Below are 72,089 nucleotides of genomic sequence, written 5' to 3'. Positions count from 1 at the left end.
GAGAGGGCTTCACGTCCAGCTGCCCCTAAAGACCCTTCATGGCCAGCAGGAATTCTAGAGGACTGTGTGAAGGGGCTGCTGGGCTTCTTCACACACTGGCTCTCACAGCCCTGCTAACCTGGTCTCCTGGAATTGACCAGGCCCAGGACAGAGACTCAGGGCAGCAGGACCCAGGGTCACTGCTCTTCTTACAACCCACTGCTCCATCCGGCCAGCCGTGCCCCTGCTCCCCACACTCCAGTCCTGCCTACCCTCTGACCTTTCCTCAAGCCTGCCTTGTTCTTATCCTTCCCAGTTCTTCCAAGGCTGGGGTAAACCCTGTCAGGTGCTGTGTGTTTATAAGGCTTCCTCTGCTGTAGAATTTTGTTTCAGTATTCCAGACTAAGAGAATTGGAACAAGTTACTTTTAACTCTAATATTGCTTTCACCCTCTCTAAGGGCCTAAGAGGCTTACGGACTTGTTTTGAAGTACCTAAGGTTAGCTCAGGCACAGGACACTTACTTGTTTTGTGAAGTTGGTTGCATATCTAGGCCATTTTGGAGAATGCTGCAATGAACCTAAGTTCATCTCATTGTGATATTGATTTAATTTCCTTTGGATATATACCTAGAACTGTGATTGCTGAATCATATGATATTTCTGTTTATAATTTTATAAGGAACACCCATTCTCTTTTTCATAATAGCGGCACCATTTTACATTCCCACAGGCAGTGTACAATGTTTCCAATTCCCGACATCTTGGCCTTGACCTGCGGGATCTAGAGCACAGGCTTAGTAGTTGTTGTGCATGGGCTTAGTTGCTCCATGGGTGGATTATTAGTGAACAAAACTGGGTTTCAGTATGCCTACTACTGGGCCAATTACAACTTCATTTAATAAGAAATCTCATCTCTTAGTAAGTCTCATAGCATTCTGAATGGTTATGATACATCTCTCTGCCACTTCCCTCATTCTAACTGTTTCCTATTAGAGCCTCGGGATGAGTCCTCCCCTCTTACGTGAAGCAACTAGTGCTAGGCAGGCCTCCTTCCTTTTGCAGGGAGCCCATGCTTGTACCCACATGCCACACCCAGTTCTGGAGGAGTCCGAGAAAGAAGGTGCCTCCAGGAGTAGATGGAGGAAATTCACTCCACCTTTCTCCTTTGAGGCTAATATTCACTATCGGATTCTGTGCTAAGGAAACGAAATGTCCTTCTCCTGTGGAAAGTTTGTTCTCCATCAGTTGTGCTGGCCCTGTTTCTGTGTGCTGTGCAAGAAACACTGCAGACAGTGAAGACAGATCCAAGAGATCTACCCCAGGGATTGAGCTCAGGGTGGGCACTGGCTCCCTTCCCAGCAGAGCGGACAGGAGGTTGTGCTTTACAAGGTGGGACAGAGAAACCAAGCAGTGTGACAAGAGCATCTCCTCTCATGTTGCTGTGCAAACTGCCAGGTGAAGTAGGTTCTTGGTATTTTCTGAAGGCTTTTGCAAGCAAACAAGTCTGCGAGTAAAGTCAATTAAAATATGGAAAGTTTTATATAAAATTTTTTTTCAATAGGAGTCCTTTGAGAAATACATACTTTAATAGAATATGATTGCCGTATATGTGTCAATATCTTCCCCACCAAAGAAAAACCTGAAAATGCTTCTTTGTAAAATGTCACTTGTTTACCCAAGAGACTGTGTATGAGTAAAGTTGTTCTAGAAATCCTCAATCCCTAGGTCATAGTTTCCTGACGGTGCTGAGTGAAACCCTGGTGTGTGATTCAGTGCCTGCTACTCACAGGGAGGCTCTTAAGAACTCAGAGACCCGCCCAGTGGACAACACGTGTGAGGACAGGATTGGCGCCTCGGGCTGCACTTGGAGAGGGAAATGCTTTAGTGAAGTGGAAGGAGATACAGGAAGGGCACCTGAGCCATGGGGAGTCAGGGGTGTTTGGTTTAGAGATCAAGGAAAAGTGTACACCTGAGCACAGACTGGGCCACACTTAGGATGCTATTGGCGCTTCTGGTTGAATGGGGAAGAGAAAGGACATCCCCCTCTTGCTGGAGTGATCGCTGGAGAGATGTCTTCTTTAAAGCCTGGGGAGAGGAGCTTCTCTCCCATTATCTCCTGATACCTGTGTACATTTGAGACCCTTCCTGCTTTCTTCTTTCCCTGTGTTGACTCCCTTTCCTTATTTTTCTTCTTTTTTCCCCTTTTTCCACTTTGTATTTATTTTACATATGTGTATTTTATTGTTGTAAAAGTCCATATACGATGAAATCCAACGTCTTAACAAGTTTTGAAATGTCCAGGCAGTCCTGTTGACTACATGCACCTTGTTGTACAGCATGTGTCTAGAACTTTTCCATTTTGCAAATCACATAGGCTAACCATTGAACACAGACTTCCCATGTCAACCTCTTGCCAGCTCTTGGAACCACCCTTCTACTCTCTGCTTCTCGGAGTTTTCTTTCAGTTTTTGACCTTCTGTGACTGGCTTATGTCACTCTTACAAATGTCCTCCAAGTTCTTTCGTGTTGCTGCAAATGGCAGGATTTCCTTCTCTTTCAAAGACTGAATGACATTCCACTGTATGTATACACCACATTTTCTTTATTAATTCATCTTCCCATGGACACTAGGCAGTTTTCCTATGTTGTGTATTGTGTATAATGCTGCCATAGGCATGAAATTGTAGATATCTCTTGGACATTCTTGTTTTATCTCCTTTGTATATAAACCTAAATGAGTGATTGCTGGATTTTATAATAGTTCTCTTAATAATTTTTGGGGGACCAACATTCTGTTTTCCATAATGGCTATACCATTTTACATTACTAAAGTGTACAGAACAGAGTACAGAAGTTTCACTTCTTCACATCTTTGCGAACATCCATGAATTTTATTTTATTTTATTTTATTTTTGCAGTACACAGGCCTCTCATGGTTGTGGGCTCTACCGTTGTGGATCACAGGATCCAAATGCACAAGCTCAGCGGCCATGGCTCATAGGCCCAGCCGCTCAGCAGCCTGTGGGATCCTCCCGGACTGGGGCACGAACACGTGTCCCCTGCCTCGGTAGGTGGACTCTCAACCACTGTGCCACCACGGAAGCCCTAATTGTCTTTTTATACAGCACATCCTAACAGGTGTGAGTGATATCTCCTTGTGGCTTGATTTCCATTTCCCTGATGCTTAGCAATGTTGAGCAAATTTTCATATGTAGATTGACCACTTTTATGTCTTTATGGAGAAATGTCTAGTGAAGCTTTTTACCCATTTTTAAACTCAGTTATTTGCCCGCTGTTTTTCTGAAATTGACTTGTTGTAGTTTCTTATATATTCTGGATATTGGTCCCTTATTCAGATTCAAGTTTTACACATATTTCCTCACATCCTATAGGTTGCCTTTTCATTCTGTTGATTGTTGAAGAGACCATCCTTTCTTCACTTGGTAATCTTAGAACCTTGGCAAACATCAGTTGGCCATATATATGTGCGTTTATTTGAGGTCTCTCTATTATATTTCATTGGTCTATCTCACTGTCTTGATGCCAGTAGCAGACTGTGTTGACTACTGTGGCATTGTTATGTGTTTTGAGTTCAGGAAGTGTTAATCTCCATCATTGCTCTTTGCTCTCAAGATTGCTTTATCTACTTGTGGGGGTTCCATATGTATTTTAGGATTCTGTCCACTTCTATAATAATGTCATGGAATTATATGGGTTGTTGCGATATATGTTTACATCCCTTTATGTAGTATAGAAATGCCAACAGTTTTTAATAATCCAGTCTATGAATATGGTATGTCATTCCAATTACTTGTCTCTTCTTTAAATTCTTTCCACAATGTCCTGTAGTTTTCAGTATACAAATTTTTCACCTCCTACGGGGCCTTTTCCACTGCCTTCCTCAGGTCCTCTAGAGTCAGGGGTGAGAAGGATGGACTCGTGCAGAGAGTGAAATCCCTCCCTCCCCTCTGCACCTACTCTCTGATTATGTCTAATACAGGTGTACTGGGCCATGCCCTTCACCTCTGTCTACAAGTGGGCCCCTTGCTGGGAATTCCTCTTGGATCTGAGTGTTGACTGTACTATTTCAGTGTCCACAAGGACTCTCGCAATGCCTGGCGTGGGTCCAAGAGCCCAAGATATACCTACATACAAATGATCAGATCAGGCCATCAAATTTTCTGCAGTAAAGAACAACCAGGGGAGGGGTGGCTGATTGCCTCTTTCTCATCTTTGGATTTCTTAGAGCTGAGCTTTCCAGTGTGGTAGCCACGAACCAAATGTGTCTATTTATAATTAATTTAGTTCAAGCAATAATTAACTCATTCTATTAAAAAATGCAAAAAACACACAATTGCTTGTTCACACTAGCCATGTTTCAAGTGTATCTGTAACATCTGGAATTTCAGGTTGGTAAGGTTGATGGTGAAAGCTATAAATGGGTCTATAGAAGTGAGGGGTCGAAAGGTGATTTCTCAGCATCTCTCCCTCATTTGAAATTTTCAACTGTGATCAATATCTTATTGAACGACTCTGTCTGCACAGAGGTCTGAGAACCTGGAGGGAAGACCAGGGTGATGCTGTGTGAGCCAGCAAGTCGAGTAGGAGAAATGGGTGGGTCAACTTGTATAATAACTTTATGCTCATGGTTGTGTTTGTACAGAATGCATGGTGGAGAGCATACATAGCAGTGATGCTGATGACGATTCACGTAGCGAACAACTCTCAGGTAGGATCTAAAGGGAGACAATTCCTAGAACACTTGGGTTCCACCCGGTTCTTTAGAAACTAAGGAAGGTGAATATGAAATCAGGAAGAAGAAGGAAATATGTGTAGAATTCTGATTTGTTCTTTCCAAATTTTAATGATATAATAGAGTTATTGTGTCCATGTCCTTTGACTGTACTGTACGTATAGTCATCTTTTCTTGCTTTGCCATTTCGAAATTTTCTCTCTCACAAGACTACTGTTTCATTGCTTTTTCACTGCCAAAGATGAATAGTTCATTTCTATTTGGTACCTGGAGGGTATTTTGCACCAGGGATTTTGGTTTCCTTTTTACATTCACGTATGATGGCCATATCCTAGTGGGAACAAAGCTCTCATAGTCACTTGACATTGGAGAACAAGTTCTTATAGTGAGTGTCAGTTGGTGGATGAGACTTGAAGTATCTCCCTCTACACTTTCAGGACTTGTAGCTTCACCTTACTTTTGTCCTCATTGTTTATTCCTCAAGGAAACTGCACTCCCAGAGGTCGATGAGTCACAGAACACATGCTTTGGGATCACAGCATGTGCTCAGTCTCCTCATTTCAGCCTCAGCACCTCCCAAGCCTGATGTGCTGACATGCTTCCATTTGAGAGGGGTCCATGTCCAGCTGCCCCTACAGACGCTTCATGGCCAGCAGGAATTCTAGAGGACTGTGTGAAGGGGCTGCTGGGCTCGCTTCACACACTGGCTCTCATAGCCCTGCTAACCTGGTCTCCTGGAATTCACCAGGCACAGGACAGAGACTCAGGGCAGCAGGAGCCAGGATCACTGCACTTATTACAACGCACGGCTCTATCCGGACAGCCCTGTTCCTGCTCCCCACACTCCAGTCCTGCCTACCCTCTGACCTTTCCTCAGGCCTGCCTTGGTCTTATCCTTCCCAGTTCTTCCAAGGCTGGGGTAAACCCTGGCAGGTGCTGTGAGTTTATGAGGCTTACCCTGCTGTAGAACTTTTGTTTCAGTATTCCAGACTAAGGGAATTGGTACAAGTTAGTTTTAACTCTAATATTGCTCTCATCCTCTCTAAGGGGCTAAGAGACTTACGGAGTTGTTTTGAAGTACCTAAGGTTAGCTCAGGCACAGGACACTTACTTCTTTTGTGAAGTTGGTTGCATATCTAGGCTATTTTGGAGAATGCTGCAATGAACCTAAGTTCATCTCATTGTGATACTGATTTAATTTCCTTTGGCTATATACCCAGAACTGTGATTGCTGAATCATATGATATTTCTCTTTATAATTTTATAAGGAACCTCCATACTCTTTATCATAATAGCGGCACCATTTTGCATTCCCACCAGCAGTGTACAAATTTTCCAATTCCCCACATCTTGGCCTTAAACTGTTAATTTTTTTCTTTATAATACACAGCCTAACAGGTATGAGGTGTTGATTTGCAGTGCCCTGATGATTAGTGAGGTTGAGAACCTTTTCCTATATTTGTTAGCCATTTGTATGTCTTTTTTAGGAAATGTCTTATTTAAGTCTTTGCGCATTTCTGAACCCAGTTATTTGCCCTTTTTAATTTTTTAACTTAGTTTGCATTTGAGTTGTAGTGTTTTTCTTACATGTTTTGGACATTAACTCCTTTTCTGATATATGTTTGTAATCTTTCTGTAAGTTATATTTTCATCCTATTGACTGTTGAAAACGCTATAGTTTCCCTATTTGTTGTCTTAGAAGCTTGGTGAATTTCATTTGGCCATGTATCTATGAGTTTTCCTGGGGGGTTATTTATTCTGCTCTTTAGGCCTATGTATCTGTTTCTATGTCAGTACCATACAGTTTTGATTCCTGTGGCTTTGTAATGTGTTTTGAAGTCAGGAAGTGAGAAGCCTCCATCTATGTTCTTTGTTCTCAGGATTGTTTTGTCTGTTTGGAGTCCTTTGTAGTTCCATATGTATTTTATGATTTTTTTTTCTTTTACTTTGAAAATGACATTGGGATTTTGATATGTATTACAATGAATTACTACTTACCTTCGGGGAGTGTAGAAATGTCAACAATAATAAGTCTCCTGTCTATGAATATGATATGTCATTTCAATGATTTGTTCCTTGTTTAATTCTTTCAGCAGTGGTTTGTAGTTTTCAGTGTACAGGCCATTTACCTTCTAAGGGCATTTTGTCCCTTCCTTCCCTGGAGTTTTCAGAGGCAGTGGTGAGAAGGATGGCCTCATGAAGTGAGTGAATGTCCCTCCCTCCCTTCTGCACCTGCTCGCCGATTATGTCTAGCACAGGTGCACTGGGCCATGCTCATTACCTCTCCCCTCAAGTGGAACACCTGTCGGGAATTCCTCTAGGATCTGGGTGTTGACATTACTGTTTCAGTGTCCCCAACGTCTCATGAGTGCCTGGCAAGTGTGCATGAGCCTAGGAAACACCTACAAATGAATCATCAAATCTGGCCAGCAAACTGCCCTGCAGAAGGTGTTGGGCCGCACCTCTCACGCCTGCAAGCCCTGTACTTGCTCAGCCTCAGGGCTAAGGATATGGCCCGAAGTCAGGGACAGAGACATTCATGGTTTAATAGATGGGAGATCTTTCACATCGGAAGCAAAGTGGTCCTGGAGAGACATCCCACTGTAGATAGCCGATGGCAGGCAGAACGCAGCAGCAGCAGTAGCAGCATGCTTCTCTCTGGGCGGAATAGGCAGGCTACCAGTTAAAGGGGGAGTTGACAGCAGATGGGCTCATCGGTTACCAGGGAAACCAGCAGAGGGACGCATCCCTCTTACCCCTTGGGCTAAGTACTTCACGGGGCAGAGGTTTTTCCTTTGGTAAACCATCAGCAAACAGCCATCTTGAATGGGTAGACCGTACAGAGGGGAATAACCAGGCGAGCGGTGGTAACATCCTCCATATACTTTATATATATATATACACATATATATGGAGAGAGAGAGAGAGAGAGGGTTGTTTATTACACTGTGGTAGCCACTAGCTAGATGTGCCTGTTATAATTTATTTAATTCAATCAATGATTAACTAAGTGTATTAAAATAAAAGAAAATAAAATATCCCATTACTCAGTCACATTAGTCACATTTTAAATGTATCCATAAGACTTGTAAATTCATGTTCGTGTTTCTACAGAATTGACTTTGAATAGCATTTGTGGCCGTGATAAAGAAAAGGATACAGGTAGGAACAACACTTAGGTAGGATCTAATGGCAGAAGGTTCCTGGAACTTTAGGGTTATATCTCCTGCTTTGCAGACTGAGGAAGGTGGATATGAAATCAGAAAGAAGAATGAAATATGTGTAGAGTTCTGACTTGTTTTTTTCACATTTTAATGATACAATAGAGAGAAATTGTGTCCTTAGACGTGACTGTGCTCTATAATCACCTTTTCTTGATTTGCTCATCTAAACTGATCTTTTGCACATGAGCTGCTCTTTCTTGTGCTTGTCACTGCCTAATATGGAAGTTTGTGCTCTGGTTAGCACATCTAGGGTATGGTGCACAGTAGAGTTTTTTCTTTTGCATATTGACCTATGATGGACAGAACCTGTGGGTCAAAACTCTCCTGGGCCATTGAAACTTGAGACCAAGTTCTTCTAGAAAGGGTGAGGTGGTGGATGAGAAGTGAACTGTCTCCCTCTGCACTTTCAGGACTTGTGGCTTCACCTCATATTTTGTGCTCACTGTTAGTTCCTCTTGTAAAGGACAGTCCCAGAGATGGATGAGTCACAGAACACGTGCTCTGGGATCACTGCATGAGCTCCTTGAGCTCATCTCCGCCTCTCCATTTCTCCAAGGCTGATGTGCTCACATGCTTCCATTTGAGAGGGGTCCACGTCCAGCTGCCCCTAAAGACCCTTCATGGCCAGCAGGAATTCTAGGGGGCTGTGTGAAGGGGCTGCTGGGCTTTTTGACACACTTGCTTTCACAGCCCTGCGGACCTGGTCTCCTGGGATTTACCAGGCCCAGGAAACAGACTCAGGGCAGCAGGACCCAGGGTCACTGCTCTTCTTACAACCCACTGCTCCTTCCAGACAGCCCTGCCCTTGCTCCCCACACCCCAGTCCTGCCTACGCACTGACCTTTCCTCAGGCCTGCCTTGGTCTTATCCTTCCCAGGTCTTCCAAGGCTGTGGTAAACCCTGGCAGGTGCTGTGTGTTTATGAGGCTTCCTCTGCTGTAGAATTTTTTTTCAGTATTCCAGATTCAGGGAATTCGGACAAGTTACTTTTAACTCTAATATTGCTTGCATCCGCTCTAAGGGGCTAAGAGACTTATGGAGTTGTTTTGAAGTAGCTAAGGTTAGCTCAGGCACAAGACCCTTACTTGTTCTCTGAAGCTGGTTGCATGTTCTTCCCTCAACACAGCTGTTGCCCAGATTTGGTTAATATTCCTTTTCCTCAGAAGGAGATGGTGCAGAGATAAATGTTCTAAGCTCTTGACCTCCTATGTGGAAAAGCCAACCTGAGAACCCAGGGGTGGGTCCCAATACGGATGCTCTGGATCCCTGACCTGCACTTACCACTCTGCCAAGGGATCCTCAGTCATGGAGCAAGGGAGTCCCTGCATCCGTATCCTTGGCTGGAAGTCCTAGCATCTCCAAAGGTCCAGACCTTGCCCACCAGGTGGCCTTAATGATCACAGAATCCTGGGCAGCTATGGGTGGACTTATCAGTTGACTTTGGCACAGTCATTAATGTGAAATTCACCTCAAGACCTGCATTCTCCTGGTCAGCTACAGATTCTGAGAGGTATGAGACCCCATGTATACAGTAGAGGTCATATCTGTCAGTGCTGGTGTCATTGCTTAAACAAGGCCAAAAGCAGATAAGAATCAGGGAGCTATTTTATTGTATTGGATAACATTACCATAAGCCTTAGAATTGGTCAATTCCTGTAGCCCACACCCAAGGACTCAAAGTGGAACCTGACTGTTAGCCTGTACACTTCTCCTGCACAGCTGGGTTAGAGACAGGCTGTGCTCAGTCCGGGCTCCCTCTTCATAACGAAGTGTCCCACTTATGGAACAGCTCCCTAGAATATTGACAGCCCCTGACTCAGGGGGCATACATACATTGTATAGAAAACAAAGACTGGGAAAAAAATATGATACGATTGATAGTGGCTGTATCTAAATGGTAGGATTTCAGTTTTGTCAAAGCTTGTGTATTTGATTTTCTTTAAGACAAGTGATTAGTGAATAAATATAGCATATTTTGTCTAGGATTGAATTCAGTCCTTTAATGGAGGTTGCTGTTAATCAAGTATAAAATATCATACAACAGAAGACATGATAAATGCAGTAGCTGGAATTGTGGATGCTGGGGAAAGACTGATCTGGGAAAAATCAAGAGACATTGGCAATTTAGCAGAAGCTCAAAGCATGGGTCATGGGTCTGTGTCATTGAAACAGAGCATGCCTTTTAGTGTTTTCCATTTTTTAGATCGACTCTTCCCTTCTGATTAGGCTCCCCTTTGCTAGAAAGCCAAAGCTCTATTTTAAGTTCCTTCCTCTTGTCCTTTGCCTTCCTTCATCCCCCAGAGAGGATGGCCCAACACCAGCTCAGCCCACACTTACTAACCTCCCACATCCATACACACCACCCCATGTCCTCATCGAGAAGAAAGCCCCTGAGTAATTGCTGAGCAGCATCACCAGTGTCCTGACAGTTACTCTGTGTCCCTCCAGCTCTCCCTGAGGATGTGGCGGTTGACCTGCCCCGTGATAGGAGAGAAGAAAAGCCTCGGTGGATCATCAAGGTAAGCTGGTTTTTTTCTGGTCTGAGATAGAAATATTGCTTTATTTCTCTTTCAATAGATTTAAGTTATGAATATTTGAGGGTATTCCTTCCAGATACATTCAATTCCCTTGGTTGGGAGAATGTGGAGTGAGAGTCTATGACCAACTCATGGTGCCTGATTCCAAAGGACATTAAAATTGACAGCATCCATTACATCCTGTAGAGTACGGAGCTCTCTCTCCTGCAGCGATTTTTCCTCTAGGAAAAGAATTCTGTAATTTGCAACCTAAATGGACTTGGAAGTTCCATCCTCCCAGCAAAATTCTTGCCTTTCAGTCTGAGTAGGTTTGCTCTGATAACCCTTGCTGGGTTCCCTGGGCCACTGTTTCTTATGAGGTTTTCTACTGTCAGCAAATGAACAAAAGACCTGAGCATCACTGTGATCTTATCCTCATAGTGTTTTCTCTTCTGTAATTGCAGGTGGCCTTCACAGAACATGAAAACGGTATGTATTCTGGAATCAGTCACTTGGGGAGGAAGATCTTTGAAGATGAGAAAGTGGGACATTCTTGCTGGTTTTAGTGTAGAGGGCAAACTGATTCCAAATTTGTGCTGGGAATGAGAGTAGGGGTCCTGGTGATAGAAAGTGATTTACAAGTAATGTGACCAATTACTATAGTCCCAGGAAGAAGCTGTATTACGGTTAGGTGGTGTATGTTTGTATGCATGAGACTGGGTGTGTCTGTATGTGAAATGAGTGGTATGATTCTGTGTGTGTATGTGAACTTTTTGTGTTGTGTTTCCCTTGATTTATGTTCCCCTAAACATCACTGCTACTGGTGCCAACTTTCTAGAAAATATTCCCATCACCACTGCATCATGAATGGGTATGGATATAAAAGTAAATATACTGTACACTTTCAGTGTGTGCATTGATTTTATACCAACTGAGCCTCATTTAACCTGGAAAACAAATACTATCAACACCCAGGCAAATGTTTACTGGATTCTTTTTGTTTTTCTTTTTTTTTGGCTGTGTTGGCTCTTCGTTGCAGTGTGCAGTCTTCTCATTTCGGTGGCTTCTCTTGCTCCAGACCACGGGCTCTAGGTGCATGGGCTTCAATAGTTGTGGCACGTGCACTCAGTAGTTGTGACTTTCAGGCTCTAGGGCACAGGCTTAGTACATTTGTTGCACGGACATAGTTGCTCCATAGCTGGATTCTTAATGAACAAAACTTCGTTTAAGCATCCCTACTACTGGGTTAATTACAACGTCATTTAATAAGAAATCTCATCTCTTAGTTGGTCTCATAGTATTCTGAATGGTTATGATACATCTCTCTGCCACTTCCCTCACTCTAACTGTTTCCTATTAGAGCCTCGGGATGAGTCCTCCGCCCTTACCCGAAGCACCTAGTGATAGGCAGGCCTCCTTCCTTTTGCAGGGAGCCCATGCTTGTACCCACATGCCACACCCAGGTCTGGAGAAGTCCGAGAAAGAGGGAGCATCCAAGAGTAGATGGAGGAAATTTACTACAACTTTCTCCTTTGAGGCTAATATTCACTATCAGATTCTGTGCTTAGGAAACGAAATGTCCTTCTCCTGGGGAAAGTTTGTCTTCCATCACTTGTGCCAGCCCTGTTTCTGTGTGCTGGGCAAGAAACACTGCATACAGTGAAGACGGAACCAAGAGATCTACCCCAGGGATTGAGCTCAGGGTGGGCACTGGCTCCCTCTCCAGGAGGGCGGACAGGAGGTTGTGCTTTGCATGCTGGGACAGAGAAACCCAGCAGTGTGACAAGAGCATCTCCACTCATATTGCTGGTCAAACTGCCAGATGAAGTATGTTCTTGGTATTTTCTGAAGGCTTTTGCAAGCAAACAAGTCTGGGAGTAAAGTCAATTAAAACATGGAAAGTTATACGTAAAAATTCTTTTTCGATAGTGATTCCTTTTAGAAATACATACTTTAATAGAATATGATTGCCTTTTATGTGTCAATATTTTCCCCACCAAAGAAAAAATTGAAAATGCTTGATTGTAAAATGTCACTTGTTTACCCAAGAGACTGTATGAGTAAAGTTGTTCTAGAAATCCTCAATCCCTAAGTCGTATTTCGCTGATAGTGCTGAGGGGAACCCTGGTGTGTGATTCAGTGCCTGCTACTCACAGGGAGGCTCTTAAGAACTCAGAGACCCGCCCAGTGGACCCCACGTGTGAGGACAGGATTGGCGCCTCTGGCTGCACTTCAAGAGGGAAATGCTTTAGAGAAGTGGAAGGAGATACAGGAAGGGCACCTGAGCCATGGGGAGTCAGGGGTGGTTGGTTTAGAGATCAAGGAAAAGTGTACACCTGAGCACAGCCTGAGCCACACTTAGGATGCTATTGGCGCTTCTGGTTGAATGGGGAAGAGGAAGGACATCCCCCTCTTGCTGGAGTGAACTCTGGAGAGATATCTTCTTTAAAGCCTGGGGAGAGGAGCTTCTCTCCCATTATCTCCTGATACCTGTGTATATTCGAGACCCTTCCTGCTTTCTTCTTTCCCTCTGTTGACTCCCTTTCCTTATTTTTCTTCTTTTTCCCCCTTTTTCCACTTTGTATTTATTTTACATATGTGTATTTTATTGTTGTAAAAGTACACATAAGATGAAATCCAACTTCTTAACAAGTTTTGAAATGTCCAGGCAGTCCTGTTGACTACATGCACCTTGTTCTACAGCATGTGTCTAGAACTTTTCCATTTTGAAATAACACATTCTAACCATTGAACAGAGACTTCCCATGTCAACCTCCTGCCAGCTCTTGGAACCCCCCTTCTACTCTCTGTTTCACGGAGTTTTCTTTCAGTTTTTGACCTTCTGTGACTGGCTTATGTCACTCTTACAAATGTCCTCCAAGATCTTTCGTGTTGCTGCAAATGGCAGGATTTCCTTCTTTTCAAAGACTGAATGACATTCCACTGTATGTATACACCACATTTTCTTTATTAATTCATCTTCCCCTGGACACTAGGCAGTTTTCCTATGTTGTGTATTGTGTATAATGCTGCAATGGACATGAGATTGTAGATATCTCTTGGACATTCTTGTTTTATCTCCTTTGTATATAAACCTAAATGAGTGATTGCTGGATTTTATGAGAGTTCTCTTAATAATTTTTAGGGGACCTCCATTCTGTTTTCCATAATGGCTACACCATTTTACATTACGACAGGGTACAAAGCAGGGTACAGAAGTTCCACTTCTGCACATCTTGGCCAGCATCCATTAATTTTCTTTTTTTCTTTTTTTTTTTTTTTTTTTTTGCAGTACTTGGGCCTCTCTTTGTTGTGGGCTCTCCCGTTGCGGAGCACAGGCTCCAAACGCACATGCTCAACAGCCATGGCTCATGGGCCCAGTTGCTAAGCGGCATGTGGGATCCTCCCAGACCTGGGCACGAACATGAGTCCCCTGCATCTGCAGGCGGAATCTCAACCACTGTGCCACCAGGGAAGCCCTAATTGTCTTTTTATAATACACATCCTAACAGGTGTGAGTGATATCTCCTTGTGGCTTGATTTCCATTTCCCTGATGCTTAGCGATGTTGAGCAAATTTTCATATATAGATTGACCACTTGTATGTCTTTATGGAGAAATGTCTAGTGAAGATTTTTACCCATTTTTAAACTCAGTTATTTGCCTGCTGTTTTTCTGAAATTCACTTGTAGTAGTTTCTTATATATTCTGGATATTGGTCCCTTATTCAGAACAAGGTTTACACATATTTGCTCCCATCCTATAGGTTGCCTTTTCATTCTGTTTATTGTTGAAGAGACTATCTTTCTTCACTTGGTAATCTTAGAACCTTGGCACAAATCAGTTGGCCATATATATGTGCGTTTATTTGGGGTCTCTCTATTATATTTCATTGGTCTATCTCACTGTCTTGATGCCAGTAGCAGACTGTTTTCACTACTGTGGCATTGTTATGAGTTTTGAGGTCAGGAAGTGTTAATCTCCATCATTGCTCTTTGCTCTCAAGATTGTTTTATCTACTGGGGTGTGGTTCCGTATGTATTTTAGAATTGTGTCCACCTCTATAATAATGACATGGAATTTTATGGGTTGTTGCGATATATGTGTACATCACTTTATGTAGTATAGAAATGCCAACAGTATTTAATACTCCAATCTATGAACATGGTATATCATTCCAATTCCTTGTCTCTTCTTTAATTTCTTTCCCAATATCCTGTAGTTTTCAGTATACAAATTTTCACCTCCAACGGGGCCTTTTCCACTGCCTTCCTCAGGTCTTCTAGAGTCAGGGGTGAGAAGGATGGACTCATGGAGAGAGTGAAATCCCTCCCTCCCCTCTGCACCTACTCTCTGATTATGTCTAATACAGGTGTTCTTGGCCACGCCCTTCACCTCTGTCTACAAGTGGGCCCCTTGCTGGGAATTCCTCTTGGATCTGAGTGTTGACTGTACTATTTCAGTGTCCACAAGGTCTCTCCCAATGCCTGGCATGGCTCCAAAAGCGCAAGATATACCTACATACGAATGATTAGATCAGGCCATCAAATTTTCTACAGTAAAGAACAACCAGGAGAGGGGTGGCTGGTTGCCTCTTTCTCATCTTTGGATTTCTTACAGCTGAGCTTCCCAGTGTGGTAGCCACTAACCAAATGTGTCTATTTATAATTAATTTAGTTCAAACAATAATTAACTCATTCTATTAAAAAATGCAAAAAACACACAATTGCTTGGTCACACTAGCCATGTTTCAAGTGTGTCTGTAACATCTGGAATTTCAGGTTGGTAAAGTTGACGGTGAAAGTTATAAATGGGTCAATAGAAGTGAGGGGTCGAAAGGTTATTTTCTCAGCATCTCTCCCTCATTTGAAATTTTCATCTGTGATCAATATCATATTGAAGGACTCTGTCTGCACAGAGCACAGGGGAGGTCTGAGAACCTGGAGGGAAGACCAGGGTGATGCTGTGTGAGCCAGCAAGTCGAGTAGGAGAAATGGGTGGGTCAACTTGTATAATAACTTTATGCTCATGCTTGTGTTTGTACAGAATGCATCGTGGAGAGCATACATAGCTGTGATGCTGATGATGATTCACGAAGGGAACAACTCTCAGGTAGGATCTAAAGCGAGACAATTCCTAGAACACTTTGGTTCCACGCGGTTTTTTAGAAACTAGGGAAGGTGAATATGAAATCAGGAAGAAGATGAAAATATGTGTAGATTTCTGATTCTTCTTTCCAAATTTTAATGATATAATAGAGTTATTGTGTCCATGTCCTTTGACTGTACTGTGCTTATAGTCCTCTTTCCTTGCTTTGCCATTCAGAAATTTTCTTTCTCACAAGACTACTCATTCGTTGCTTTTTCACTGCCAAAGATGAAAGGTTCGTTTCTGTTTGGTACCTGGAGGGTATTTTGCACCAGGGATTTTGGTTTCCTTTTTACATTCACGTATGATGGCCATATCCTAGTGGGAACAAAGCTCTCATAGTCACTTGGCACTGGAGAACAAGTTCTTACAGTGAGTGTCAGGTGGTGGATGAGAGTTGAACTCTCTCCGTCAACACTTTCAGGACTTGTAGCTTCATGTTACTTTTGTCCTCACTGTTTATTCCTCATGGAAAGCGCGCTCCCAGAGGTGGATGAGTCACAGAACACGTGCTTTGGGATCACTGCATGTGCTCAGTCTCCTCATTTCAGCCTCAGCACCTCCCAAGGCTGATGTGGTGACATGCTTCCATTTGAGAGGGGTCCACGTCCAGCTGATCCTAAAGACCCTTCATGGCCGGCAGGAATTCTACAGGACTGTGTGAAGGGGCTGCTGGGCTTCTTCACACACTGGCTCTCACAGCCCTGCTAACCTGGTCTCCTGGAATTGACCAGGCCCAGGACAGAGACTCAGGGCCGCAGGACCCAGGGTCACTGCTCTTCTTACAACCCACTGCTCCTTCCAGTCAGCCCTGCCCTTGCTCCCCACACCCCAGTCCTGCCTACCCTCTGACCTATACTCAGGCCTGCCTTGGTCTTATCCTTCCCCGTTCTTCCAAGGCGCGGGTAAACCCTGGCAGGTGCTGTGTGTTTATGCAGCTTTCTCTGCTGTATAATTTTATTTCAGTATTCCAGACTAAGGGAATTGGGATGAGTTACGTTTAACTCTAATATTGCTTTCATCCTCTCTAAGGGGCTAAGAGACTTATGGAGTTCTTTTGAAGTACCTAAGGTTAGCTCAGGCACAGGACCCTTAATTGTTTTGTGATGTTGGTTGCATGTTCTTCCCTCAACACAGTTGTTGCCCAGATTTGGTTAATATTCCTTTTCCTCAGAAAGAGATGGTGCAGAGATAAATGTTCTAAGCTCTTGACCTCCTGTGTGCAAAAGCCAAACTGAGAACCCAGTGGTGGGTCCCAATGTGGGTGTTCTGGATCCCTGACCTACACTTATCACTCAGCCAATCGATCCTCAGTCATGGAGCAAGGGAGTTCCTGCCTCCTTATCCTTAGCAGGAAGTCCTAGCATCTCCAAAGGTCCAGACCTTGCCCATCAGGTGGCCTTAGTGGTCACAGAATCCAGGGCAGCTATGGGTGGACTTATCAGTTGACTTTGGCACAGTCATTAATGTGAAATTCACCTCAACACCTGAATTCTGGTAAGCTCCCAGATTCTGAGAGGTGTGAGACCCCATGTATACAGTACAGGTCATATCTGTCAGTGTTGGTGTCATTGCTTAAACAAGGCCAAAAGCAGATAAGAATCAGGGAGCTATTTTATTGTATTGGATAACATTACCATAAGCCATAGCATTGGTCAATTCCTGTAGCCCACACCCAAGGACTCAAAGTGGAACCTGACTGTTAGCCTGTACACTTCTCCTGCACAGCTGGGTTAGAGACAGGCTGTGCTCAGTCCGGGCTCCCTCTTCATAACGAAGTGTCCCCCTTATGGAACCACTCCTTTGAATATGGACAGCCCCTGACTCAGTGGGCATACATACATTTTATAGAAAACAAAGACTGGGAGAAAAATATGATATGATTGATAGTGGCTGTATCTAAATGGTAGGATTTCAGTTTTGTCAAATCTTGTGTATTTGATTTTCTTTAAGACAAGTGATTAGTGAATAAATATAGCATATTTTGTCTAGGATTGAATTCAGTCCTTTAGGGAGGTTGCTGTTAATCAAGTATAAAATATCATACAACAGAAGACATGATAAATGCAGTAGCTAGCATTATGGATGCAGGGGAAAGAGTGATCTGGGAAAAATCAAGAGACATTGGCAATTTAGCAGAAGCTCAAAGCATGGGTCATGGGTCTGTGTCATTGAAACAGAGCATGCATTTTAGTGTTTACCATTTTTTAGATCAACCCTTCCCTTCTGATTAGACTCCCCTTACCTAGAAAGCCAAAGCTCTGTTTTCATTTCCTTCCTCTTGTCCTTTGCCTTCCTTCATCCCCCAAAGAGGATGGCCCAACACCGGCTCAGCCCACACTTACTAACCTCCCACATCCATACACACCACCCCATGTCCTCATCGAGAAGAAAGCCCCTGAGTAATTGCTGAGCAGCCTCACCAGTGTCCTAACAGTTACTCTGTGTCCCTCCAGCTCTCCCTGAGGATGTGGCGGTTGACCTGCACCGTGATAGGACAGAAGAAAAGCCTCCGTGGATCATTAAGGTAAGCTGGATTTTTTCTGGTCTGAGATAGAAATATTGCTTTATTTCTCTTTCAATAGATTTAAGTTATGAATATTTGAGGGTATTCCTTCCAGATACATACAATTCCCTTGGTTGGGAGAATGTGGAGTGAGAGTCTATAACCAACCCATGGTGCCTGATTCCACAGGACATTACAATTGACAGCATCCATTACAGCCTGTAGAGTACAGAGCTCTCTCTCCTGCAGCGATTTTTCCTAGGAAAAGAATTCTGTAATTTGCAACCTAAATGTACTTGGAAGTACCATCCTCCCAGCACAGTTCTTGGCTTTCAGCCTGAGTAGGTTTGCTCTGATAACCCTTGCTGGGTTCCCTGGGCCACTGTTTCTTATGAGGTTTTCTACTGTCAGCAAATGAACAAAAGACCTGAGCATCACTGTGATCTTATCCTCATAGTCTTTTCTCTTCTGTAATTGCAGGTGGCCTTCACAGAACGTGAAAACAGTATGTATTCTGGAATCTGTCACTTGGGGAAGAAGAACTTTGAAGATGAGAAATTGGGACATTCTTGCTGGTTTTAGTGTAGAGGGCAAACTGATTCCAAATTTGTGCTGGGAATGAGAGTAGGGGCCCTGGTGATAGAAAGTGATTTACAAGTAATGTGACCAATTACTATAGTCCCAGGAAGAAGCTGTATTATGGTTAGGTTGTGTAGGTTTGTGTGCATGAGACTGGGTGTGTCTGTATGTGAAATAAGTGGTATGATTCTGTGTGTGTTTGTGAACATTTTGTGTTGTGTTTCAATTGATTTATGATCCCGTAAACATCACTGTTACTGGTGCCAACTTTCTAAAAAATATTCCCATCAACACTGCATCATGAATGGGTATGGATATAAATGTAAATAAACTGTACACTTTCAGGGTGTGCATTGATTTTATACCAATTGAGCCTCATTTAACCTGGAAAACAAATCCTATCACCACCCAGGCAAATGTTTACTGGATTCTTTTTTTTTTTCTTTTGGCTGTGTTGGGTCTTCGTTGCACTGCGTGGGCTTCTCACTTCGGTGGCTACTGTTATTCCAGAGCACGGGCTCTAATTGCATGGGCTTCAATAGTTGTGGCACGTGGGCTCAGTAGTTGTGACTTGCGGGCTCTAGAGCACAGGCTTAGTAGTTGTGGTGCACGGGCTTAGTTGCTCCATGGCTGGATTCTTAGTGAACAAAACTGGGTTTCAGCATCCCTACTCCTGGGTCAATTACAACTTCATTTAATAAGAAATCTCATCTCTTAGTAGGTCTCATAGCATTCTGAATGGTTATGATGCATCTCTCGGCCACTTCCCTCTTTCTAACTGTTTCCTATTAGAGCCTCGGGATGAGTCCTCCCCCCTTAACTGAAGCACATAGTGCTAGGCAGGCCTCCTTCTTTTTGCAGGGAGCCCATGCTTGTACCCACATGCCACACCCAGTTCTGGAGGAGTCCGAGAAAGAAGTAGCCTCCAGAACTAGATGGAGGAAATTCACTCCACCTTTCTCCTTTGAGGCTAATATTCACTATCGGATTCTGTGCTAAAGAAAGAGAATGTCCTTTGCCTGTAGAAAGTCTATCTTCCATCACTTGTGCCGACCCTGTTTCTGTGTGCTGGGCAAGAAACACTGCATACAGTGAAGACAGAACCAAGAGATCTACCCCAGGGCTTGAGCTCAGGGTAGGCACTGGCTCCCTTCCCAGGAGGGTGGACAGGAGGTTGTGCTCTACAAGGTGGGACAGAGAAACCAAGCAGTGTGACAAGAGCGTCTCCACTCATGTTGCTGTGCAAACTGCCAGATGACGTAGATAGATTCTTGATATTTTCTGAAGGCTTTTGCAAGCAAACAAGTCTGGGAGTAAAGTCAATTAAAACATGGAAAGTTATACTTAAAAATTTTTTTTCGATAGTGAGTCCTTTGAGAAATACATACTTTAATAGAATATGATTGCCGTATATGTGTGAATATTTTCCCAACCAAAGAAAAAACTGAAAATGCTTGATTGTAAAATATCACTTGTTTACCCAGGAGACTGTGTATGAGTAAAGTTGTTCTAGAAATCCTCAATCCCTAGATCGTAGTTTGCTGATGGTGCTGAGGGGAACCCTGGTGTGCGATTCAGTGCCTGCTACTCACAGGGAGGCTCTTAAGAACTCAGAGACCCGCCCAGTGGACAACACGTGTGAGGACAGGATTGCCGCCTCGGGCTGGATGTGAAGAGGGAAATGCTTTAGAGAAGTGGAAGGAGATTCATTAAGGACACCTGAGCCATGGGGAGTCAGGTGTGGTTGGTTTAGAGATCAAGGAAAAGTATCCAGCTGAGCACAGCCTGGGCCACACTTAGGATGCTGTTGGCACTTCTGGTTGAATGGGGAAGAGAAAGGGCATCCCCCTCTTGCTGGAGTGAACTCTGGAGAGATGTCTTCTTTAAAGCCTGGGGAGAGGAGCTTCTCTCCCATTATCTCCTGATACCTGTGTACATTCGAGACCCTTCCTGATTTCTTCTTTCCATCTGTTGACTCCCTTTCCTTATTTTTCTTCTTTTTCCCCCTTTTTCCACTTTGTATTTATTTTACACCTGTGTATTTTATTGTTGTAAAAGTACACATACGATGAAATCCAACATCTTAACAAGTTTAGAAATGTCCAGGCAGTCCTGTTGACTACATGAACCTTGCTGTACAGCATGTGTCTAGATCTTTTCCATTTTGAAATAACACATTCTAAGCATTGAACAGAGACTCCCCATGTCAACCTCCTGCCAGCTCTTGGAATCACCCTTCTACGCTCTGCTTCTTGGAGTTTTCTTTCAGTTTTGGACCTTCTGTGACTGGCTTATTTCACTCTTACAAATGTCCTCCAAGTTCTTTCGTGTTGCTGCAAATGGCAGGATTTCCTTCTTTTTCACAGACTGAATGACATTCCACTGTATGTTCACACCACATTTTCTTTATTAATTCATATTCCCATGGACACTAGGCACTTTTCCTATGTTGTGTATTGTGTATAATGCTGCAATGGACATGAGATTGTAGATATCTCTTGGACATTCTTGTTTTATCTCCTTTGTATATAAACCTAAATGAGTGATTGCTGGATTTTATGAGAGTTCTCTTAATAATTTTTAGGGGACCTCCATTCTGTTTTCCATAATGGCTACACCATTTTACATTACTACAGTGTACATAACAGTGTACAAATGTTCCACTTTTCACATCTTTGCCAGCATCCATTAATTTTCTTTCTGTTTTATTTATTTTTTATTTTTTTATTTTTTGCAGTACATGGGTCTGTCATTGTTGTGGGCTATCCCATTGCGGAGCACAGGCTCCAAATACACAGGATCTGCGTCCATGGCTCATGGGCCCAGCTGCTTAGTGGCATGTGGGATCCGCCCAGACCAGGGCACAAACACGTGTCCCCTGCCTCGGCAGGAGAACTCTCAACCACTGTGCCACCAGGGAAGACCTATTTGTCTTTTTATAATACACATCGTAACAGGTGTGAGTGATATCTCCCTGTGGCTTGATTTCCATTTCCCTGGTGCTTAGCAATGTTGAGCAAATTTTCATATGTAGATTGACCACTTGTATGTCTTTATGGAGAAGTGTCTAGTGAAGCTTTTTACCCATTTTGAAACTCAGTTATTTGCCCGCTGTTTTTCTGAAATTCACTTGTAGTAGTTTCTTATATATTCTGGATATTGGTCCCTTATTCAGATACAAGGTTTACACATATTTCCTCCCATCTTATAGGTTGCCTTTTCATTCTCTTGATTGTTGAAAAGACTATCCTCTCTTCACTTGTTAATCTTAGAACCTTGGCACAGATCAGTTGGCCATATATATGTGCATTTATTTGAGGTCTCTCTATTATATTTCATTGATCTATCTCACTGTCTTGATGCCAGTAGCAGACTCTTTTGACTACTGTGGCATTTTTATGTGTTTTGAGTTCAGGAACTGTTCATCGCCATCATTGCTCTTTGCTCTCAAGATTATTTTATCTATTTGGGGTGGGTTATATATGTATTTTAGAATTCTGTCCACTTCTATAATAATGACATGGAATTTTGTGGGTTGTTGCGATATATGTGTACATCCCTTTATGTGGTATAGAAATGCCAAGAGTATTTAATAATCCAGTCTATGAACATGGTGTGTCATTCCAATTACTTGTCTCTTCTTAGTTTCTTTCCGCCATGTCCTGTAGTTTTCAGTATACAAATTTTTCACCTCCTACGGGGCCTTTTCCACTGCCTTCCTCAGGTCTTCTAGAGTCAGGGGTGAGAAGGATGGACTCATGGAGAGAGTGAAATCCCTCCCTCCCCTCTGCACCTACTCTCTGATTATGTCTAATACAGGTGTACTGGGCCATGCCCTTCACTTCTGTCTACAATTGGGCCCTTTGCTGGGAATTCCTCTTGGATCTGAGTGTTGACTGTACTATTTTAGTGTCCACAAGGACTCTCCCAATGCCTGGCGTGGGACCAAGAGCCCAAGATATACCTACATACGAATGATCAGATCAGGCCATCAAATTTTCTGCAGTAAGGAACAGCCAGGGGAGGGGTGGCTGGTTGCCTCTTTCTCATCTTTGGATTTCTTACAGCTGAGCTTTCCAGTGTGGTAGCCACTAACCAAATGTGTCTCTTTATAATTAATTTAGTTCAAACAGTAATTAAATCTTTCTATTAAAAAGCGCAAAAAACTCACAATTGCTTGGTCACACTAGCCATGTTTCAACTGTGTCTGTAACATCTGGAATTTCAGGTTGGTAAGGTTGACGGTGAAAGCTATAAATGGGTCTATAGAAGTGAGGGGTCGAAAGGTGATTTTCTCAGCATCTCTCCCTCATTTGAAATTTTCAACTGTGATCAATATCTTATTGAAGGACTCTGTCTGCACAGAGCACAGGGGAGGTCTGAGAACCTGGAGGGAAGACCAGGGTGATGCTGTGTGAGCCAGCAAGTCGAGTAGTAGAAATGGGTGGGTCAACTTGTATAATAACTTTATGCTCATGGTTGTGTTTGTACAAAATGCATGGTGGAGAGCATACATAGCAGTGATGCTGATGACGATTCACATAGGGAACAACTCTCAGGTAGGATCTAAAGGGAGACAATTCCTAGAACACTTTGGTTCCACCCGGTTCTTTAGAAACGAATGAAGGTGAATATGAAATCAGGAAGAAGAAGGAAAAATTGTAGAATTCTGGGTTTTTCTTTCCATATTTTAATGATATAATCGAGTTATTGTGTCCATGTCCTTTGACTGTACTGTGCTTATAGTCATCTTTTCTTGCTTTGGCATTCAGAAATTTTCTTTCTCACAAGACTACTCTTTCATTGCTTTTTCACTGCCAAAAATGAAATGTTCGTTTCTGTTTGGTACCTAGAGGGTATTTTGCACCAGGATTTTGGTTTCAGTTTTACATTCACGTATGATGGCCATATCCTAGTGGGAACAAAACTGTCATAGTCACTTGACACTGGAGAACAAGTTCTTATAGTGAGTGTCAGGTGGTGGATGAGACTTGAACTCTCTCCCTCTACACTTTCAGGACTTGTAGCTTCACCTTACTTTTGTGCTCACTGTTTATTCTTCATGGAAAGCGCGTTCCCAGAAGTGGATGAGTCACAGAACACATGCTTTGGGGTCACTGCATGTGCTCAGTCTCCTCATTTCAGCCTCAGCACCTCCCAAGGCTGATGTGCTGAGTTGCTTCCAATTGAGTGGGCTCCACGTCCAACTGCCCCTAAAGACCCTTCATGGCCGGCAGGAATTGTAGAGGACTGTGTCAAGGGGCTGCTGGGCTTCTTCACACACTGGCTCTCACAGCCCTGCTAACCTGGTCTCCTGGAATTCACAAGGCCCAGGAAAGAGACTCAGGGCAGCAGGACCCAGGGTCACTGCTCTTCTTACAACCCACTGCTCCATCCGGACAGCCCTGCCCCTGCTCCCCACACTCCAGTCCTGCCTACCCTCTGACCTTTCCTCAGGCCTGCCTTGGTCTTATCCTTCCCAGTTCTTCCAAGGCTGGGGTAAACCCTGGCAGGTGCTGTGTGTTTAGGAGGCTTCCCCTGCTGTAGAACTTTTGTTTCAGTATTCCAGACTAAGGGAATTGGTTCAAGTTACTTTTAACTCTAATATTGCTTTCATCCTCTCTAAGGGGCTAAGAGACTTATGGAGTTGTTTTGAAGTACCTAAGGTTAGCTGAGGCACAGGACACTTGCTTTTTTTGTGAAGTTCGTTGCATATCTAGGCTATTGTGGAGAATGCTACAATGAACCTAAGTTCATCTCATTGTGATACTGATTTAATTTCCTTTGGATATATACCCAGAACTGTGATTGCTGTATCATATGATATTTCTGTTTATAATTTTATAAGGAACCCCCATACTCTTTTTCATAATAGCGGCACCATTTTACATTCCCACCAGCAGTGTACAAAGTTTCCAATTCCCCACATCTTGGCCTTAAACTGTTAATTTTTTTCTTTATAATACACAGCCTAACAGGTGTGAGGTGTTCATTTGCATTGCCCTGATGATTAGTGAGGTTGAGAACCTTTTCCTATATTTGTTACTCATTTGTATGTCTTTTTCAGGAAATATCATATTTAAGTCATTGCACATTTCTTAACCCGTTTATTTACCCTTTTTAATTTTTTAACTTAGTTTGCATTTGAGTTGTAGTATTTTTCTTTGATGTTTTGTATATTAGCTCCTTTTCTGATATATGTTTGTAATCTTTCTGTAAGTTATATTTTCATCCTATTGACTGTTGAAAAAACTATACTTTCCCTATTTGATGTCTTAGAAGCTTGGTGAATTTCATTTGTCCATGTATCTATGAGTTTTCTTGGGGGTTATTTATTCTGGTCTTTAGGCCTATGTATCTGTTTCTATGTCAGTACCATACAGTTTTGATTCCTGTGGCTTTGTAATCTGTTTTGAAGATAGGAAGTGAGAAGCCTCCATCCATGTTCTTTGTTCTCAGGATTGTTTTGTCTGTTTGGAGTCCTTAGTGTTTCCATATATATTTTAGGATCTTTTTTTTTATCTATTTCTTTGAAATTGACATTGGGATTTTGATAGGTATTACAATGAATTTATACATACCTTTGGGTAGTGTGGAAATGTCAACAATAATAAGTTTCCAGTCTATGAATATGATATGTCATTTCAATTATTTATTCCTTGTGAAATTCTTTCAGCAGTGGTTTGTAGTTTTCAGTGTACAGACCATTTACCGTCTAAGGGCATTTTGTGCCTTCCTTCCCTGGATTTTTCAGAGGCAGTGGTGAGAAGGATGGCCTCATGAAGTGAGTGAATGTCCCTCCCTCCCTTCTGCACCTGCTCGCTGATTATGTCTAGCACAGGTGCACTGGGCCATGCTCATTACCTCTCCCCTCAAGTGGAACACCTGTCGGGAATTCCTCTAGGATCTGGGTGTTGACACTAATGTTTCAGTGTCCCCAAGGTCTCATGAGTGCCAGGCAAGTGTGCATAAGCCTAGGAAACACCTTCAAATGAATCATCAAATCTGGCCAGCAAACTGCCCTGCAGAAGGTGTTGGGCTGCACCTCTCACGCCTGCAAGCCCTGTACTTGCTCAGCCTCAGGGCTAAGGAAAGAGCCCGAAGTCAGGAACGAGACATTCATGGTTTAATAGATGGGAGATCTTTCACGTCAGAAGCAAAGTGGTCCTGGAGAGACATCCCACTGTAGATAGCCGATGGCAGGCAGAACGCAGCAGCAGCAGTAGCAGCATGCTTCTCTCTGGGCGGAATAGGCAGGCTACCAGTTAAAGGGGGAGTTGACAGCAGATGGGCTCATCGGTTACCAGGGAAACCAGCAGAGGGACGCATCCCTCTTACCCCTTGGGCTAAGTACCTTCACGGGGCAGAGGTTTTACCTTCGTTAAACCATCAGCAAATAGTCATCTTGTATCGGTAGATATATATACATATACATGTATGGAGAGAGAGAGGGAGAGGGATGTGTATTACAATGTTGTAGCCACTAGCTAGATGTGCCTGTTATAATTTATTTAATTCAATTGATTATCTTAGTGTATTAAAATAAAACAAAATAAAGTATCCAATTACTCAGTCACATTAGTCACATTTTAAATGTATCCATAAGACTTGTAAATTCATATTCGTGTTTCTACAGAATCGACTCTGGATAGCACTTGTGGCCGTGATAAGGAAAAGGATACAGGTAGGAACAACACTTAGGTAGGATCTAATGGCAGAGGGTTCCTGGAACTTTAGGGTTATATCTCCTGCTTTGGAGACTGAGGAAGGTGGATATGAAATCAGAAAGAAGAATGAAATATGTGTAGAGTTCTGACTTGTTTTTTTCATATTTTAATGACACAATAGAGAGAAATTGTGTCCTTAGACATGACTGTGCTCTATAATCACCTTTTCTTGATTTGCTCATCAAAACTGATCTTTTGCACATGAGCTGCTCTTTCATGTGCTTGTCACTGCCTAATATGGACGTTTGTTTTCTGGTTAGCACATCTAGGGTATTGTGCACAGGAGAGTTTGTTGTATTTTGCATATTGACCTGTGATGGAAAGAACCTGTGCATCAAAACTCTCATGGGCCCTTGAAACTTGAGATCAAGTTCTTCTAGAAAGGGTGAGGTGGTGGATGAGAAGTGAACTGTCTCCCTCTGCACTTTCAGGACTTGTGGCTTCACCTCATGTTTTGTCCTCACTGTTTATTCCTCTTGTAAAGACAGTCCCAGAGATAGATGAGTCACAGAACACGTGCTCTGGGATCACTGCATGAGCTCCTTGAGCTCATCTTAGCCTCTGCACTTCCCCAAGGCTGATGTGCTCACACGCTTCCATTTGAGAGGGGTCCACATCCAGCTGCCCCTAAAGAACCTTCATGGCTGGCAGGAATTCTAGGGGGCTGTGTGAAGGGGCTGCTGGTCTATTTCACACACTTGCTTTCACAGCCCTGCTGACCTGGTCTCCTGGGTTTGACCAGGCCCAGGACAGAGACTCTGGGCAGCAGGACCCAGGGTCACTGCTCTTCTTACAACCCACTGCTTCTTCCAGACAGCCCTTCCCTTGCTCCCCACACCCCAGTTCTGCCTACCCTCTGACCTTTCCTCAGGCCTGCCTTGGTCTTATCCTTCCCAGTTCTCCCAAGGCTCGGGTAAACCCTGGCAGACGCTGTGTGTTTATGAGGCTTCCTCTGCTGTAGAATTATGTTTCAGTATTCCAGACTAAGGGAATTGGGACTAGTTACTTTTAACACCAATATTCCTTTCATCCTCTCTAAGGGGCTAAGAGACTTATGGAGTTGTTTTGAAGTACCTAAGGTTAGGTCAGGCACAGGATCCTTACTTGTTTTGTGAATTTGGTTGCATGTTCTTCCCTCAACACAGCTGTTGCCCAGATTTGGTTAATATTCCTTTTCCTCAGAGATATGGTGCAGAGATAAATGTTCTAAGCTCTTGACCTCCTATGTGGAAAAGCCAAACTGAGAACCCAGGGGTGGGTCCCAATATGGATGCTCTGGATCCCTGACCTGCACTTACCACTCAGCCAAGGGATCCTCAGTCATGGAGCAAGGGAGTCCCTGCATCCGTATCCTTGGCTGGAAGTCCTAGCATCTCCAAAGGTCCAGACCTTGCCCATCAGGTGGCCTTAATGATCACAGAATCCAGGGCAGCTATGGGTGGACTTATCAGTTGACTTTGGCACAGTCATTAATGTGAAATTCACCTCAAGAACTGAATTCTGGTAAGCTCCCAGATTCTGAGAGGTGTGAGACCCCATGTATACAGTACAGGTCATATCTGTCAGTGCTGGTGTCATTGCTTAAACAAGGCCAAAAGCAGATAAGAATCAGGGAGCTATTTTATTGTATTGGATAACATTACCATAAGCCTTAGCATTGGTCAATTCCTGTAGCCCACACCCAAGGACTCAAAGTGGAACCTGACTGTTAGCCTGTACACTTCTCCTGCACAGCAGGGTTAGAGACAGGCTTTGCTCAGTCCGGGCTCCCTCTTCATAACGAAGTGTCCCACTTATGGAACAGCTCCCTAGAGTATGGACAGCCCCTGACTCAGTGGTCATACATACATTGTATAGAAAACAAAGACTGGGAGAAAAATATGATACGATTGATAGTGGCTGTATCTAAATGGTAGGATTTCAGTTTTGTCAAATCTTGTGTATTTGATTTTCTTTAAGACAAGTGATTAGTGAATAAATATAGCATATTTTGTCTAGGATTGAATTCAGTCCTTTAATGGAGGTTGCTGTTAACCAAGCTTAGAATATCATACAACAGAAGACACGATAAATGCAGTAGCTGGCATTGTGGATGCTGGGAAAAGAGTGATCTGGGAAAAATCAAGAGACAGTGGCAATTTAGCAGAAGCTCAAAGTATTGGTCATGGGTCTGTGTCATTGAAACAGAGCATGCATTTTAGTGTTTACCATTGTTTAGATCGACCCTTCCCTTCTGATGAGGCTCCCCTTAGCTAGAAAGCCAATGCTCTGTTTTCATTTCCTTCCTCTTGTCCTTTGCCTTCCTTCATCCCCCAAAGAGGATGGCCCAACACCAGCTCAGCCCACACTAACTAACCTCCCACATCCATACACACCACCCCATGTCCTCATCGAGAAGAAAGCCCCTGAGTAATTGCTGAGCAGCATCACCAGTGTCCTGACAGTTACTCTGTGTCCCTCCAGCTCTCCCTGAGTATGTGGCGGATGACCTGCACCGTGATAGGACAGAAGAAAAGCCTCAGTGGTTCATCAAGGTAAGCTGGATTTTTTCTGGTCTGAGATAGAAATATTGCTTTATTTCTCTTTCAATAGATTTAAGTTATGAATATTTGAGGGTATTCCTTCCAGATACATACAATTCCCTTGGTTGGGAGAATGTGGAGTGAGAGTCTATGACCAACTCTTGGTGCCTGATTCCACAGGACATTAAAATTGACAGCATCCATTGCAGCCTGTAGAGCATGGAGCTCTCTCTCCTGCAGCGATTTTTCCTCTAGGCAAAGAATTCTGTAATTTCCAATGTAAATGGACTTGGAAGTTCCATCCTCCCAGCAAAGTTCTTGCCTTTCAGCCTGAGTAGGTTTGCTCTGATAACCCTTGCTGGGTTCCCTGGACCACTGTTTCTTATCAGGTTTTCTGCTGTCAGCAAATGAACAAAAGACCTGAGCATCACTGTGATCTTATCCTCATGGTGTTTTCTCTTCTGTAATTACAGGTGGCCTTCACAGAACGTGTAAACAGTATGTATTCTGGAATCAGTCACTTGGGGAGGAAGAACTTTGAAGATGAGAAAGTGGGACATTCTTGCTGGTTTTAGTGTAGAGGGCAAACTGATTGCAAATTTGTGCTGGGAATGAGAGTAGGGGCCCTGGTGATAGAAAGTGATTTACAAGTAATGTGGCCAATTACTATAGTCCCAGGAAGTAGCTGTATTACGGTTAGGTGGTGTAGGTTTGTGTGCACGAGACTGGGTGTGTCTGTATGTGAAATGAGTGGTATGATTCTAAGTCTGTATGTGAACATTTTGTGTTGTGTTTCCCTTGATTTATGTTCCCCTAAACATCACTGTGACTGGTGCCAACTTTCTAAAAAATATTCCCATCAACACTGCATCATGAATGGGTATGGATATAAATGTAAATAAACTGTACACTTTCAGGGTGTGCATTGATTTTATACCAAGTGAGCCTCATTTAACCTGGAAAACAAATCCTATCACCACCCAGGCAGAAGTTTACTGGATTCTTTTTTTTTTCTTTTGGCTGTGTTGAGTCTTCGTTGCACTGCGTGGGCTTCTCATATCGGTGGCTAATGTTGTTCCCGACCACGGGCTCTAGGTGCATGGGCTTCAATAGTTGTGGCACGTGGGCTCAGTAGTTGTGACTTTCAGGCTCTAGAGCACAGGCTTAGTACTTGTGGTGCACGGGTTTAGTTGCTCCATGGTTGGATTCTTAGTGAACAAAACTGGGTTTCGGAATCCCTACTACTGGGTCAAACACAACTTCATTTAATAAGAAATCTCATCTCTTAGTAGGTCTCATAGCATTCTGAATGGTTATGATACATCTCTCTGCCACTTCCCTCACTCTAACTGTTTCCTATTAGAGCCTCGGGATGATTCCTCCCCCCTTACATGAAGCACATAGTGCTAGGCATGCCTCCTTCTTTTTGCAGGGAGCCCATGCTTGTACCCACATGCCACACCCAGTTCTGGAGGAGTCCGAGAAACAAGGAGCATCCAGGAGTAGATGGAGGAAATTCACTCCACCTTTCTCCTTTGTGGCTAACATTCACTATCAGATTCTGTGCTAAGGAAACGCAATGTCCTTCTCCTGTGGAAAGTCTGTCTTCCATCACTTGTGCCGGCCCTGTTTCTGTGTGCTGGGCAAGAAACACTGCATACAGTGAAGACAGAACCAAGAGATCTAACCCAGGGCTTCAGCTCAGGGTGGGCACTGGCTCCCTTCCCAGGAGGGCGGACAGGAGATTTTGCTTTACAGGGTGGGACAGAGAAACCAAGCATGTGAAAAGAGCATCTCCACTCATGTTGCTGGGCAAACTGCCAGATGATATAGGTTGTGGTATTTTCTGATGGCCTTTGCAAGCAAACAAGTCTGGGAGTAAAGTCAATTAAAACATGGAAAGTTATACTTAAAATTTTTTTTTCGATAGTGAGTCATTTGAGAAATACATAATTTAATAGAATATGATTGCCGTATATGTGTCAATATTTTCCCCACCAAAGAAAATACTGAAAATGCTTGATTGTAAAATGTCACTTGTTTACCCAAGAGACTGTGTATGAGTAAAGTTGTTCTAGAAATCCTCAATCCCTAGGTGGTAGTTTGCTGATGGTGCTGAGGGGAACCCTGGTGTGTGATTCAGTGCCTGCTACTCACAGGGAGGCTGTTAAGAACTCAGAGACCCGCCCAGTGGACCCCACGTGTTAGGATAGGATTGGTGCCTCTGGCTGGACTTGAAGAGGGAAATGCTTTAGAGAAGTGGAAGGAGATACATTAAGGACACCTGAGCCATGGGGAGTCTGGTGTGGTTGGTTTAGACATCAAGGAAAAGTGTACACCTGATCACAGCCTGGGCCACACTTAGGATGCTATTGGCACTTCTGGTTGAATGGAGAAGAGAAAGGACATCCCTCTCTTGCTGGAGTGAACTCTGGAGAGATGTCTTCATTAAAGCCTGGGGACAGGAGCTTCTCTCCCATTATCTCCTGATACCTGTGTACATTCCAGACCCTTCCTGCTTTCTTCTTTCCCTGTGTTGACTCCCTTTCCTTATTATTCTTCTTTTTCCCCCCTTTTCCACTTTGTAATTATTTTACATATGTATATTTTATTGTTGTAAAACTACATGTATGATGAAATCCAACTTCTTAACAAGTTTTGAAATGTCCAGGCAGTCCTGTTGACTACATGCACCTTGTTGTACAGCATGTGTCTAGAACTTTTCCATTTTGCAAATAACACATTCTAACTATTAAAGACAGATTTCCCATGTCAACTTCCTGCCAGCTCTTGGAACCACCCTTCTACTCTCTGCTTCTCGGAGTTTTCTTTCAGTTTTTGACCTTCTGTGACTGGCTTATTTCACTCTTACAAATGTCCTCCAAGATCTTTCGTGTTGCTGCAAATGGCAGGATTTCCTTCTTTTTCAAAGACTGAATGACATTCCACTGTATGTATACACCACATTTTCTTTATTAATTCATCTTCCCATGGACACTAGGCAGTTTTCCTATGTTGTGTATTGTGTATAATGCTGCAATGGACATGAGATTGTAGATATCTCTTGGACATTCTTGTTTTATCTCCTTTGTATATAAACCTAAATGAGTGATTGCTGGATTTTATGATAGTTCTCTTAATAATTTTTAGGGGACCTCCATTCTGTTTTCCATAATGGCTACACCATTTTACATTACTAAAGGGTACAAAACAGGGTACAGGAGTTCCAATTCTTCACATCTTTGCCAGCATCCATTAATTTTCTTTCTTTTTTCTTTTCTTTTTCTTTTTTTTTTTGCAGTACACGGGCCTCTCATTGTTGTGGGCTCTCCCATTGTGGAGCACAGGCTCCGAACGCACAGGCTCAGCGGCCATGGCTCATGGGCCCAACCGCTCAGCAGCATGTGGGATCCTCCCACACCAGTGCACGAACACTTGTACTCTACATCGGCAGGCAGACTCTCAACCACTGTGCCACCAGGGAAGCCCTATTTGTCTTTTTATAATACGCATCCTAACAGGTGTGAGTGATATCTCCTTGTGGCTTGATTTCCATTTCCCTCATGCTTAGCGATGTTGAGCAAATTTTCATATGTAGATTGACCACTTGTATGTCTTTATGGAGAAATGTCTAATGAAGCTTTTTACCCATTTTTAAACTCCGTTATTTGCCCGTGTTTTTCTGAAATTGACTTGTAGTAGTTTCTTATATATTCTGGATATTGGTCCCTTATTCAGATTCAAGGTTTACACATATTTCCTCCCATCCTATAGGTTGCCTTTTCATTCTCTTGATTGTTGAAGAGACTATCCTCTCTTCACTTGGTAATCTTAGAACCTTGGCACAGATCAGTTGGCCATATATATGTGCGTTTATTTGGGGTCTCTCTATTATATTTCATTGGTCTATCTCACTGTCTTGATGCCAGTAGCAGACTGTTTTGACTACTGTGGCATTGTTATGTGTGTTGAGTTCAGGAAGTGTTAATCTCCATCATTGCTCTTTGCTCTCAAGATAGTTTTATCTACTTGGGGGTGTTCCATATGTATTTTAGAATTCTGTCCACTTCTATAATAATGACATGGAATTTTGTGGGTTGTTGCGATATATGTGTACATCCCTTTATGTAGTATAGAAATGCCAACAGTATTTAATAATCCAGTCTATGTGCATGGTATGTCATTCCAATTACTTGTCTCTTCTTTAATTTCTTTCCGCCATGTCCTGTAGTTTTCAGTATACAAATTTTTCACCTCCTACGGGGCCTTTTCCACTGCCTTCCTCAGGTCTTCTAGAGTCAGGGGTGAGAAGGATGGACTCGTGGAGAGAGTGTAATCCCTCCCTCCCCTCTGCACCTACTCTCTGATTATGTCTAATACAGGTGTACTGGGCCATGCCCTTCACCTCTGTCTACAAGTGGGCCCCTTGCTGGGAATTCCTCTTGGATCTGAGTGTTGACTGTACTATTTCAGAGTCCACAAGGACTCTCCCAATGCCTGGCGTGGGTCCAAGAGCCCAAGATATACCTACATACGAATGATCAGATCAGGCCATCAAATTTTCTGCAGTAAAGAACAGCCAGGGGAGGGGTGGCTGGTTGCCTCTTTCTCATCTTTGGATTTCTTACAGCTGAGCTTTCCAGTGTGGTAGCCACTAACCAAATGTGTCTATTTATAATTAATTTGGTTCAAACAATATTTAAATCATTCTATTAAAAAGCGCAAAAAACACACAATTGCTTGGTCACACTGGCCATGTTTCAAGTGTGTCTGTAACATCTGGAATTTCAGGTTGGTAAAGGTGATGGTGAAAGCTATAAATTGGTGTATAGAAGTGAGGGGTTGGAAGGTGATTTTCTCAGCATCTCTCCCTCATTTGAAATTTTCAACTGTGATCAATGTCTTATTGAAGGACTCTGTCTGCACAGAGCACAGGGGAGGTCTGAGAACCTGGAGGGAAGACCAGGGGGATGCTGTGTGAGCCAGCAAGTCGAGTAGGAGAAATGGGTGGGTCAACTTGTATAATAACTTTATGCTCATGGTTGTGTTTGTACAAAATGCATGGTGGAGAGCATACATAGCAGTGATGCCGATGACGATTCACGTAGGGAACAACTCTCAGGTAGGATCTAAAGCGAGACAATTCCTAGAACACTTTGGTTCCACCCGGTTCTTTAGAAACGAAGGAAGGTGAATATGAAATCAGGAAGAAGGAAATATGCGTAGAATTCTGATTTGTTCTTTCCAAATTTTAATGATATAATCGAGTTATTGTGTCCATGTCCTTTGACTGTACTGTGCTTATAGTCATCTTTTCTTGCTTTGCCATTCAGAAATTTTCTTTCTCACAAGACTACTCTTTCATTGCTTTTTCACTGCCAAAAATGAAAGGTTCGTTCCTGTTAGGTACCTGGAGGTTATTTTGCACCAGGATTTTGGTTTCAGTTTTACATTCACGTATGATGGCCATATCCTAGTGGGAACAAAACTGTCATAGTCACTTGACACTGGAGAACAAGTTCTTATAGTGAGTGTCAGGTGGTGGATGAGACTTGAACTCTCTCCCTCTACACTTTCAGAACTTGTAGCTTCACCTTACTTTTGTCCTCACTGTTTATTCCTCATGGAAAGCGCGTTCCCAGAGGTGGATGAGTCACAGAACACATGCTTTGGGGTCACTGCATGTGCTCAGTCTCCTCATTTCAGCCTCAGCACCTCCCAAGGCTGATGTGCTGAGTTGCTTCCAATTGAGTGGGCTCCACGTCCAACTGCCCCTAAAGACCCTTCATGGCCGGCAGGAATTGTAGAGGACTGTGTCAAGGGGCTGCTGGGCTCACTTTACACACTGGCTCTCACAGCCCTGCTAACCTGGTCTCCTGGAATTCACAAGGCCCAGGAAAGAGACTCAGGGCAGCAGGACCCAGGGTCACTGCTCTTCTTACAACCCACTGCTCCATCCGGACAGCCCTGCCCCTGCTCCCCACACTCCAGTCCTGCCTACCCTCGGACCTTTCCTTAGGCCTGCCTTGGGCTTATCCTTCCCAGTTCTTCCAAGGCTGGGGCAAACCCTGGCAGGTGCTGTGTGTTTTGCAGGCTTCCCCTGCTGTAAAACTTTTGTTTCAGTATTCCAGACTAAGGGAATTGGTTCAAGTTACTTTTAACTCTAATATTGCTTTCATCCTCTCTAAGGGGCTAAGACACTTAACGGAGTTATTTTGAAGTACCTAAGGTTAGCTGAGGCACAGGACACTTGCTTCTTTTGTGAAGTTGGTTGCATATCTAGGCTATTGTGGAGAATGCTGCAATGCACCTAAGTTCATCTCATTGTGATACTGATTTAATTTCCTTTGGATATATACCCAGAACTGTGATTGCTGAATCATATGATATTTCTGTTTATAATTTTATAAGGAACCCCCATATTCTTTTTCATAAGAGCTGCACCATTTTCCATTACCACCAGCTGTGTACAAAGTTTCCAATTCCCCACATCTTGGCTTTAACCTGTTAATTTTTTTCATTATAATACACAGCCTAACAGGTGTGAGGTGTTCATTTGCATTGCCCTTATGATTAGTGAGGTTGAGAACCTTTTCCTATATTTGTTACTCATTTGTATGTCTTTTTCAGGAAATGTCTTATTTAAGTCTTTGCATATTTCTCAACCCATTTATTTACCGTTTTTAATTTTTTAACTTAGTTTGCATTTGAGTTGTAGTGTTTTTCTTACATGTTTTGGACATTAACTCCTTTTCTGATATATGTTTGTAATCTTTCTGTAAGTTATATTATCATCCTATTGACTGTTGAGAAAACTATACTTTCCCTATTTGTTGTCTAAGAAGCTTGGTGAATTTCATTTGGCCATGTATCTATGAGTTTTCTTGGGGTTGATTTATTCTGGTCTTTAGGCCTATGTATCTGTTTCTATGTCAGTACCATACAGTTTTGATTCCTGTGGCTTTGTAATGTGTTTTGAAGTCAGGAAGTGAGAAGCCTCCATCTATGTTCTTTGTTCTCAGGATTGTGTTGTCTGTTTGGAGTCCTTAGTGGTTCCATATATATTTTAGGACCTTTTTTTTTCTATTTCTTTGAAAATGACATTGGGATTTTGATAGGTATTACAATGAATTTATACTTACCTTTGGGTAGTGTAGAAATGTCAACAATAATAAGTCTCCAGTCTATTAATATGATATGTCATTTCAATGATTTGTTCCTTGTTTAATTCTTTCAGCAGTGGTTTGTACTTTTCAGTGTACAGGCCATTTACCTTCTAAGGGCATTTTGTCCCTTCCTTCTCTGGATGTTTCAGAGGCAGTGGTGAGAAGGATGGCCTCATGAAGTGAGTGAATGTCCCTCCCTCCCTTCTGCACCTGCTCGCTGATTATGTCTAGCACAGGTGCACTGGGCCATGCTCATTACCTCTCCCCTCAAGTGGAACACCTGTCGGGAATTCCTCTAGGATCTGGGTGTTGACATTACTGTTTCAGTGTCCCCAAGGTCTCATGAGTGCCTGGCAAGTGTGCATGAGCCTAGGAAACACCTACAAATGAATCATCAAGTCTGCCAGCAAACTGCCCTGCAGAAGGTGTTGGGCTGCACCTCTCACGCCTGCAAGCCCTGTACTTGCTCAGCTTCAGGGCTAAGGAAAGAGCCCGGAGTCAGGGACAGAGACATTCATGGTTTAATAGATGGGAGATCTTTCACGTCAGAAGCAAAGTGGTCCTGGAGAGACATCCCACTGTAGATAGCCGATGGCAGGCAGAACGCAGCAGCAGCAGTAGCAGCATGCTTCTCTCTGGGCGGAATAGGCAGGCTACCAGTTAAAGGGGGAGTTGACAGCAGATGGGCTCATCGGTTACCAGGGAGACCAGCAGAGGGACGCATCCCTCTTACCCCTTGGGCTAAGTACCTTCACGGGGCAGAGGTTTTCCCTTTGGTAAACCATCAGCAAACAGCCATCTTGAATGGGTATATATATATATATATATATGGAGAGAGAGAGAGAGAGGAATGTGTATTATAGTGTGGTAGCCACTAGCTAGATGTGCCTGTTATAATTTATTTCATTCAATCAATGATTAACTCAGTGTATTAAAACAAAACAAATAAAATATCCAATTACTCAGTCACATTAGTCACATTTTAAATGTATCCATAAGACTTGTAAATTCATGTTCGTGTTTCTACAGAATCGACTCTGGATAGCACTTGTGGCCGTGATAAGGAAAAGGATACAGGTAGGAACAACACTTAGGTAGGATCTAATGGCAGAGGGTTCCTGGAACTTTAGGGTTATATCTCCTGCTTTGGAGACTGAGGAAGGTGGATATGAAATCAGAAAGACGAATAAAATATGTGTAGAGTTCTGACTTGTTTTTTTCATATTTTAATGAAACAATAGAAAGCAATTGTGTCCTTAGATGTGACTCTGTTCTATAATCACCTTTTATTGATTTGCTCATCAAAAATGATCTTTTGCGCGTGAGCTGCTCTTTCTTGAGCTTGTCACTGCCTAATATGGAAGTTTGTTTCCTGGTTAGCACATCTAGGGTATTGTGCACAGGAGAGTTTGTTGTATTTTGCATATTGACCTGTGATGGAAAGAACCTGTGGGTCAAAACACTCATGGGCCCTTGAAGCTTGAGACCAAGTTCTTCTAGAAAGGGTGAGGTGGTGGATGAGAAGTGAACTGTCTCCCTCTGCACTTTCAGGACTTGTGGCTCCACCTCATGTTTTGTCCTCACTGTTTGTTCCTCTTGTAAAGACAGTCCCAGAGATGGATGAGTCACAGAACACATGCTCTGGGATCACAGTATGTGCTCAGTCTCCTTGAGCTCATCTCAGCCTCTCCATTTCCCCAAGGCTGGTGTGCTGACATGCTTCCATTTGAGAGGGGTCCACGTCCAGCTGCCCCTAAAGACCCTTCATGGCCGGCAGGAATTCTACAGGGCTGTGTGAAGGTGCTGCTGGGCTATTTCACACACTTGCTTTCAAAGCCCTGCTGACCTGGTCTCCTGGGGTTGACCAGGCCCAGGACCGAGACTCAGGGCAGCAGGACCCAAGGACACTGATCTTCTTACAACCTACTGCTCCTTCCAGACAGCCCTGCCCTTGCTCCCCACACCCCAGTTCTGCCTACCCTCTGACCTTTCCTCAGGCCTGCCTTGGTCTTATCCTTCCCAGTTCTTCCAGGGGTAAACCCTGGCAGGTGCTGTGTGTTTATGCGGCTGCCTCTGCTATAGAATTTTGTTTCAGTATTCCAGATTAAGGGAATTGGGACAAGTTAGTTTTAACTCTAATATTGCTTTCATCCTCTCTAAGGGGCTAAGAGACATACGGAGTTGTTTTGAAGTACCTACGGTTATCTCAGGCACAGGACCCTTACTTGTTTTGTGAATTTGGTTGCATGTTCTTCCCTAAACACAGCTGTTGCCCAGATTTGGTTAATATTCCTTTTCCTCACAAGGAGATGGTGCAGAGATAAATGTTCTAAGCTCTTGATCTCCTAAGTGGAAAAGCCAAACTGAGAACCCAGGGGTGGGTCCCAATATGGATGCTCTGGATCCCTGACCTGCACTTACCACTCAGCCAACGGATCCTCAGTCATGGAGCAAGGGCGTCCCTGCATCCGTATCCTTGGCTGGAAGTCCTAGCATTTCCAAAGGTCCAGACCTTGCCCATCAGGTGGCCTTAGTGGTCACAGAATCAAGGGCAGCTATGGGTGGACTTATCAGTTGACTTTGGCACTGTCATTAAGGTGAAATTCACCTCAAGAGCTGCATTCTCCTGGTAAGCTACAGATTCTGAGAGGTGTGAGACCCCATGTATACGGTACAGGTCATATCTGTCAGTGCTGGTGTCATTGCTTAAACAAGGCCAAAAGCAGATAAGAATCAGGGAGCTATTTATTGTATTGGATAACATTACCATAAGCCATAGCGTTGGTCAATTCCTGTAGCCCACACCCAAGGACTCAAAGTGGAACCTGACTGTTAGCCTGTACACTTCTCCTGCACAGCTGGGTTAGAGACAGGCTGTGCTCAGTCCGGGCTCCCTCTTCATAACGAAGTGTCCCACTTATGGAACAGCTCCCTAGAGTATGCACAGCCCCTGACTCAGTGGGCATACATATATTGTATAGAAAACAAAGACTGGTAGAAAAATATGATACGATTGATAGTGGCTGTATCTAAATGGTAGGATTTCAGTTTTGTCAAATCTTGTGTATTTGATTTTCTTTAAGACAAGTGATTAGTGAATAAATATAGCATATTTTGTCTAAGATTGAATTCAGTCCTTTAATAGAGGTTGCAGTTAATCAAGTATAAAATATTATACAACAGAAGACATGATAAATGCAGTACCTGGCATTGTGGATGCTGGGAAAAGAGTGATCTGGGAAGAATCAAGAGACAGTGGCAATTTAGCAGAAGCTCAAAAGAGGCAGGATGGGTCATGGGTCTGTGTCATTGAAACAGAGCATGCATTTTAGTGTTTACCATTTTTTAGATCGACCCTTCCCTTATGATTAGGCTCCCCTTAGCTAGAAAGCCAAAGCTCTGTTTTCATTTCCTTCCTCTTGTCCTTTACCTTCCTTCATCCCCCAAAGAGGATGGCCCAACACCAGCTTAGCCCACATTTACTAACCTCCCACATCCATACACACCACCCCATGTCCTCATCGAGAAGAAAGCCCCTGAGTAATTGCTGAGCCGCATCACCAGTGTCCTGACAGTTACTCTGTGTCCCTCCAGCTCTCCCTGAGGATGTGGCGGTTGACCTGCACCGTGATAGGACAGAAGAAAAGCCTCCGTGGATCATAAAGTTAAGCTGGATTTTTTCTGGTCTGAGATAGAAATATTGCTTTATTTCTCTTTCAATAGATTTAAGTTATGAATATTTGAGGGTATTCCTTCCAGATACATACAATTCCCTTGGTTGGGAGAATGTGGAGTGAGAGTCTATGACCAACTCTTGGTGCCTGATTCCACAGGACATTAAAATTGACAGCATCCATTACAGCCTGTAGAGTACGGAGCTCTCTCTCCTGCAGCGATTTTTCCTCTAGGCAAAGAATTCTGTAATTTCCAACCTAAATGGACTTGGAAGTTCCATCCTCCCAGCAAAGTTCTTGCCTTTCAGCCTGAGTAGGTTTTGCTCTGATAACCCTTGCTGGGTTCCCTGGACCACTGTTTCTTATCAGGTTTTCTACTGTCAGCAAATGAAAAAAAGACCTGAGCATCTCTGTGATCTTATCCTCATAGTGTTTTCTCTTCTGTAATTGCAGGTGGCCTTCACAGAACGTGTAAACAGTATGTATTCTGGAATCAGTCACTTGGGGCGGCAGAACTTTGAAGTTGAGAAAGTGGGACATTCTTGGTGGTTTTAGTGTAGAGGGCAAACTGATTGCAAATTTGTGCTGGGAATGAGAGTACGGGCCCTGGTGATAGAAAGTGATTTACAAGTAATGTGACCAATTACTATAGTCCCAGGAAGAGGCCGTATTACGGTTAGGTGGTGTAGGTTTGTGTGCATGAGACTGGGTGTGTCTGTATGTGAAATGAATGGTATGATTCTGTGTGTGTACGTGAACTTTTTGTGTTGTGTTTCCCTTGATTTATGTTCCCCTAAACATCACTGTTACTGGTGCCTACTTTCTAAAAAATATTTCCATCAACACTGCATCATGAATGGGTATGGATATAAAAGTAAATAAACTGTACACTTTCAGGGTGTGCATTGGTTTTATACCAATTGAGCCTCATTTAACCTGGAAAACAAATCCTATCACCACCCAGGCAAATGTTTACTGGATTCTTTTTTTTTTCTTTTGGCTGTGTTGGGTCTTCGTTGCACTGCACGGGCTTCTCATTTCGGTGGCTACTGTTGTTCCAGACCACGGGCTCTAGGTGCATGGGCTTCAATAGTTGTGGCACGTGTGCTCAGTAGTTTTGACATTCAGGCTCTAGAGCACAGGCTGTTGTTGTGGTGCACGGGTTTAGTTGCTCCATGGCTGGATTCATCGTGAACAAAACTGGGTTTCAGCATCCCTACTACTGGGTAAATTACAACTTCATTTAATAAAAAATCTCATCTCTTAAGAGGTCTCATAGCATTCTGAATGGTTATGATACATCTCTCTGCCACTTCCCTCATTCTAACTGTTTCCTATTAGAGCCTCGGGATGAGTCCTCCCCCCTTACCTGAAGCACCTAGTGCTATGCTGGCCTCCTTCATTTTGCAAGGAGCGCATGCTTGTACCCACATGCCACACCCAGTTCTGGAGGAATCCGAGAAAGAAGGAGCCTCCAGGAGTAGATGGAGGAAATTCACTCCACCTTTCTCCTTTGTGGCTAAGATTCACTATCAGATTCTGTGCTAAGGAAACGCAATGTCCTTCTCCTGTGGAAAGTCTGTCTTCCATCACTTGTGCCGGCCCTGTTTCTGTGTGCTGGGCAAGAAACACTGCATACAGTGAAGACAGAACCAAGAGATTTACCCCAGGGATTGAGCTCAGGGTGGGCACTGGCTCCCTTCCCAGGAGGGCAGACAGGAGGTTGTGCTTTACAAGGTGGGACCGAGAAACCAAGCAGTGTGAAAAGAGTTACTCCACTCATGTTGCTGTGCAAACTGCCAGATGATGTAGGTTGTTGGTATTTTCTGAAGGCTTTTGCAAGGAAGTCTGGGATTAAGTCAATTAAAACATGGAAAGTTATTCTTAAAAAATTTTTTTCGATAGTGAGTCCTTTGAGAAATACATACTTTAATAGAATATGATTGCCTTATATGTGTCAATATTTTCCCCACCAAAGGAAAAACTGAAAATGCTTGATTGTAAAATGTCACTTGTTTCACCAAGAGACTGTCTATGAGTAAAGTTGTTCTAGAAATCCTCAATCCCTAGGTCGTAGTTTGCTGATGGTGCTGAGGGGAACCCTGGTGTGCGATTCAGTGCCTGCTACTCACAGGGAGGCTCTTAAGAACTCAGAGACCCGCCCAGTGGACCCCACGTGTGAGGACAGGATTGGCGCCTCGGGCTGGACTTGAAGAGGGAAATGCTTTAGAGAAGTGGAAGGAGATACATTAAGGACACCTGAGTCATGGGGAGTCAGGTGTGGTTGGTTTAGAGATCAAGGAAAAGTGTACACCTGAGCACAGCCTGGGCCACACTTAGGATGCTATTGGCACTTCTGTTTCAATGGGGAAGGGAAAGGACATCCCCCTCTTGCTGGAGTGAACTCTGGAGAGATGTCTTCTTTAAAGCCTGGGGCGAGGAGCTTCTCTCCCATTATCTCCTGATACCTGTGTACATTCGAGACCCTTCCTGCTTTCTTCTTTCCCTCTGTTGACTCCCTTTCCTTATTTTTCTTCTTTTGTCCCCTTTTTCCACTTTGTATTTATTTTACATATGTGTATTTTATTGTTGTAAAAATACTCATACGATGAAATCCAACTTCTTAACAAGTTTGGAAATGTCCAGGCAGTCCTGTTGACTACATGCACCTTGTTGTACAGCATGTGTCTAAAACTTTTCCATTTTGAAATAACACATGCTAACCATTGAACACAGACTTCCCATGTCAACCTCTTGCCAGCTCTTGGAACCACCCTTCTACTCTCTGCTTCTCGGAGTTTTCTTTCAGTTTTTGACCTTCTGTGACTGGCTTATTTCACTCTTACAAATGTCCTCCAAGTTTATTCGTGTTGCTGCAAATGGCAGGATTTCCTTCTTTTTCAAAGACTGAGTGACATTCCACTGTATGTATACACCACATTTTCTTTATTAATTCATCTTGCCATGGACACTAGGCGGTTTTTCTATGTTGTGTATTGTGTATAATGCTGCAATGGACATGAGATTGTAGATATCTCTTGGACATTCTTGTTTTATCCCCTTTGTATATAAACCTAAATGAGTGACTGCTGGATTTTATGATAGTTCTCTTAATAATTTTTAGGGGACCTCCATTCTGTTTTCCATAATGGCTACACCATTTTACATTATTACATGGTACAAAACAGGGTACAGAAGTTCCACTTCTTCACATCTTTCCCAGCATCCATTAATTTCTTTCTTTTTTTTTTTTTGCAGTACACGTGTCTCTCATTGTTGTGGGCTCTTCCGTTGCAGAGCACAGGCTCCAAATGCACAGGCTCAGCGGCCATGGGACATGGGCCCAGCCGCTCAGCGGCATGTGGGATCCTCCCAGACTGGGGAATGAACATGTGTCCCCTGCCTCGGCAGGCGGACTCTCAACCACTGTGCCACCAGGGAAGCCCTATTTGTCTTTTTATAATACACATCCTAACAGGTGTGAGTGATATCTCCTTGTGGCTTGATTTCCATTTCCCTGATGCTTAGCGAGGTTGAGCAAATTTTCATATGTAGATTTACCACTTGTATGTCTTTACGGAGAAATGTCTAGTGAAGATTTTTACCCATTTTTAAAGTCAGTTATTTGCCTGCTGTTTTTCTGAAATTGACTTGTAGTAGTTTCTTATATATTCTGGATATTGGTCCCTTATTCAGATTCAAGGTTTACACATATTTCCTCCCATCCTATAGGTTGCCTTTTCATTCTGTTGATTGTTGAAGAGACTATCCTCTCTTCACTTGGTAATCATAGAACCTTGGCCAAGATCAGTTGGCCATATATATGTGCGTTTATTTGGGGTCTCTCTATTATATTTCATTGGTCAATCTCACTGTCTTGATGCCAGTAGCAGACTGTGTTGACTACTGTGGCATTGTTATGTGTTTTGAGTTCAGGAAGTGTTAATCTCCATCATTGCTCTTTGCTCTCAATATTGTTTTATTTACTTGGGGAGGTTCCATATGTATTTTAGGATTCTGTCCATTTCTATAATAATGACATTGAATTTTGTGGGTTGTTGCGATATATGTGTACATCACTTTATGTAGTATAGAAATGCCAACAGTGTTTAATAATCCAGTCTATGAATATGGTATGTCATTCCAATTACTTGTCTCTTCTTTAATTTTTTTCAGCAATGTCCTGTAGTTTTCAGTAGACAAATTATTTACCGCCTACGGGGTCTTTTTCACTGCCTTCCTCAGGTCTTCTAGAGTCAGGATTGAGAAGGATGGACTCATGGAGAGATTGAAATCCCTCCCTCCCCCTGCACCTACTCTCTGATTATGTCTAATACAGGTGTAGTGGGCCATGCCCTTCACCTCTGTCTACAAGTGGGCCCCTGGCTGGGAATTCCTCTTGGATCTGAGTGTTGACTGTACTATTTCAGTGTCCACACGGACTCTCCCAGTGTCTGTCTTGTGTTCAAGAGCCCGAGATATACCTCCATACGAATGATCAGATCAGGCCATCAAATTTTATGCAGTAAAGAACAACCATGGGAAGGGTGGCTGGTTGCCTCTTTCTCATCTTTGGATTTCTTAGAACTGAGCTTTCCAGTGTGGTTGCCACTAACCAAATGTGTCTATTTATAATTAATTTAGTTCCAACAAGACTTAACTCATTCTATTAAAAAATGCAAAAAACACACAATTGCTTGGTCACACTAGCCATGTATGAAGTGTGTCTATAACATCTGGAATTTCAGGTTGGTAAGGTTGACGGTGAAAGCTATAAATGGGTGTATAGAAGTAAGGGGTCGAAAGGTGATTATCTCAGTACCTCCTCCTCATTTGAAATTTTCAACTGTGATCAATATCTTATTGAAGGACTCTGTCTGCACAGAGCACAGGGGAGGTCTGAGAACCTGGAGGGAAGACCAGTGTGATGCTCTGTGAGCCAACCAGTCGAGTAGGAGAAATGGGTGGGTCAACTTGTATAATAATTTTATGCTCATGTTGTGTTTGTACAGAATGGATCATGGAGAGCATATATAGCAGTGATGCTGATGACGATTCACATAGTGAACAACTCTCAGGTAGGATCTAAAGGGAGACAATTCCTAGAACACTTTGGTTCCACGCGGTTCTTTAGAAACTAAGGAAGGTGAATATGAAATCAGGAAGAAGAGGGAAATATGTGAAGAATTCTGATTTGCTCTTTCCAAATTTTAATGATATAATAGAGTTATTGTGTCCATGTCCTTTGACTGTACTGTGCTTATAGTCATCTTTTCTTGCTTTGCCATTCACAAATTTTCTTTTTCACAAGACTACTCTTTCATTGCTTTTTCTCTGCCAAAGATGCAAGGTTCGTTTCTGTTTGGTACCTGGAGGGTATTTTGCACCAGGGATTTTGGTTTCCTTTTTACATTCACGTATAATGGCCATATCCTAGTGGGAACAAAACTCTCATAGTCACTTGACACTGTAGAAAAAGTTCTTATAGTGAGTGTCAGCTGGTGGATGAGAGTTCAACTCTCTCCCTCTACACTTTCAGGACATGTAGCTTCATGTTACTTTTGTCCTCACTGTTTATTCCTCATGGAAAGCGTGCTCCCAGAGGTGGATGAGTCACAGAACACATGCTTTGGGATCACTGCATGTGCTCAGTCTCCTCATTTCAGCCTCAGCACCTCCCAAGCCTGATGTGCTGAGATGCTTCCATTTGAGAGGGCTCCATGTCCAGCTGCCCCTAAAGACCCTTCATGGCCAGTAGGAATTGTAGAAGACTGTGTGAAGGGGCTGCTGGGCTCGCTTCACACACTGGCTCTCACAGCCCTGCTAACCTGGTCTCCTGGAATTCACCAGGCCCAGGACAGAGACTCAGGGCAGCACGACCCAGGGTCACTGCTTTTCTTACAACCCAAGCTCCATCCGGCCAGCCCTGCCCCTGCTCCCCACACTCCAGTCCTGCCTGCCCTCGGACCTTTCCTCAGGCCTGCCTTGGTCTTATCCTTCCCAGTTCTTCCAAGGCTGGGGTAAACCCTGGCAGGTGCTGTGAGTTTATGAGGCTTACCCTGCTGTAGAACTTTTGTTTCAGTATTCCAGATTAAGGGAATTGGTTCAAATTACTTTTAACTCTAATATTGCTTTCATCCTCTCTAAGGGGCTAAGAGACTTACGGAGTTGTTTTGAAGAACCTAAGGTTAGCTGAGGCACAGGACACTTGCTTCTTTTGTGAAGTTCGTTGCATATCTAGGCTATTGTGGAGAATGCTGCAATGAACCTAAGTTCATCTCATTGTGATACTGATTTAATTTCCTTTGGCTATATACCCAGAACTGTGATTGCTGAATCATATGATATTTCTGTTTATAATTTTATAAGGAACCCCCATACTCTTTTTCATAATAGCGGCACCATTTTACCTTCCCACCAGCAGTGTACAAAGTTTCCAATTCCCCACATCTTGGCCTTAAACTGTTAATTTTTTTCTTTATAATACACAGCCTAACAGCTGTGAGGTGTTCATTTGCATTGCCCTGATGATTAGTGAGGTTGAGAACATTTTCCTATATTTGTTAGCCATTTGTATGTCTTTTTCAGGAAATGTCTTATTTAAGTCTTTGCATATTTCTTAACCCATTTATTTACCGTTTTTAATTTTTTAACTTAGTTTGCATTTGAGTTGTAGTGTTTTTCTTACATGTTTTGGACATTAACTCCTTTTCTGATATATGTTTGTAATCTTTCTGTAAGTTATATTATCATCCTATTGACTGTTGAGAAAACTATTCTTTCCCTATTTGTTGTCTAAGAAGCTTGGTGAATTTCATTTGGCCATGTATCTATGAGTTTTCTTGGGGTTTATTTATTCTGGTCTTTAGGCCTATGTATCTGTTTCTATGTCAGTACCATACAGTTTTGATTCCTGTGGCTTTGTAATGTGTTTTGAAGACAGGAAGTGAGAAGCCTCCATCTATGTTCTTTGTTCTCAGGATTGTTTTGTCTGTTTGGACTCCTTAGTGTTTCCATATATATTTTAGGATCTTTTTTTTTTCTATTTCTTTGAAAATGACATTGGGATTTTGATATGTATTACAATGAATTTATACTTACCTTTCGGTAGTGTAGAAATGTCAACAATAATAATTCTCCAGTCTATGAATATGACATGCTATTTCAATAATTTGTTCCTTGTTAAATTCTTTCAGCAGTGGTTTGTAGTTTTCAGTGTACAGGCCATTTACCTTCTAAGGGCATTTTGTCCCTTCCTTCCCTGGATTTTTCAGAGGCAGGAGTGAGAAGGATGGCCTCATGAAGTGAGTGAATGTCCCTCCCTCCCTTCTGCACCTGCTCACTGATCATGTCTAGCACAGGTGCACTTGGCCATGCTCATTACCTCTCTCCCCAAGTGGAACACCTGTCGGGAATTCCTCTAGGATCTGGGTGTTGACATTACTGTTTCAGTGTCCCCAAGGTCTCATGAGTGTCTGGCAAGTGTGCATGAGCCTAGGAAACACCTACAAATGAATCATCAAATCTAGCCAGCAAACTGCCGTGCAGAAGGTGTTGGGCTGCACCTCTCACACCTGCAAGCCCTGTACATGCTCAGCCTCAGGGCTAAGAAAAGAGCCTTGAGTCAGGGACAGAGACATTCATGGTTTAATAGATGGGAGATCTTTCACGTCAGAAGCAATGTAGTGCTGGAGAGACATCCCACTGTAGATAGCCGATGGCAGGCAGAACGCAGCAGCAGCAGTAGCAGCATGCTTCTCTCTGGGCGGAATAGGCAGGCTACCAGTTAAAGGGGGAGTTGACAGCAGATGGGCTCATCGGTTACCAGGGAAACCAGCAGAGGGACGCATCCCTCTTACCCCTTGGGCTAAGTACTTCACGGGGCAGAGGTTTTCCTTTGGTAAACCATCAGCAAACAGCCATCTTGAATGGGTATATATATATATATGGAGAGAGAGAGAGAGAGGAATGTGTATTATAGTGTGGTAGCCACTAGCTAGATGTGCCTGCTATAATTTATTCAATTCAATTAATGATTAACTCATTGTATTAAAATAGAACAAATAAAATATCCAATTACTCAGTCATATTAGTCACATTTTAAATGTATCCATAAGACTTGTAAATTCATGTTCGTGTTTCTACAGAATCGACTCTGGATAGCATTTGTGGCCGTGATAAGGAAAAGGATACAGGTAGGAGCAACACTTAGGTAGGATCTAATGGCAGAAGGTTCCTGGAACTTTACGGTTATATCTCCTGCTTTGGGGACTGAGGAAGGTGGATATGAAATCAGAAAGAAGAATAAAAAATGTGTAGAGTTCTGACTTGTTTTTTTCATATTTTAATGATACAATAGAAAGCAATTGTGTCCTTAGACGTGACTGTGCTCTATAATCACCTTTTCTTGATTTGCTCATCAAAAATGATCTTTTGCACATGAGCTGCTCTTTCTTGTGCATGTCACTGCCTAATATGGAAGTTTGTTTTCTGGTTAGCACATCTAGGGTATTGTGCACAGGAGACTTTGTTTTCTTTTGCATATTGACCTATGATGGACAGAACCTGTGGGTCAAAACTCTCATGGGCCCTTGAAACTTGAGACCAAGTTCTTCTAGAAAGGGTGAGGTGGTGGATGAGAAGTGAACTGTCTCCCTCTGCACTTTCAGGACTTGTGGCTTCACCTCATGTTTTGTCCTCACTGTTTGTTCCTCTTGTAAAGGACAGTCCCAGAGATGGATGAGTCACAGAACACATGCTCTGGGATCACTGTATGTGCTCAGTCTCCTTGAGATCATCTCAGCCTCTCCATTTCCCCAAGGCTGGTGTGCTGACATGCTTCCATTTGAGAGGGGTCCACATCCAGCTGCCCCTAAAGACCCTTCATGGCCGGCAGGAATTGTAGAGGGCTGTGTGAAGGGGCTGCTGGGCTATTTCACACACTTTCTTTCACCGCCCTGCTGACCTGGTCTCCTGGGGTTGACCAGGCCCCGGACAGAGACTCAGGGCAGCAGGACCCAGGGTCACTGCCCTTCTTACAACCCACTGCTCCTTCCAGACAGCCCTGCCCTTGCTCCCCACACCCCAGTTCTGCCTACCCTCTGACCTTTCCTCAGGCCTGCCTTGGTCTTATCCTTCCCAGTTCTTCCAAGGCTGGGGTAAACCATGGCAGGTGCTGTTTGTTTATGAGGCTTCCTCCGCTGTAGAATTTTGTTTCAGGATTCCAGAATAAGGGAATTGGGACAAGTTACTTTTAACTCTAATATTGCTTTCATCCTCTCTAAGGGGCTAAGAGACTTAGGGAGTTGTTTTGAAGTACCTAAGGTTAGCTGAGGCACAGGACCCTTACTTGTTTTGTGAAGTTGGTTGCATGTTCTTCCCTCAACAAAGCTGTTGCCCAGAGTTGGTTAATATACCTTTTCCTCAGAAGGACATGGTGCAGAGATAAATGTTCTCAGCTCTTGACCTCCTAGGTGGAAAAGCCAAACTGAGAACCCAGGGGTGGTTCCCAGTATGGATGCTCTGGATCCCTGAGCTGCACTTACCACTCAGCCAAGGGTTCCTCAGTCATGGAGCAATGGAGTCCCTGCATCCGTATCCTTGGCTGGAAGTCCTAGCATCTCCAAAGGTCCAGACCTTGCCCATCAGGTGGCCTTAATGATCACAGAATCAAGGGCAGCTATGGGTGGACTTATCAGTTGACTTTGGCACAGTCATTAATGTGAAATTCACCACAAGACCTGCATTCTCCTGGTCAGCTCCCAGCTTCTGAGAGGTGTGAGACCCCATGTATACAGTACAGGTCATATCTGTCAGTGCTGGTGTGATTGCTTAAACAAGGCCAAAAGCAGATAAGAATCAGAGAGCTATTTATTGTATTGGATAACATTACCATAAGCCATAGCATTGGTCAATTCCTGTAGCCCACACCCAAGGACTCAAAGTGGAACCTGACTGTTAGCCTGTACACTTCTCCTGCACAGCTCGGTTAGAGACAGGCTGTGCTCAGTCTGGGCTCCCTCTTCATAACGAAGTGTCCCACTTATGGAACAGCTCCCTAGAGTATGGACAGCCCCTGACTCAGTGGGCATACATACATTGTATAGAAAACAAAGACTTGGAGAAAAATATGATACGATTGATAGTGGCTATATCTAAATGGTAGGATTTCAGTTTTGTCAAATCTTGTGTATTTGATTTTCTTTAAGACAAGTGATTAGTGAATAAATATAGCATATTTTGTCTAGGATTGAATTCAGTCCTTTAATAGAGGTTGCTGTTAACCAAGTTTAGAATATCATACAACAGAAGTCATGATAAATGCAGTTGCTGGAATTGTGGATGCTGGAGAAAGAGTGATCTGGGAAAAATCAAGAGACAGTGGCAATTTAGCAGAAGCTCAAAAGAGGCAGGATGGGTCATGGGTCTGTGTCATTGAAACAGAGCATGCATTTTAGTGTTTACCATTTTTTAGATCGACCCTTCCCTTCTGATGAGGCTCCCCTTAGCTAGAAAGCCAAAGGTCTGTTTTCATTTCCTTCCTCTTGTCCTTTACCTTCCTTCGTCCCCCAAAGAGGATGGCCCAACACCAGCTCAGCCCACACTTACTAACCTCCCACATCCATACACACCACCCCATGTCCTTATTGAGAAGAAAGCCCCTGAGTAATTGCTGAGCAGCATCACCAGTGTCCTGACAGTTACTCTGTGTCCCTCCAGCTCTCCCTGATGATGTGGCGGTTGACATGCACCGTGATAGGATAGAAGAAAAGCCTCCGGGGATCATCAAGGTAAGCTGGATTTTTTCTGGTCTGAGATAGAAATATTGCTTTATTTATCTTTCAATAGATTTAAGTTATGAATATTTGAGGGTATTCCTTCCAGATACATACAATTCCCTTGGTTGGGAGAATGTGGAGTGAGAGTCTATAACCAACTCATGGTGCCTGATTCCACAGGACATTACAATTGACAGCATCCATTACAGCCTGCAGAGTACGGAGCTCTCTCTCCTGGAGCGATTTTTCCTCTAGGAAAAGAATTCTGTAATTTCCCACCTAAATGAACTTGGAAGTACCATCCTCCCAGCAAAGTTCTTGGCTTTCAGCCTGAGTAGGTTTGCTCTGATAACCCTTGCTGGGTTCCCTGGACCACTGTTTCTTATCAGGTTTTCTACTGTCAGCAAATGAACAAAAGACCTGAGCATCACTGTGATCTTATTCTCATAGTGTTTTCTCTTCTGTAGTTGCAGGTGGCCTTCACAGAACGTGAAAACGGTATGTATTCTGGAATCAGTCACTTGGGGAGGAAGAACTTTGAAGATGAGAAAGTGGGACATTCTTGCTGGTTTTATTGTAGAGGGCAAACTGATTCCAAATTTGTGCTGGGAATGAGAGTAGGGGACCTGGTGATAGAAAGAGATTTACAAGTAATGTGACCAATTACTATAGTCCCAGGAAGAAGCTGTATTACGGTTAGGTGGTGTAAGTTTTTGTGCATGAGACACGGTGTGTCTGTATGTGAAATGACTGGTATAATTCTGTGTGTATGTGAACATTTTGTGTTGTGTTTCCCTTGATTTATGTTCCCATAAACATCACTGTTACTGGTGCCAACTTTCTTAAAAATATTCCCATCAACTCTGCATCATGAATAAGTATGGATATAAAAGTAAATAAACTGTACACTTTCAGGGTGTGCATTGATTTTATACCGAGAGAGCCTCATTTCACCTGGAAAACAAATCCTATCACCACCCAGGCAAATGTTTACTGGATACTTTTTTTTTTCTTTTGGCTGTGTTGTGTCTTCGTTGCACTGCGTGGGCTTCTCATTTCGGTGGCTACTGTTGTTCCAGACCACGGGCTCTAGGTGCATGGGCTTCAAAAGTTGTGTCACGTGGGCTCAGTAGTTGTGATTTTCAGGGTCTAGAGCACAAGCTTAGTAGTTGTGGTGCACGGGTTTAGTTGCTACATGGCTGGATTCTTAGTGAAGAAAACTGGGTTTCAGCATGCCTACTACTGGGCCAATTACAACTTCATTTAATAAGAAATCTCATCTCTTAGTACGTCTCATAGCATTCTGAATGGTTATGATACATCTCTCTGCCACTTCCCTCATTCTAACTGTTTCCTATTAGAGCCTCGGGATGAGTCCTCCCCCCTTACCTGAAGCAGCTAGTGCTAGGCAGGCCTCCTTCTTTTTGCAGGGAGCCCATGCTTGTACCGACATGCCACACCCAGTTCTGGAGGAATCCGAGAAAGAAGGAGCCTCCAGGAGTAGATGGAGGAAATTCACTCCACCTTTCTCCTTTGAGGCTAATCTTCACTATCGGATTCTGTGCTAAGGAAACGAAATGTCCTTCTCCTGTAGAAAGTCTGTCTTCCATCACTTGTGCCGGCCGTGTTTCTGTGTGCTGGGCAAGAAACACTGCATACAGTGAAGACAGAACCAAGAGATCTACCCCAGGGATTGAGCTCTGGGTGGGCACTGGCTCCCTTCCCAGGAGGGCGGACAGGAGGTTGTGCTTTGCAAGGTGGGACAGAGAAATCAAGCAGTGTGACAAGAGGATCTCCACTCATGTTGCTGTGCAAACTGCCAGATGATGTAGGTTCTTGGTATTTTCTGAAGGCTTTTGGAAGCAAACAAGTCTGGGAGTAAAGTCAATTAAAACATGGAAAGTTATACTTAAAAAATTTTTTTCGATAGTGAGTCCTTTGAGAAATACATACTTTAATAGAATATGATTGCCGTATATGTGTCAATATTTTCCCCACCAAAGAAAATACTGAAAATGCTTGATTGTAAAATGTCACTTGTTTACCCAAGAGACTGTGTATGAGTAAAGTTTTTCTAGAAATCCTCAATCCCTAGGTCGTAGTTTCCTGATGGTGCTGAGGGGAACCCTGGTGTGCAATTCAGTGCCTGCTACTCACAGGGAGGCTCTTAAGAACTCAGAGACCCGCCCAGTGGACCCCACGTGTGAGGACAGGATTGGCGCCTCGGGCTGCACTTGAAGAGGGAAATGCTTTAGAGAAGTGGAAGGAGATACATTAAGGACACCTGAGTCATGGGGAGTCAGGTGTGGTTGGTTTAGAGATCAAGGAAAAGTGTACACCTGAGCACAGCCTGGGCCACACTTAGGATGCTATTGGCACTTCTGCTTGGATGGGGAAGAGAAAGGACAGCCCCCTCTTGCTGGAGTGAACTCTGGAGAGATGTCTTCTTTAAAGCCTGGGGAGAGGAGCTTCTCTCCCATTATCTCCTGATACCTGTGTATATTCGAGACCCTTCCTGCTTCCTTCTTTCCCTCTCCTTATTTTTCTTCTTTTTTCCCCTTTTTTCACTTTGTATTTATTTTACATATGTGTATTTTATTGTTGTAAAAGGACACATACGATGAAATCCAACTTCTTAACAAGTTTTGAAATGTCCAGGCAGTCCTGTTGACTACATGTACCTTGTTGTACAGCATGTGTCTAGAACTTTTCCATTTTGAAATAACACATTCTAACCATTGAACAGAGACTCCCCATGTCAACCTCCTGCCAGCTCTTGGAACCACCCTTCTACCCTCTGCTTCTAGGAGTTTTCTTTCAGTTTTTGACCTTATGTGACTGGCTTATATCGCTCTTACAAATGTCCTCCAAGTTCTTTCGTGTTGCTGCAAATGGCAGGATTTCCTTCTTTTTCATAGACTGAATGACATTCCACTGTATGTATACACAACATTTTCTTTATTAATTCATCTTCCCATGGACACTAGGCAGTTTTCCTATGTTGTGTATTGTGTATAATGCTGCCATGGACATGAGATTGTAGATATCTCTTGGACATTCTTGTTTTATCTCCTTTGTATATAAACCTAAATGAGTGATTGCTGGATTTTATGAGAGTTCTCTTAATAATTTTTAGGGGACCTCCATTCTGTTTTCCATAATGGCTACACGATTTTACATTACTACATGGTACAAAACAGGGTACAGAAGTTCAACTTCTTCACATCTTTGCCAGCATCCATTAATTTTCTTTCTTTTTTTTTTTTTCTTTTTTTTTTGCCGTACATGTGTCTCTCATTGTTGTGGGCTCTCCCGTTGTGGAGCTCAGGCTCCAAACACACAGGCTCAGCGGCCATGGCTCATGGGACAAGCTGATCAGCGGCATGTGGGATCCTCCCAGACCTGGGCACGAACATGTGTCCCCTGCATCGGTGGGGGAATCTCAACCACTGTGCCACCAGGGAAGCCCTAATTATCTTTTTATAATACACATCCTAACAGGTGTGAGTGATATCTCCTTGTGGCTTGATTTCCATTTCCGTGATGCTTAGCGAGGTTGAGCAAATTTTCATATGTAGATTGACCACTTGTATGTCTTTATGGAGAAATGTCTAGTGAAGCTTTTTACCCATTTTTAAACTCAGTTATTTGCCCGCTGTTTTTCTGAAATTGACTTGTAGTAGTTTCTTATATATTCTGGATATTGGTCTCTTATTCAGATACAAGGTTTACACATTTTTCCTCCCATCCTATAGGTTGCCTTTTCATTCTGTTGATTGTTGAAGAGACTATCCTTTCTTCACTTGGTAATCTTAGAACCTTGGCAAAGATCAGTTGGCCATATATATGTGCGTTTATTTGGGGTCTCTCTATTATATTTCATTGGTCAATCTCACTGTCTTGATGCCAGTAGCACACTGTTTTGACTACTCTGGCATTGTTATGTGTTTTGAGTTCAAGAGGTGTTAATCTCCATCATTGCTCTTTGCTCTCAAGATTCTTTTATCTACTTGGGGGTTTCCATATGTATTTTAGGATTCTGTCCACTTCTATAATAATGACATGGAATTTTGTGGGTTGTTGTGATATATGTGTACATCCCTTTATGTAGTATAGAAATTCCAACAGTATTTAATACTCCAGTCTATGAACATGGTATGTCATTCCAATTACTTGTCTCTTCCTTAATTTTTTTCAGTAATATCCTGTAGTTTTCAGTATACAAATTTTTCACCTCCTACGGGGCCTTTTCCACTGCCTTCCTCAGGTCTTCTAAAGTCAGGATTGAGAAGGATGGACTCATGGAGAGAGTGAAATCCCTCCCTCCCCCTGCACGTACTCTCTGGTTATATCTAATACAGGTGTACTGGGCCATGCCCTTCACCTCTGTCTACAAGTGGGCCCCTTGCTGGGAATTCCTCTTGGATCTGAGTGTTGACTGTACTATTTTAGTGTCCCCCAGGATTCTCCCAATGCCTGGCGTGGGTCCAAGAGCCCAAGATATACCTACATACGTATGATCAGGCCAGGCCATCAAATTTTCTGCAGTAAAGAATAACCATGGGAAGGGTGGCTGGTTGCCTCTTTCTCATCTTTGGATTTCTTAGAGCTGAGCTTTCCAGTGTGGTAGCCACTAACCAAATGTGTCTATTTATAATTAATTTAGTTCAAACAAGACTTAACTCATTCTATTAAAAAACGCAAAAAACACACAATTCCTTGGTCACACTAGCCATGTATGAAGTGTGTCTGTACCATCTGGAATTTCAGGTTGGTAAGGTTGACGGTGAAAGCTATAAATGGGTTTATAGAAGTGAGGGGTCGAAAGGTGATTTTCTCAGCATCTCTCCCTCATTTGAAATTTTCAACTGTGATCAATATCTTATTGAAGGACTCTGTCTGCACAGAGCACAGGGGAGGTCTGAGAACCTGGAGGGAAGACCAGGGTGATGCCTTGTGAGCCAGCAAGTCGAGTAGGAGAAATGGGTGGGTCAACTTGTATAATAACTTTATGCTCATGGTTGTGTTTGTACAGAATGGATCTTGGAGAGCATACATAGCACTGATGCTGATGACGATTCACATAGCGAACAACTCTCAGGTAGGATCTAAAGGGAGACAATTCCTAGAACACTAGGGTTCCACCCGGTTCTTTAGAAACTAAGGGAGGTGAATATGAAATCAGGAAGAAGGAAATATGTGTAGGATTCTGATTTGCTCTTTCCAAATTTTAATGATATAATAGAGTTATTGTGTCCATGTCCTTTGACTGTACTGTGCTTATAGTCATCTTTTCTTGCTTTGCCATTCAGAAATTTTCTTTCTCACAAGATTACTCTTTCATTGCTTTTTCACTGCCAAAGATGAAAGGTTCGTTTCTGTTTTGTACCTGCAGAGTATTTTGCACCAGGATTTTGGTTTCCTTTTCACATTCACGTATGATGGCCATATCCTAGTGGGAACAAAACTCTCATAGTCACTTGACACTAGAGAACAAGTTCTTACAGTGAGTGTCAGGTGGTGGATGAGACTTGAACTCTCTCCGTCAACACTTTCAGGACTTGTAGCTTCATGTTACTTTTGTCCTCACTGTTTATTCCTCATGGAAAGCGCTCTCCCAGAGGTGTATGAGTCACAGAACACATACTTTGGGATCAATGCATGTGCTCAGTCTCCTCATTTCAGCCTCAGCACCTCCCAACGCTGATGTGCAGACATGCTTCCATTTGAGAGGGCTCCACGTCCAGCTGATCCTAAAGACCCTTCATGCCTGGCAGGAATTCTAGAGGACTCTGTGAAGTGGCTGCTGGGCTCGCTTCACACACTGGCTCTCACAGACCTGCTAACCTGGTCTCCTGGAATTCACCAGGCCCAGGAAAGAGACTCAGGCAGCAGGACCCAGGGTCACTGCTCTTCTTACAACACACTGCTCCATCCGGACAGCCCTGCCCCTGCTCCCCACACCCCAGTCCTGCCTACCCACTCACCTTACCTCAGGCCTGCCTTGGTCTTATCCTTCCCAGTTCTTCCAAGTCTGGGGTAAACCCTGGCAGGTGCTGTGTGTTTATGAGGCTTCCCCTGCTGTAGAACTTTTCTTTCAGTATTCCACACTAAGGGAATTAGGACAAGTTACTTTTAACACTAATATTGCTTTAATCCTCTCTAAGGGGCTAAGAGACTTACAGAGTTGTTTTGAAGTATCTAAGGTTAGCTCAGGCACAGGACCCTTACTTGTTTTGTGAAGTTGGTTGCATATCTAGGCTATTGTGGAGAATGCTGCAATGAACCTAAGTTCATCTCATTGTGATACTGATTTAATTTCCTTTGGATATATACCCAGAACTGTGATTGCTGAATCATATGATATTTCTGTTTATAAATTTATAAGGAACCCCCGTACTCTTTTTCATAAGAGCTGCACCATTTTACATTCACACCAGCAGTGTACAAAGTTTCCAATTCCCTACATCTTAGCCTTAAGCTGTTAATTTTTTTCTTTATAATACACAGCCTAGCAAGTGTGAGGTGTTCATTTGCATTGCCCTGATGATTAGTGAGGTTGTGAAATTTTTCCTATATTTGTTAGCCATTTGTATGTCTTTTTCAGGAAATATCTTATTTAAGTCTTTGCACATTTCTTAACCCATTTATTTACCCTTTTTAATTTTTTAACTTAGTTTTCATTTGATTTGTATTGTTTTTCTTATATGTTTTGGACATTTGCTCCTTTTCTATTATATGTTTATAATCTTTCTGTAAGTTATATTTTCATCCTATTGACTGTTGAAAAAACTATACTTTCCCTATTTGTTGTCTTAGAAGCTTGGTGAATTTCATTTGGCCATGTATCTATGAGTTTTCCTGGTGGTTATTTATTCTGGTCTTTAGGCCTATGTATCTGTTTCTATGTCCGTACTGTACAGTTTTGATTCCTGTGGCTTTGTAATGTGTTTTGATGTCAGGAAGTGGGAAGCCTCCATCTATGTTCTTTGGTCTCAGGATTGTTTTGTCTGTTTGGAGTCCTTAGTGATTCCATATGTATTTTAGGATCTTTTTTTTTTCTATTTCTTTGAAAATGACATTGGGATTTTGATAGGTATTACAATGAATTTATATTTACCTTTGGGTAGTGTAGAAATGTCAACTATAATAAGTCTCCAGTCTATTAATATGATATGTCATTTCAATGATTTGTTCCTTGTTTAATTCTTTCAGCAGTGGTTTGTAGTTTTCAGTGTACAGGCCATTTACCTTCTGAGGGCATTTTGTCCCTTCCTTTCCTGGATTTTTCAGAGGCAGTGGTGAGAAGGATGGCCTCATGAAGTGAGTGAATGTCCCTCCCTCCCTTCTGCACCTGCTCGCTGATTATGTCTAGCACAGGTGCACTGGGCCATGCTCATTACCTCTCCCCTCAAGTGGAACACCTGTCGGGAATTCCTCTAGGATCTCGGTGTTGACATAACTGTTTCAGTGTCCCCAGGGTCTCATGAGTGCCTGGCAGGTATGCATGAGCCTAGGAAACACCTACAAATGAATCATCAAATCTGGCCAGCAAACTGCCTTGCAGAAGGTGTTGGGCTGCACCTCTCACGCCTGCAAGCCCTGTACTTGCTCAGCCTCAGGGCTAAGGAAAGAGCCCGGAGTCAGGGACAGAGACATTCATGGTTTAATAAATGGGAGATCTTTCACGTCAGAAGCAAAGTGGTCCTGGAGAGACATCCCACTGTAGATAGCCGATGGCAGGCAGAACGCAGCAGCAGCAGTAGCAGCATGCTTCTCTCTGGGCGGAATAGGCAGGCTACCAGTTAAAGGGGGAGTTGACAGCAGATGGGCTCATCGGTTACCAGGGAAACCAGCAGAGGGACGCATCCCTCTTACCCCTTGGGCTAAGTACTTCACGGGGCAGAGGTTTTACCTTCGTTAAACCATCAGCAAATAGTCATCTTTAATTGATACAACATACAGAAATGAATAAACAGGGGAGTGGTGGTAACATTCTCCATATATTATATATATATATATACATATATATGGAGAGAGAGAGAGAGAGGGATGTGTATTACAGTGTGGTAGCCACTAGCTAGTTGTGCCTGTTATAATTTATTTAATTCAATCAATGATTATCTTAGTGTATTAAAATAAAACAAAATAAAATATCCAATTACTCAGTCACATTAGTCACATTTTAAATGTATCCATAAGACTGGTAAATTCATGTTCGTGTTTCTACAGAATCGACTTTGGATAGCATTTGTGGCCGTGATAAGGAAAAGGATACAGGTAGGAACAACACTTACGTAGGATCTAATGGCAGAGGGTTCCTGGAACTTTAGGGTTATATCTCCTGCTTTGGAGACTGAGGAAGGTGGATATGAAATCAGAAAGAAGAATGAAATATGTGTAGAGTTCTGACTTGTTTTTTTCACATTTTAATGATACAACAGAGAGAAATTGTGTCCTTAGACGTGACTGTGCTCTATAATCACCTTTTCTTGATTTGCTCATCAAAACTGATCTTTTGCACATGAGCTGCTCTTTCTTGTGCTTGTCACTGCCTAATATGGAAGTTTGTTTTCTGGTTAGCACATCTAGGATATTGTGCACAGGAGAGTTTGTTTTCTTTTGCATATTGACCTATGATGGACAGAACCTGTGCGTCAAAACTCTCATGGGCCCTTGAAACTTGAGACCAAGTTCTTCTAGAAAGGGTGAGGTGGTGGATGAGAAGTGAACTGTCTCCCTCTGCACTTTCAGGACTTGTGGCTTCACCTCATGTTTTGTCCTCACTGTTTGTTCCTCTTGTAAAGGACAGTCCCAGAGATGGATGAGTCACAGAACACGTCCTCTGGGATCACTGCATGTGCTCAGTCTCCTTGACCTCATCTCAGCCTCTGCACTTCCCCAAGGCTGATGTGCTGACATGCTTCCATTTGAGAGGGGTCCACGTCCAGCTGCCCCTAGAGACCCTCAATGGGCGGCAGAAATTCTAGAGGGCTGTGTGAAGGGGCTGCTGGGCATCTTGACACACTTGCTTTCACAGCCCTGCTGACCTGGTCTCCTGGAGTTGACCAGGCCCAGGACAGAGACTCAGGGCAGCACGACGCAGGGTCACTGCTCTCCTTACAACACATTTCTCCGTCCAGACAGCCCTGCCCCTGCTCCCCACACCCCAGTCCTGCCTACCCTCTGACCTTTCCTCAGGCCTGCCTTGCTCTTATCCTTCCCAGTTCTTCCAAGGCTGGGGTAAAGCCTGGCCGGTGCTGTGTCTTTATGAGGATTCCCCTGCTGTAGAACTTTTGTTTCAGTATTCCAGACTAAGGGAATTGGGACAAGTTACTTATAACTCAAATATTGTTTTCATCCCCTCTAAGGGGCTAAGAGACTTACGGAGTTTTTTTGAAGTACCTAAGGTTAGCTCAGGCACAGGACCCTTACTTGTTTTCTGAACGTGGTTGCATGTTCTTCCTTCAACACAGCTGTTGCCCAGATTTGGTTAATATTTCTTTTCCTCAGAAGGAGATGGTGCAGAGATAAATGTTCTAAGATCTGGACCTCCTGAGTGGAAAACCCAATCTGAGATCCCAGTGGTGGGTCCCAATGTGGGTGGTCTGGATCCCTGACCTGCACTTACCACTCAGCCAAGTGATCCTCAGTCATGGAGCAAGGGAGTCCCTGCATCCGTATCCTTGGCTGGAAGTCCTAGCATCTCCAAAGGTCCAGTCCTTGCCCATCAGTTGGCCTTAGTGGTCACAGAATCCAGGGCAGCTATGGGTGGACTTATCAGTTGACTTTGGCACAGTCATTAATGTGAAATTCACCTCAGGACCTGCATTCTCCTGGTCAGCTCCCAGATTCTGAGAGGTGTGAGACCCCATGTATACAGTACAGGTCATATCTGTCAGTGCTGGTGTCTTTGCTTAAACAAGGCCAAAAGCAGATAAGAATCAGGGAGCTATTTTATTGTATTGGATAACATTACCATAAGCCTTAGAATTGGTCAATTCCTGTAGCCCACACCCAAGGACTCAAAGTGGAACCTGACTGTTAGACTGTACACTTCTCCTGCACAGCTGGGTTAGAGACAGGCTGTGCTCAGTCTGGGCTCCTTCTTCATAACGAAGTGTCCCACTTATGGAACAGCTCCCTAGAGTATGGACAGCCGCTGACTCAGTGGGCATACTTACATTATACAGAAACCAAAGACTGGGAGAAAAATATGATACGATTGATAGTGGCTGTATCTAATGGGTAGGACTTCAGTTTTGTCAAATCTTGTGTATTTGATTTTCTTTAAGACAAGTGATTAGTGAATAAAATAGCATATTTTGTCTAGGATGGAATTCAGTCCTTTAAGGAGGTTGCTGTTAATCAAGTATAAAATATTATACAACAGAAGACATGATAAATGCAGTAGCTGGCATTGTGGATGCTGGAGAAAGAGTGATCTGGGAAAAATCAAGAGACAGTGGCAATTTAGCAGAAGCTCAAAAGAGGCAGGAGGGGTCATTGGTCTCTGTCATTGAAACACAGCATTCATTTAAGTGTTTACCATTTTTTAGATCGATCCTTCCCTTCTGATTAGGCTCCCCTTAGCTAAGAAGCCAAAGCTCTGTTTTCATTTCCTTCCTCTTGTCCTTTGCCTTCCTTCTTCCCCAAAGAGGAAGGCCCAACACCAGCTCAGCCCACACTTACTAACCTCCCACATCCATAGACACCCCCCATGTCCTCATCGAGAAGAAAGCCACTGAGTAATTCCTGAGCAGCATCACCAGTGTCCTGACAATTACTCTGTGTCCCTCCAGCTCTCCCTCAGGATGTGGCGGTTGACCTGCACCATGATAGGACAGAAGAAAAGCCTCCGTGGGTCCCCAAGGTAAGCTGGATTTTTTCTGGTCTGAGATAGAAATATTGCTTTATTTCTCTTTCAATAGAATTAAGTTATGAATATTTGAGGGTATTCCTTCCAGATATATACAACTCCCTTGGTTGGGAGAATGTGGAGTGAGAGTCTATTACCAACTCATGGTTCCTAATTCCACAGGACATTAAAATTGACAGCATCCATTACAGCCTGTAGAGTATGGATCTCTCTCTCCTGCAGCGATTTTTCCTCTAGGAAAAGAATTCTGTAATTTGCAACCTAAATGGACTTGGAAGTTCCATCCTCCCAGCAAAGTTCTTGCCTTTCTGCCTGAGTAGGTTTGCTCTGGTAACCCTTGCTGGATTCCCTGGACCACTGTTTCTTATGAGGTTTTCTACTGTCAGCAAATGAACAAAAGACCTGAGCATCACTGTGACCTTATCCTCATAGTGTTTTCTCTTCTGTATTTGCAGGTGGCCTTCCCAGAACGTGAAAACGGTATGTATTGTGGAATCAGTCACTTGGGGAGGAAGAACTTTGAAGATGAGAAAGTGGGACATTCTTGCTGGTTTTCGTGTAGAGGGCAAACTGATTCCAAATTTGTGCTGGGAATGAGAGTAGGGGTCCTGGTGATAGAAAGAGATTTACAAGTAATGTGACCAATTACTATAGTCCCAGGAAGAAGCTGTATTACGGTTAGGTGGTGTAGGTTTGTGTGCATGAGACTGGGTGTGTCTGTATGTGAAATGAGTGGGATGATTCTGTGTGTGTATGTGAACTTTTTGTGTTGTGTTTCCCTTGATTTATGTTCCCCTAAACATCACTGTTACTGGGGCCAACTTTCTAAAAAATATTCCCATCACCACTGCATCATGAATGGGTATGGATATAAAAATAAATATACTGTACACTTTCAGTGTGTGCATTGATTTTATACCAAGTGAGCCTCATTTAACCTGGAAAACAAATCCTATCACCACCCAAGCAAATGTTTACTGGATTTTTTTTCTTTTGGCTGTGTTGGCTCTTCGTTGCAGTGCGCGGGCTTCTCATTTCGGTGGCTTCTCTTGTTCCAGAGCACGGGCTCTATGTGCATGGGCTTCAATAGTTGTGGCACTTGGGCTCAGTAGTTGTGACTTGCAGGCTCTAGAGCACAGGCTTTGTAGTTGTGGTGCACGGACTTAGTTGCTCCATGGCTGGATTCTTAATGAACAAAACTGGGTTTCAGCATGCCTACTACTGGTTCAATTACAACTTCATTTAATAAGAAATCTCATCTCTTAGTAGGTCTCATAGCATTCTGAATGGTTATGATGCATCTCTCTGCCACTTCCCTCTTTCTAACTGTTTCCTATTAGAGCCTCGGGATGAGTCCTTCCCCCTTACCTGAAGCACCTAGTGCTAGGCAGGCCTCCTTCCTTTTGCAGGGAGCCCATGCTTGTACCCACATGCCACAGCCATTTCTGAAGGAGTCCGAGAAAGAAGGAGCCTCCAGGAGTAGATGGAGGAAATTCACTCCACCTTTCTCCTTTGAGGCTAATATTCACTATCGGATTCTGTGCTAAGGAAACGAAATGTCCTTCTCCTGTGGAAAGTCTGTCTTCCATCACTTGTGCCGGCTGTGTTTCTGTGTGCTGGGCAAGGAACACTGCATAAGGTGAAGAGAAACCCCAGAGATCTACCCCACGTATTGAGCTCAGGGTAGGCACTGGCTCTCTCTGTCCTGTCCATAATCCATCATTCATCGTGGTTGTGACTCTTGGACAGTCACTTTTCTCTCTAAATTTCCACACCCTCCACCATAACATAAGGGTTACAACCCCCACTTTGCCCTCCCCTTCACCCCCAACAGGGCTAGGTGTCAGACATGATCATGGATATTCTCCATGAGCTGTAAAGCATTGTTCCCATGAAAAAGCTGAAGAGTAAACTTGAATCCCTCCTTTACTTGTTGCCGTCAAATCCATCCTCTCCTTTCAACAGCTATGAAATATCCAGCTTATTCTTGCCATCATTCAGGATTGAACACTTATAGAGCTTTTTGAAGCACCGGTCCTTTATTTTTCAAACATTTTACCTATATTCAATCATTTTTGGCCCCATGACATAATGCTAAAAGTAGGCCATATTAGCATTCCTACATCTCAGAACAGGGAACTGAGGCAAAGAGGGATCTATATATCTTTCCCAAGTACATGCTTCTTCTAAACGGGATTTGAATCCAGTCCATCAGTCATTGTCCCAATGGTTTGCTGAGTTTCTAGACATTCTCAGTTAAATAAAGATATTTGCCCACAAAACCTGTCTGTTGGGTGTTTTCACTGCATAGCAAACTGCAAGATCTTCCTAAGTCCAACTTTGATTCAGGAGGCTCTGCTGGGCAGCTGGTGAGGAAAGGGACCAAAGGATTGAACTGTAAATAAATTATTGGTAATTTCCCCATGGTCTTCTGCCAGCATGATGTCAATAGTTGTCTCTATTGTAATGCATTTCCCAGGATGCTGCTCCCAGAATGCGAGAAGAAGAAACACTCATCAGAGGTCAAGAATATCAATCCCAGGCTGGCTGAAAAAGATCCGCATCTGGCCACATTTTAGGGTGCACGCTATAAATGACCCAGCTGAAGGTACTGTGGAAAATTTTTCATTAGGTTCTCTCAAGAGTAATTATTCTAGTTTATTCAGTGCCTCATATTTAAGAAATAGCTATGAAATATTAAGCAGTATTCTTCTTTTATTCCATGTGTTCAAATTGAAACTTACTAAGCCAGCTGGTACTGTTTTAACCATGGAAGTAAACATACATTTAAAATTCAAAATTTGGTTCATGTTTAAGAGGGAAGATGGTCTCTAGTTATGGTTTAGACATTAGCTGATTTTTGAACGTTAGCAACAACACATCCCTCCCTGAAACCATGTTTTGAGATTTCTTTAAATTATTAGACATTATTTAGAACAGGATTATACTGACATAAAAGTTGTACATCCATACAGAAAATTCCTGTATCCTATCACTCCAGTTTCAGCTATTAATAATATATAGCATAGGTGAAGTACATTTGTTACAATTAGTGAAACAATGTAAGTATATTTTTACTAATTAAAAGTCCATAGTTCACCTAAGAGTCACACCTTGTGTTGTTATATTCAATGATATTTGAAATATGTACAGTATTATTTGTCACCATTATGGTGCCATAGAGAAATGCGTACACTAATGTTCATAGTAGCATTATTCTTAGTAGCCAATAGATAGAAACAATCCAAAGTCCATGAGGTGATGAATGGATAAATAAAATGTGATATCTACACAGAATGGAATAATTTTCAACCATAAAAAGGAATTACAGTTTGACTTATTCTACAAAATGAATGATCCAAATAATATAAAAATTATATTATTGTTAGTGAAATAAGGCAGGCGCAGAAAGACAAATATTATATGATTCCACTTGTATGAGGTACCTAGTGTAGGCAAACTCACAGACACCGGAAGTAGAAATGACCAAGGTCAGGAGGCAGGAGTAAGGTGGATTATGATTTAATGGGTACAGAGGTTACGTTGAAATGATGCAAAAGATTAAGATGTAGATTGTGTTGATGGGTACACAGCATTGTGAAAGTTAGAAATGCTAGTGAACTGTATACTTCAAAATTAGGAAAAGCATAAATATGTATATTTCATCACAATAAAATAAGTCAACAATCCAACAGAATGGACGATGAATGAAGGAGCAACATATTTGATTAGAAGGAAGCTGAAAGAGTCTTGTAACATTTCAAGAAGAAGGGGGATTTGGAGGGACTTTCAAATGGGCAGAGGGGCCGTGGGACTCTATACTGAAACATAGTGCAATGTTAGTGTTCAAGCTTTTTCAGACTGACACTTTCAAATTGATTAGGTTCCCTACAGCTAGAAAGCTAAAGGTTCTCTTCCTCATTTCTGAAATGTTCCTCCCCTTTGCCTTCCTCCACCCACCAGGGAGGTTTGTCCAACAGCACCTCAGTCCACACTCAGTAACCACCTGCATCCATACACTCCCACCCTGTGTCCACATTAACGAGGCTCTCTGAGTAATTCCTGAGCAGCATCACCAGTGTCCTGACACTTACTCTGTGTCCTCCTAGAGCCCCATGAGGACCGTTTGGAGGAACTGCCCTATGTGAGGGCAGTTGAAGAGGCTCCTTCTACCTCCAGGGTAAGCTCCCCTTATTTATCAGAGATTAAAAGTTTGCTTCATTTCTTTCTTTTCCAATTGATTTCAGATCTGAAGATCTACAATGTTCAAGACAGCTGATGTATACAATTTTGCTTGGTTGGATGCATGCTGATTGAAGCTCTTTCCCAACAGATAACTTATTCAAAAGGCCATTTAAAAAATGGCAACATCAGTTAGAAACTGTAGGGTCAGACACACTTTCCTCAGCAGAAAATTTCCCTCCTTGAAATAGACTTTTGTATTTGCTCCTCAAAGTGGACCTGAGAGGTCTTCCAGGCAAAGATCGAGCCTTTACCACAGCTGTCTTCTCTGGTTTCTTTTGGGGCCATTGACTCAACAACAGTTTCCCATTTGCTTTTCTGAGGACAAAAGAAGAGATGAAATACCTGTGTCCACAGAGCACATGATGCTGAGATCCTTACACTGTTTTCTCTTCTCTAATCACAGGTGGATTGGACAGCAAACAAAAACGGTATGTATTCAGAGATCACCCCTGTGCTGAGGAACAACCTAGATGATGAAGAAGGTGGGACTCTCTTGCTGGCTTTGCTTGGAGAGACACCCTGATTCAGGGTCCCTACAGGGATGAGGGCTGGGGGTGTAGAGCTAGAGACTGATTTCCCAGTAAAGAGCCATGCCCAAGTTCTATGGTCCTGGAAGTAACTGCATCATTTAGATGATGTGGGTTTGTGTGTATCAGGGTTGGGGTGGGGTCCATGTGTGAGCCTATGTGGTGTGATTGTAAACCTGCATGCGTGAGCGTGTGTGTGTTTCCTCATGAGATATTTCCCTCTTACACAGCACAATTCACCTGGCAACAAACCTCATCACCACTGCACACTGTCTGTACACTACCTTGTTCTTCCCTCAACACAGCTGTTGCCCAGATTTGGTTAATATTCCTTTTCCTCAGAAGGAGATGGTGCAGAGATAAATGTTCTCAGCTCTTGACCTCCTAAGTGGAAAAGCCAAACTGAGAACCCAGGGGTGGGTCCCAATGTGGGTGCTCTGGATCCCTGACCTGCACTTACCACTCAGCCAAGGGATCCTCAGTCATGGAGCAAGGGAGTCCCTGCATCCGTATCCTTGGCTGGAAGTCCTAGCATCTCCAAAGGTCCAGACCTTGCCCATCAGGTGGCCTTAGTGGTCACAGAATCCAGGGCAGCTATGGGTGGACTTATCAGTTGACTTTGGCACAGTCATTAATGTGAAATTCACCTCAGGACCTGCATTCTCCTGGTCAGCTCCCAGATTCTGAGAGGTGTGAGACCCCATGTATACAGTACAGGTCATATCTGTCAGTGCTGGTGTCTTTGCTTAAACAAGGCCAAAAGCAGATAAGAATCAGGGAGCTATTTTATTGTATTGGATAACATTACCATAAGCCTTAGAATTGGTCAATTCCTGTAGCCCACACCCAAGGACTCAAAGTGGAACCTGACTGTTAGACTGTACACTTCTCCTGCACAGCTGGGTTAGAGACAGGCTGTGCTCAGTCTGGGCTCCTTCTTCATAACGAAGTGTCCCACTTATGGAACAGCTCCCTAGAGTATGGACAGCCGCTGACTCAGTGGGCATACTTACATTATACAGAAACCAAAGCCTGGGAGAAAAATATGATACGATTGATAGTGGCTGTATCTAAAGGGTAGGACTTCAGTTTTGTCAAATCGTGTGTATTTGATTTTCTTTAAGACAAGTGATTAGTGAATAAAATAGCATATTTTGTCTAGGATGGAATTCAGTCCTTTAAGGAGGTTGCTGTTAATCAAGTTATAAAATATTATACAACAGAAGACATGATAAATGCAGTAGCTGGCATTGTGGATGCTGGAGAAAGAGTGATCTGGGAAAAATCAAGAGACAGTGGCAATTTAGCAGAAGCTCAAAAGAGGCAGGAGGGGTCATTGGTCTCTGTCATTGAAACACAGCATTCATTTAAGTGTTTACCGTTTTTTAGATCGATCCTTCCCTTCTGATTAGGCTCCCCTTAGCTAAGAAGCCAAAGCTCTGTTTTCATTTCCTTCCTCTTGTCCTTTGCCTTCCTTCTTCCCCAAAGAGGAAGGCCCAACACCAGCTCAGCCCACACTTACTAACCTCCCACATCCATAGACACCCCCCATGTCCTCATCGAGAAGAAAGCCACTGAGTAATTCCTGAGCAGCATCACCAGTGTCCTGACAATTACTCTGTGTCCCTCCAGCTCTCCCTCAGGATGTGGCGGTTGACCTGCACCATGATAGGACAGAAGAAAAGCCTCCGTGGGTCCCCAAGGTAAGCTGGATTTTTTCTGGTCTGAGATAGAAATATTGCTTTATTTCTCTTTCAATAGAATTAAGTTATGAATATTTGAGGGTATTCCTTCCAGATATATACAACTCCCTTGGTTGGGAGAATGTGGAGTGAGAGTCTATTACCAACTCATGGTTCCTAATTCCACAGGACATTAAAATTGACAGCATCCATTACAGCCTGTAGAGTATGGATCTCTCTCTCCTGCAGCGATTTTTCCTCTAGGAAAAGAATTCTGTAATTTGCAACCTAAATGGACTTGGAAGTTCCATCCTCCCAGCAAAGTTCTTGCCTTTCTGCCTGAGTAGGTTTGCTCTGGTAACCCTTGCTGGATTCCCTGGACCACTGTTTCTTATGAGGTTTTCTACTGTCAGCAAATGAACAAAAGACCTGAGCATCACTGTGACCTTATCCTCATAGTGTTTTCTCTTCTGTATTTGCAGGTGGCCTTCCCAGAACGTGAAAACGGTATGTATTGTGGAATCAGTCACTTGGGGAGGAAGAACTTTGAAGATGAGAAAGTGGGACATTCTTGCTGGTTTTCGTGTAGAGGGCAAACTGATTCCAAATTTGTGCTGGGAATGAGAGTAGGGGTCCTGGTGATAGAAAGAGATTTACAAGTAATGTGACCAATTACTATAGTCCCAGGAAGAAGCTGTATTACGGTTAGGTGGTGTAGGTTTGTGTGCATGAGACTGGGTGTGTCTGTATGTGAAATGAGTGGGATGATTCTGTGTGTGTATGTGAACTTTTTGTGTTGTGTTTCCCTTGATTTATGTTCCCCTAAACATCACTGTTACTGGGGCCAACTTTCTAAAAAATATTCCCATCACCACTGCATCATGAATGGGTATGGATATAAAAATAAATATACTGTACACTTTCAGTGTGTGCATTGATTTTATACCAAGTGAGCCTCATTTAACCTGGAAAACAAATCCTATCACCACCCAAGCAAATGTTTACTGGATTTTTTTTCTTTTGGCTGTGTTGGCTCTTCGTTGCAGTGCGCGGGCTTCTCATTTCGGTGGCTTCTCTTGTTCCAGAGCACGGGCTCTATGTGCATGGGCTTCAATAGTTGTGGCACTTGGGCTCAGTAGTTGTGACTTGCAGGCTCTAGAGCACAGGCTTTGTAGTTGTGGTGCACGGACTTAGTTGCTCCATGGCTGGATTCTTAATGAACAAAACTGGGTTTCAGCATGCCTACTACTGGTTCAATTACAACTTCATTTAATAAGAAATCTCATCTCTTAGTAGGTCTCATAGCATTCTGAATGGTTATGATGCATCTCTCTGCCACTTCCCTCTTTCTAACTGTTTCCTATTAGAGCCTCGGGATGAGTCCTTCCCCCTTACCTGAAGCACCTAGTGCTAGGCAGGCCTCCTTCCTTTTGCAGGGAGCCCATGCTTGTACCCACATGCCACAGCCATTTCTGAAGGAGTCCGAGAAAGAAGGAGCCTCCAGGAGTAGATGGAGGAAATTCACTCCACCTTTCTCCTTTGAGGCTAATATTCACTATCGGATTCTGTGCTAAGGAAACGAAATGTCCTTCTCCTGTGGAAAGTCTGTCTTCCATCACTTGTGCCGGCTGTGTTTCTGTGTGCTGGGCAAGGAACACTGCATAAGGTGAAGAGAAACCCCAGAGATCTACCCCACGTATTGAGCTCAGGGTAGGCACTGGCTCTCTCTGTCCTGTCCATAATCCATCATTCATCGTGGTTGTGACTCTTGGACAGTCACTTTTCTCTCTAAATTTCCACACCCTCCACCATAACATAAGGGTTACAACCCCCACTTTGCCCTCCCCTTCACCCCCAACAGGGCTAGGTGTCAGACATGATCATGGATATTCTCCATGAGCTGTAAAGCATTGTTCCCATGAAAAAGCTGAAGAGTAAACTTGAATCCCTCCTTTACTTGTTGCCGTCAAATCCATCCTCTCCTTTCAACAGCTATGAAATATCCAGCTTATTCTTGCCATCATTCAGGATTGAACACTTATAGAGCTTTTTGAAGCACCGGTCCTTTATTTTTCAAACATTTTACCTATATTCAATCATTTTTGGCCCCATGACATAATGCTAAAAGTAGGCCATATTAGCATTCCTACATCTCAGAACAGGGAACTGAGGCAAAGAGGGATCTATATATCTTTCCCAAGTACATGCTTCTTCTAAACGGGATTTGAATCCAGTCCATCAGTCATTGTCCCAATGGTTTGCTGAGTTTCTAGACATTCTCAGTTAAATAAAGATATTTGCCCACAAAACCTGTCTGTTGGGTGTTTTCACTGCATAGCAAACTGCAAGATCTTCCTAAGTCCAACTTTGATTCAGGAGGCTCTGCTGGGCAGCTGGTGAGGAAAGGGACCAAAGGATTGAACTGTAAATAAATTATTGGTAATTTCCCCATGGTCTTCTGCCAGCATGATGTCAATAGTTGTCTCTATTGTAATGCATTTCCCAGGATGCTGCTCCCAGAATGCGAGAAGAAGAAACACTCATCAGAGGTCAAGAATATCAATCCCAGGCTGGCTGAAAAAGATCCGCATCTGGCCACATTTTAGGGTGCACGCTATAAATGACCCAGCTGAAGGTACTGTGGAAAATTTTTCATTAGGTTCTCTCAAGAGTAATTATTCTAGTTTATTCAGTGCCTCATATTTAAGAAATAGCTATGAAATATTAAGCAGTATTCTTCTTTTATTCCATGTGTTCAAATTGAAACTTACTAAGCCAGCTGGTACTGTTTTAACCATGGAAGTAAACATACATTTAAAATTCAAAATTTGGTTCATGTTTAAGAGGGAAGATGGTCTCTAGTTATGGTTTAGACATTAGCTGATTTTTGAACGTTAGCAACAACACATCCCTCCCTGAAACCATGTTTTGAGATTTCTTTAAATTATTAGACATTATTTAGAACAGGATTATACTGACATAAAAGTTGTACATCCATACAGAAAATTCCTGTATCCTATCACTCCAGTTTCAGCTATTAATAATATATAGCATAGGTGAAGTACATTTGTTACAATTAGTGAAACAATGTAAGTATATTTTTACTAATTAAAAGTCCATAGTTCACCTAAGAGTCACACCTTGTGTTGTTATATTCAATGATATTTGAAATATGTACAGTATTATTTGTCACCATTATGGTGCCATAGAGAAATGCGTACACTAATGTTCATAGTAGCATTATTCTTAGTAGCCAATAGATAGAAACAATCCAAAGTCCATGAGGTGATGAATGGATAAATAAAATGTGATATCTACACAGAATGGAATAATTTTCAACCATAAAAAGGAATTACAGTTTGACTTATTCTACAAAATGAATGATCCAAATAATATAAAAATTATATTATTGTTAGTGAAATAAGGCAGGCGCAGAAAGACAAATATTATATGATTCCACTTGTATGAGGTACCTAGTGTAGGCAAACTCACAGACACCGGAAGTAGAAATGACCAAGGTCAGGAGGCAGGAGTAAGGTGGATTATGATTTAATGGGTACAGAGGTTACGTTGAAATGATGCAAAAGATTAAGATGTAGATTGTGTTGATGGGTACACAGCATTGTGAAAGTTAGAAATGCTAGTGAACTGTATACTTCAAAATTAGGAAAAGCATAAATATGTATATTTCATCACAATAAAATAAGTCAACAATCCAACAGAATGGACGATGAATGAAGGAGCAACATATTTGATTAGAAGGAAGCTGAAAGAGTCTTGTAACATTTCAAGAAGAAGGGGGATTTGGAGGGACTTTCAAATGGGCAGAGGGGCCGTGGGACTCTATACTGAAACATAGTGCAATGTTAGTGTTCAAGCTTTTTCAGACTGACACTTTCAAATTGATTAGGTTCCCTACAGCTAGAAAGCTAAAGGTTCTCTTCCTCATTTCTGAAATGTTCCTCCCCTTTGCCTTCCTCCACCCACCAGGGAGGTTTGTCCAACAGCACCTCAGTCCACACTCAGTAACCACCTGCATCCATACACTCCCACCCTGTGTCCACATTAACGAGGCTCTCTGAGTAATTCCTGAGCAGCATCACCAGTGTCCTGACACTTACTCTGTGTCCTCCTAGAGCCCCATGAGGACCGTTTGGAGGAACTGCCCTATGTGAGGGCAGTTGA

The sequence above is a fragment of the Mesoplodon bidens genome (assembly GCF_964165515.1).
Source record: "Mesoplodon bidens genome assembly, contig: HAP1_SCAFFOLD_402, whole genome shotgun sequence".
Lineage (NCBI taxonomy): Eukaryota > Metazoa > Chordata > Mammalia > Artiodactyla > Ziphiidae > Mesoplodon > Mesoplodon bidens.
The sequence above is the reverse complement of the archived record's forward strand: the minus strand, read 5'-3'. Positions refer to the sequence as shown.